At 42.5% G+C, this 71,566-nt stretch overlaps 1 long non-coding RNA gene across 10 annotated transcripts; it reads right to left on the reverse strand.

The window, feature by feature from the left end:
- Positions 1 to 13,748: 13,748 nt before the first annotated feature.
- LOC115280455 lies at positions 13,749 to 41,473 on the reverse strand. Of its 10 annotated transcripts, none has more exons than XR_003903790.1 (10): positions 40,954 to 41,473; positions 36,312 to 36,456; positions 34,689 to 34,870; positions 33,665 to 33,716; positions 33,340 to 33,499; positions 32,976 to 33,060; positions 32,621 to 32,871; positions 26,271 to 26,482; positions 25,651 to 25,853; positions 22,201 to 22,302 (listed from the first exon to the last, which is right to left on the reverse strand). It is a non-coding gene; the product is annotated as an uncharacterized LOC115280455 (long non-coding RNA). The 10 variants fall into 10 exon arrangements; XR_003903788.1 differs by having other exon boundaries at positions 33,665 to 33,719; positions 40,954 to 41,472; XR_003903787.1 differs by lacking the exons at positions 22,201 to 22,302; positions 25,651 to 25,853; positions 34,689 to 34,870; positions 36,312 to 36,456; positions 40,954 to 41,473 and adding exons at positions 13,749 to 14,297; positions 16,870 to 17,006; positions 17,532 to 17,629; positions 34,293 to 34,675 and having other exon boundaries at positions 33,665 to 33,719.
- Positions 41,474 to 71,566: the final 30,093 nt, after the last annotated feature.

A 71,566-nucleotide genomic window follows, 5' to 3' on the forward strand; every position in this document is an offset into this window, starting at 1 on the left:
TGGCCAACCTTCAGCAGAGTCAATTTAGTTACAAGATCAAAATCTCTTGACTCACAGGAGACAGTGTTAAAAGGTTGGGAACAGCTACAGATCTGTTAAAATCATGCTTTTGCAGCAAAATCAGATTCTGAATTGCTTTACAGGCTCTTCATTTATAAAGCCCCTTTCAAGCTGGCCGGTTTTGGTCCAAGCAGTCAGGACGTTTAGGAAGCTGTTGAATCAAGGCACTGACTTCATGCAACCCTCCTGTTCCACCCCCCCCACCCCAAATTCCAGCCCCCACCTAGGTCAAGTCCAGCTGCTTGAGGGACAAGAAGAAAAAGTTAAGTCCCAGAGGAGGCCTGGTTTTCAGGTATTTGTGGATTAGGAAGCCACTGCCTGATGCTCTCTTGTTAGTCTTTTTCTTTATGTTTAATTTTGACAGAGACAGAGAGACAGACAGACAGCTTGAGCAGGGGAGGCACAGAGACAGAGGGAGACACAGAATCTGAAGCAGGCTCCAGGCTCTGAGCTGTCAGCACAGAGCACAATGCGGGGCTCGAACTCAAGAACTGTGAGATCATGACCTGAGCTGAAGTCAATACTTAACAGACTTAGCCATGCAAGTGCCCCTCTCTTACTAATCTTAATAGCAAACACTTTAACAACAGCTTCAGAGCACTTACCATGTGCCAGACATTGTGCAAAATATTCAGCAAACTGCGGTGCATGGACTATTTCTAATCCACTTCTTTATGGGTAGCCTGTGAGCTCAGAATGGTCCTGACATTATTTTAATGGTTTAAAAAAATCAAAACCTCTTCCACGATTCATGACTGTTATATGAAACATCAAACTACAATGTCTATAAATAAAGTTTTAATGGCTTAGGGCCATGTCAATTCATTTATGCATTATCTATGGCTGCTTTGGGGCTCCCACACTGGTTTAAGCAGTTGCAACAGAAATTGTAGGACCCACAGCCTAAAATATTTACTCTCTGGCCCTTTAAAGAAGTTTAGGGACCCCTGTTTTTGCACACCAGTCTCATAGTGTCCTTCCAGAGTAGGGCCTATGATCACTCTTCTTGCTATTGGTGCAGAGAGAATGGAGATGCAGAAAAGTCCTTGTACCTACATTTTGAATGACTTCTCTCTTTAAAAGTCACTTTTGATGAGATTTCTTTTAAAAGGAGGCACTTCTGTAGGTGCTAGAGAATTAACGAGGAGTAGCAGGCAAAGTCACTGACCCTGGAGAGTTTCAGTTGAAGGCGGAACAAGCTATATGTAGTTAGTGTAATTCTTTGAAGTCATAAAACATTTTCTTTCATTTATTGATTTAAGAAGCAGGCCTGCAGCAGTCAGTGTGCGCAGGTCCTAGTCCAAATGCTTGAATAATATTAACACATTTAATTCTCTCAGCCACCTTATGCAGTAAATATGATTGTTACTTCCGTTTTATAGATGGGGAAACTGAGGTACATACCATTAGTTTGGTAATTAACTCCAGGTCATACAATTAGTTAGTGGCAGAGATGGGATTTGAACTTGGTTGACCTTGGTTGAAATGCTCTTGCTCTGCACCAGTGTACTGTGCTGGCCTTGCCCTCTCGACATATCATTTGCACCTTACAAAAATCCCGTGAGAACAGAAGTGTCCCTGTTATGCCCATTTAATGGAGACAGAAACTGAAGACCTGAGAGGTTAAACGAGCCAAGGATGAGCACGTGTTTCATGGCAAAGCCACTCATGTTCTGCCATCCCCTGCCTACTCCAGGTCACACCGCCCTCTTCTTGACATTTGCCTTTAAGCACCCCTGATTTTCTAATGGGTTCATTTCACGGTTCTTGCCTATGAGAATCCCTTGTCCTGCAACACTCTTCTGCACTCCTCATGCACGTGGCTCCTTTTCACCTTTCAGATGACCTTAGCAAAAGATAGGTCCTGCTTCTCCCACAAAGAGATTCCCAAAGAACAGTATTTCTTTCTTTCTCATGCAAAAACATGTGTGGACAGCAAAGGCTGGTAGGCAGCTCCATAATCATGAAGGACTAGGCTCCTTCTTCAAAATGGCTCTCTTAGAATATGAAATTATAGCTGCGGCTCCTGCCATCACAGCTGACTTCCAGTCAGCCAAAAGGAGGAAGGGTAGAGAGAGTAGAATAATCCACCTCTTTTGCTCATATTCCATAGGCCAGGTTTAAGTCAGATGGCCGCACCTAGCTGCAAGGGAGTTTGGGAAAACCAATCTTTTTTTCTTGAAGACTCTATGTGTAGCCAGAAAGTAGAGCATTCCGATGAGCGAGAAGGAGAGAATAGTTTTGGAAAAACAACTGCTATACAACAGGTTTTCTTTAGAGTACTTCTACTTTTCTTTGAGTACGTCTCCAATTTATAATAAGAGTTGATTGGTGTGATTATTATTTAATGTCTAACTACGCCACAACTAAGACCTTCTAACCTGTTTCTTCGACGGCCCTCTGCACTTAGCAGAGAGTTGGGCACCTTGTAGCGGCTCAGTATGTTTTGAATGGAAGCCCATCAGAGTCAGGGACAGAACTCAGGACACCAAGCTCTTGGGCTGTTTCTCCAGCTCTATGCTAAGGCAAGCAAAGGTCACCTTATCTTGTGTAAACTCTAAGATAAGAGAATTCCAGGCAATGAGTATAAAGGTGAGCACTCTTTTCCTGACCCCTGGGTAACGTTGTATTATCCTATCATTAACTGCCCAGCTGGTGAGAGAGACACCTAGGGAGCATGAGATACAATGAACACATGTACACGTCAACAGCAATGGCCTGACTCGGTCACAAGAGGGCTGGTCTCCTTTGTGCAACCCTCTAAGTCATGCTTGGCACTTGCATTTTGTAAGCCCCAGATGACAGGGAATATAACCACGCGTCCATTATTTGAACACAGCACCAACCATCATACTCTTTAGTGAGGTCCCTGCTAGCCAAGGCCAATGTAATAGTTTTCTCATCAAGGAGTATCTTTTGTGGCCACTTAGAGTTTTCATTTTGCAGAATGGTAAGTAGAGATTTCATTTGTCAAAACTGCCTACTGTGTGACGGGAGTACCCAGTCCCTTGAACATGATGTGATCCATCAAAGTGCTCAAGTACTATGAGAGGTTGTCAGTGGAACTAGTGGAAGCAACAATGTTCTACGTTCACCAAACGGTTTTCTTTTTCCTCTTGAGCTCGCAGAAAGACAGGTGAGCGTATTTCTTCATTTCTCTTTGATGGGGGTGAAGCAGGACGTGTAACAGATCTGGTGGTAAAATACGGGCAGAAATGACATATGCTGCTTCCTCTCCTTTTTTTTTTTGAGATTTTAAATTTTTTTATGTTTATTTATTTTTGAGAGACAGGTCGCAAGTGGGAGAAGGGCAGAGAAAGAGAGGGAGGCACAGAATCAGAAGGAGGCTCCAGGCTCTGAGCTGTCAGCCCAGAGCCAGTGTCATGGGGCTCGAACCCACGAACTGTGAGATCATGACCTGAGCCGAAGTTGGGAAGTCAGATGCTTAACAGACTGAGCCACTCAGGCACCCCTTGGCTCCTTCTTTTTCTGTATCTTCCGCCTCCATGGTGTGGCTAGCATGTATGAAGATGGTCAAAATATAATATGGAAGAAGGCTATACCAGAAGCATACATCATCACTTCTTTGTTGATGGTTGACATAAGATAGCTCAGCGGTGTGGGGTGGGAAAGCCTCGTTGGGGCAAATTTTGTTTATTCCTTTGTGTGTGTGTTTTTTTCCACTTTTATTCAGAAAGAATTGTCATACATCACTGTGCAAGTTTAAGGTGGACAGCATGATAAGTTGATTTACCTATACTGTGAAATGATGTCACAATAGGTTCAGCCCACACCCATCATCTCATAGAGATACAAGATAAGGAAAAGAAAGAGGAGAAAAAAAATCTTCCTGTGATGAGAACACTTAGGATCTACTCCCTTAACAACATTCTCACGTATCATACAGCAGTGTTAGCTAGAGTCCTCATGTTATGCGTTACAGCCCCAGTACTGATCCATCTTATAATTGGAAAGACATGCCTTTTGACCTCCTTCCTGCAATTCCCCGTCCTCAACCCTCTGCCTCTGGTAACCACATGTCTGATCTCTTTTTCTATGAATTTTTTTAAGGTTTCCACACATAAATGAGACCACACAGTATTTGTCTTTCTCTATCTGACCTATTTCACTTAGCATAATGTCTTCAGGGTCCACCCATATTGTCACAAATGGTAGGATTTTCTACATACAGTTGATGTGTGTGTGTGTGTGTGTGTGTTTATCTTACAACTTTATCCATCATCCATCAGTAGATACTTAGATTGTACTTAGGGTGGTTCTATCTCCTGGCTGGTGTAAATAAGGCTACTTGGAACACAGGGGTAAGGATATCTTTTTGGGTTAGTGTTTTTGTTCCCTTTGGATTATGTTCTCAAAAGTGGAATTGCTGGGTCATATGGTAGTTCTGTTTTTCATTTTTTGAGGACCTTCCATACAGTTTCGCATAATGTCTGCACCAATTTACATGCCCACCAGCAGTGTACCAGGTTCCCTTTTCTCCACCTTCACACCGGCGTTTGTTAGCTTTCCAGTATTTTTGATGACAGCCATTCTGACAGGTGTGAGGTGATATCTCACTGTGGTTTTAATTTGCATTTCCAAAAGGGCTGGTAACATTGATCAACTTTTCGTGTACCTGTTGGCCTTTTGTATATCTTTTTTGGAAAAATGTCTATTCGGATCCTTGGGGATAATGTTTGATCCATGGGGATGGGAACCAATGGATAAATGCTTCATTATTTTCCTATAAGATACATACTCATGAGGTGCATTTCAGGCCCTTTCCCAGAATATGGGATCACACACCCTCTTGCCCACAGTGACTTTAACGAGCTGTTGGCTTAGTAAGGCTTCCTTGAACTGACTGACTCCTGCAGCCCACTATCATGGTACCCAAAAAGGTGCTTGCACATGAGCCTTTTGCTCAGGCTCTGCTTTCTGTGGGACCCTGTTTAAGATACACTGCTGGATCGAGAACTTTCCAGGAGAGCCACCTAACGGGGGACATGAATTGTGAATTTTGTGTGAGACATAAATTGTGATTGTCTGAAGCTATCAAGGACGGGTCTGTTGATGACAGCAGGCTAATTCCCCTAATATAGTAGCCCCCCTTTCCAGTGAAGGAAACCAAGTTCAGAAACATGAAATAACTTTCCCTAGTCAAACAATTTGTGTTAGAACTGAGGTTCAAGGGGCGCCTGGGTGGCTTAGTCAGTTAGGCCTCCGACTTTGGCTCAGGTTGGATCTCACATTCGTGGGTTCGAGCCCTGTGTCAGGCTCTGTGCTGACAGCTAGCTGGGAGCCTGGAGCCTGCTTCCGGTCCTGTGTCTCCTTCTCTCTCTGCCCCTCCCCCTCTTATGCTCTCTCTGTATCAAAAATAAATAAAACATTAAAAAAAGAGAACTGAGTTTCAAATCAGGGTCCCCTTAATTTGGGGTGATTCCTGGGACGTCATAATTTACATGAGACATTGACAGATTTTCCACAAAATGGTGATGTTTTAGAGGAGCAGGTTAAGATTTATCTTTCCCTCCATCTCATTCAGTCTCATGGGCTATGACAGTACCAGCGGACATATTTGCCTGGAGAACCTCAACCTGCAAAGTACTAACTAGCATAGGCAACCTCCCCCTCTCCATCCATTAGCCTCCACTGATGTGCATGCCTGCTTCGTTATTTATTTTATTAGGTAGAGAATGAAGGGGAGACTTGATCTGAAGACTATGGAAATGAGAGGGGGAGGCACTGGAGAAGTCTCAGTTCCTAATTTTCCCTCTTAGGACTGTTCAATCAAGCAATCCTTATTTATTTATTATTTATTCTATGAAAAAAAGTGTTTATGTGATACATTCAGAAAAACAGTAAAAAAGAAAAGTAAAATTACCTATAATATTAGGAACGAAATGAATTATTCAAAGCAAGAGGGAAAGAACTCTCTCCTCCACAAGTCTCCAGACTCAATCATTGTCAGACTCACCTCCCCAAGGAGAGCATTTTAAGAGTTTGGGGCAAAGCTCTTTCTGTACAGATGTCTCTGTCTTTGTATCTCTATCTCTATCTCTATCTCTATCTCTATCTCTATCTCTATCTATCTCTATCTCTATCTCTATCTATCTCTATCTATCTATTTATCTATCTACCTACCTACCTATTCACATATATAGTTTTAACCATTTTTTATAAATACACAGTTATAAACAAAACAATGGGTGCCACTCCACACGGCTGAAATCTTTTTCTCTTAATTCCCCATTATGAAAATTATCATTGAGCATATATTCAACAAATATTCAGCATCATTTATTCTGCAAATATTTGCTGATTACCTGCTGTGTTCTAGGTGCTATATAAGCCTTGGGGACATAGTGGAAAATATGACCAAGTTCCTACTTTAATGAGTCAGGCAATAAGAACTGACCTTAAGATGTAATACTCCATTGTATGGAAGTACCACACTTTCACTTAACCAATGATCCACAGACAGGCATTCTAGATTGTTCCCACTGCATTTGGTTTTACAAAAAAAATTGTGTAATGAACATTCTTGAATATATACCTTTACATACTCATGCTAATATTTTTGTGGGGTAGAAGCCTAGAAATAGAATTAGTAGCTCACTTCCAGCATTAAATAGATACTGCTAATTTACTATCCAAAATGTTGTACCGATTTTTTTTAATGATGATAATGATGCTTAACATTGATATACCACTTTCTGTGTCAGTTTGGTAAGTCAGCTTATATTTCAGTTTTTAAAAAAAGCTTGTAATCACAAAGGGTTATTTCTTGCTCATGCGACATCATCAGTTGGCAGGGAGCTCCACTCCACATCTGCTTTCTCTAGGACTTTGGCTATCGGGGCTCTGTCATGGCGTGGTGGCCATGGTCCCTGCAGCAGATGGAAAGGGCACTATGATGTCTTCCACTCAGCAGTGGTGCCTCTTCTTCCTCTTTCACTTCATTGGCCAAAGAAAACCAGGTGGTCACACCTGAGCCCCAGCACTCGGGAAGGCAGTGCAGCCAGGAGCACAGAGGGAAAAACATCCATGTGCAATGTTTAAGTGTTTTACTGTACCACAATCCATGTGCCACGTTTAAGTGTTTTACTGTAACTACCTACTTGCCAACAACCTGGTATAGTAACTGATCGCTGTGCCCATTTTAAAGATGAGGGAGTTGAGTCACAGAAATGAAACTTGACTAGTAAATGGTAAAGCCAAAGGTTAACCCCAGCTGTCAGTCCTCAGATCCCATATTCTTAAACTTTCTACCATATTTACCCTACAGGGTTATTGGAAGAATGATAGGTAGAAAGGACTTGAACACTGTAGAAGACCATAAGGAGTATTTGCATTGTTGTTGCTGCTTCCTGGGTGTTGTGGTCTCGAGAGGTCCTTTGGTGAGGAACTTGATTTGATTCAGCCCCTTCTAGCGGGCTTCTCCCTCTTTACCACTCGACCAGAAAGACACAGACTTTTCAGGAAGCATTGCTGCCTTCACCATGAATGAGTCCTGCCCAAACAACCCGGCACACAATCTTTTTCCAGTCCAGGTCCCATTAGCCTAAAAATCTCAGGCAAGTGTGGTGAATCAAATGAATAAATATCAGTCACCAAAGGGCCGGCTCTGTGAATAAGTCATGTAACACAATGTAAAGTGGGATAACACGTTGTAAATTAATGTTGTTAAAATGAATACTTGATAGTAATCCCAAGAAAGGCTATTTACCATCAGCACTTGAAGCGACAGGAGCAGCTTAGAAGCCAAAGCAATTTGCATCGCATGGAAACGCTCAGGTTTGCCACTGCTGATGAATTATCAAACGCTTTGGCTGTTCTCCATGCAGCACTGTTTAATGTTTACCTAAAAAGCAATGGGGCAGGGAGATGCTCTGTATGCCTTGCAAATGGGCAATGATAGAGGTCAGTGGTAATGCATGAAGCAAAGCAAAGGAAATCTATTTGAGTAGCCGTCCCCTCCCGCACCCCCCCCTTGGGATAACACACGTGGCTTTTATCCTCTCTTGAATTGGGTCTGACCAGTCTATCCTGGAGCTAGGTAAAAAGAGACATTGTCAAGACATCACCTCTCCTCTGCTCTCTCTTTCCCAGCCTCACCTTCCTGGTTTGGTTCCTCCAGTGAGCAGTCTCCAGCTTTTCGGGTTTCCATATGCCTCAGCAGACAGCTAAGGGATGATATTTTCTATTAGCATAAATCTCAGGTAAAAATTTGATGTGTTTCTTTTAAAAATTGTCCAGGATGGGGTGCCTGGGTGGCTCAGTTGGTTAAGCGGCCAACTTCCGGCTCAGGTCATGATCCCATGGTTCGTGAGTTTGAGCCCCGCGTCAGGCTCTGTGCTGACAGCTCAGAGCCTGGAGCCTGCTTCAGATTTTATATCTCTCTCTGTCTCTGCCCGTCCCCTGCTCAAGCTCTGTCTCTGTTTCTCCAAAATGAATAAAACATTAAAAAATTATAAAAATTTATCCAGGATCATTTTTAAGTGTGAGCTCCAGGACCCTTGCACTTACCTTGAAAGCCTTGTGTGTCACATAGAAAACAGCACCTGGTGTTATTGACTTTTCCTCCTTCATCAAACCCTAGCATCCCCCTGCACCATATCCTTAGAGTCCTAACACTATGTGTCTGGCTTATCCACATTACAGACACATTTATCTGAGGAGACTTCAATAGAAAGGAGGCAACAAAAAGGAGAAACAGACAAATATAATGAGGGCTGAGGAGCTCACCCACACATCCACTTCCCATGAGAGGGAATATGAGAGCCAGACGGTCTCAGCTCCTGCTGGCCTCTCCAATATATGCATAGCTCTCTCTACTGAATGCAAGGTCTAGCTTTACAGATACAGTTTTTATAGAACAGAGCCCTTGACTTCTTCTTAAGGGATTGTGAGGGCAATAACTTGCTTTTTATCTGAAGAGGTTGAACCTACACCCCGTGGTGATGGGGGAAATTACTGTAACAAGTGAACACCATTTCAACTCATTCTTTTAAACTTAACTTTCAACAGATTGGGAGATGTACCAGAAAGGGCAAATGATTCCTCTTCTTGGTGCTCCTTCTCCATCATCCCACCTTGAAAGGAAATCCCTGTAGGCTAGCTAGGGTGGCTCATTACTTGATTTCCCTTTGGCTGAGACCAGGATTGCCCAAACGTGAGTAAGACATAGACTCAGTTTAGAGGAAAGCAACCATCATGGACCCCAAAGAGAATATAGATTAGTTTTATTAAAGTGTTAATGTACATGAATGTAAACTCAGATATAAAATTTTGTGCTTATTGTTTAAGCCAATTATGAAACCAAATACAGACATCACTGCAGATCCAATAAAATTCAAATTTAAACCATTAAATATGATGAATCATGTTCCTTGGCTGAAATGAATCCTCTCTTTGTCTTACTTTCATACTTAGGGCTTTGGTGCTGGTTCTCCTGAGGCAGGAGACCTCAGTGACCAGCCTATCTTTCTGTTTTCTCATCACTTGGTATGGATTTATTATGTGAATTTATGCATTGGCACATGCATGGTGGTCAATAAAAAGTGCAAAAGTCTTTTCTGAAATGGTGTGGCTGCACTGGATTAGAAGGTGGTCATCCAATGATGTGGGGTGAACCGCAATATGCTTCTATTGATTTCTTTTTGCCTGACATTGAAATTGCCTGTGACAATAATAATTTCTTTTAGAGAGAGTAATGTGTGTGGACCCTCAGGGGCTGTGGATTCTAGTTTGAGCACAGTGTTCTAGAGGAATATCCGTCTAGAGTTCTCTCTCCCTACCAGCCATCTCCCTTCACCCTGTGTACCACTGGGGTGTGTTCAACTTAAAAAAACCCAACTGAATCATCAGGACACCAGGGCTCTAGCTGTAGTCCTAACTAGTTTAGATTCTGGCCCAGTCTCTTAGGTGTCTCCATCTCTACCAGCCCAAGATAAGCCACTGCCACTTCCTGCCCCAGCTGGAATGGCCTCCCAACGTGTCAACCTGCCTCCGTCCTTGGCCCCCCTCCTGCCTATTCTTTACCTGCAACAGAGGGTGATCTCCTTTAATTGTATATTAATCACTTCACTTCCTGTCGAATACCCTTCCGTTGGAGCTCCGATTTTACTTAAAATAAAAACCACAACCTCCCAAGCTGTATGTGATCCGGTTCTCCCTCTCAGATTCTGTCCACACCTCCCCTCTGCTCCCCTGACACCCCATCATGACTCAGCCTCGGGGTTTTCTTGTATTTCTTCAGACTGCCTCAACTCTTCTCTACATCAAACTTTTAAATGGGGTTTTCTCTACATGGAACATTCTTGTTGCTTCCACCAAGTCACCTTCTCTCTCTCTCTTTGGTTTTTTTATTATCCTTTAGAACTCAGCTTCAATCCCTGCTTTTTTGGGTGCATCTTTTCTGATCAGGCTGCCTGGATTAAATTCCCACATTCTCTGGCTCATTTTTGGGTTAAATCTCAGCACATCACGATTTCATTGTGTAATGTGGGTGTGTACTTTCCTCTTTGGGTCTGTTTTCCCTCACTAGGAGGGCAAGAAAAACTGTGTGCCATTATCCTGGCATTCTCCACACCCAGGGAAGCACTGGCATAGAGTAGATATTAAATTATTTAATTAATGTTTTTGAAGCAGTGAAAGTCTTCCATTGGGATTATTTCTCTGGGCTTCATTTTTAAATTTTTTTTTTTTATTTTTTAGCTGTGAAGTGGAGCTAATAATATCTACTTTATTTGACATCCTTCACTTCACCCCAAAAAGCTATGTTTGCAGTCAGACCATGTGCGAGGTACCAGGGACGCAGAGAGTCTTAGAAAAGTTCAAGGGATCTTAAGGAGGGTCAAGTGCTGGAGGCTTGGTGTCAAGAGCTGGGTGGTAGATGTGTGAAGTCAGAGCTGAGTACTGCCTGGAGAGCTTTACCTCTTGGGCACTAACAGCTCAGCACCCCAGGTGCCTTGTCTCCCCCACTCCTGATGAGGCTGCTTTTGATTTAGAATGGAGCATACTTTAAATGTGCTTATTGAAGGATCATGGCCACATACCTGGGAAACTCTTAAGTCTCTCTACTGCCTGCCTACTTTCCCTCTTACGTAACCTAGCTTCTTGTATATCCTCTCCCCACGTCCATCCTGGAGATCTTGATGGGGTGAATGTAGTTCGGTTCAAGAGTTCATTCATTCAGTGAACATGAACACACGATGAGCACCTACTGTATGATGGAGAATTTTGCTTCTTCTGCCTCTGGCCCTAACACAAGTGTGGAGTTTGGAGTGCTCGTTGCTTTTCTGAAACATATGCCCCTTGCAGAACGCTGTCATGTAATGACCACAGGATGAGGTGCAGAGGATCCTGGAGCAGGACTGAGGAACCTTACCTTCTTACCTTATCTGCATTAACAGTGTGACATTGGGTGGGTCTCTTCACCTTGCTAAATCAAGGACTTCCTCTTGTGTCAAACAGGTTATAAATTCCTGCTCTACCTAATATTTTGAGTTCCTTCCAGACTTGAAAAAGATAATGAATATAAGGGAACGGAGATGAAGTATAGAGCAAAATGAAAATATAATTAACCGAATTATCCATTTTACAACCCAATGAGTGTAAAATGCTAAACAGAAGTAAAGAGAAAGAAATGAATGTGGATTACATATTTATTGTGTTAGTGAGGCTGTGTCAGGCGCTTATGTACAATACTGACATCTTCACACACCAAAAAAAAAAAAAACCACACAAAAAACCATTTTATGAAGAGGAAACTGGGACCAAGAATATTTAGGTCACTTTTTCAAGACTGTGCAGATAGTGAGCAGTGAGGTCAGTTCTCAAACCAGATCGGGGTGACTATTCTTACTGCTCCAGGCAGTCTAAAGCAACCAAACACTGGATACCATTGTAGAGGGTCATTCAGCCTCTACTTAAATGTTTCCATATGGTTTTGGTCTGGTTTCTTTGAGATCCTGACCCTGAGGACAGGTAGGATGGGACCAATGTCAGAACATCTCTCTATGGGTAACGTTAGATCTTTTTTGTCTTCCCTCAATGCAACTGGAAGTACTCTCTGGAAGTCACAAATTTGCAGGCTATGGGGAAATGTCTGGACAAATCAGGTTCATCCGGATCCTCCAGCTCACCGGTGTGGGCTCTCAGCCCCAGACTTCCAGGAATGCCTCCTTCTCTGCTGGAAACTCCATCACATTGACAACTGCTTTCTGAATTCTGAGGACAGCTCCCCATTCCATTGGTAATGGACTAACGGGGTCATGACTGCATCAAGAGAGATGAAGCCTGCAGCAATTTGGTAGCAGCTAACACCCCAAATATCGCCAGCTTCATCTGTATCCGTTCTCCCCCAGTGCCGTGGATGGCTTCTGCAGACCCGAGTTTATCTCAGCCTCAAAGCTAATAGAGTTAAACCAGCTGGTCAATTTAAACACGAGCAGAACCAGTGAGATGTTACTGTATTCTGAGGCGGTACTAATAAACTTTAATAGATTTCAGCTAACAATTTGGTATAAATTAGACATTGCACTGCTGCTGAGGTAATAACTTTTGGCACTAAATAACAGAAAATCAAGCTCTGTGATGTGCTTCAAAAGCACCTTCATCAAGCCTCCGAGATTCAGGCAGATTTCACTATTGATTACCGCTTACTCTTCCCCAAGCTTTAAGGAAACAGTAAAGTGCTCCAAAATGCACTCCCAAAGGAGCTCAGACTTTTTCTCCCACTGGCTCAATAGCTCATTTACATGAAAAGGTTTTGGACTCAAAACGGGGGACAAGATGGCTGGGGGCCTCTCATGGGTGAGTCAGGAACTAAGAGGTTAGACAATCCTCTCAAGGACATGCAAAGTTTTGTTCAGACTTTTATGGAAACTTCCAGAATGTTGAGCCTGAATTCATTTCAATTCGATCTTATTTAACAATAGAATCTGTAATTAGCAAGCTCTGTAATTAGCTTGGATTAGGTACTCGTCAATTGGGTGGGTAGAAAGAGGTCTGGACACAACATTGGAGAACTATCTCAGGTCCTGGCTATGACACTAATTATCCATGTGACTGTGGGCAAGTCGGGTAATTCACCCAAACCTAGAAGCACTTAGCTTCCCTCACCTGCCTGACACAAAATACTGTGCTGAAGTGAAAAAAATGTCATAAACCCTGTGTTGTAGGTGAGAAGAACTATCCATACATTAGCTGTGAAATGCAATAAGCCACACAACCTTACACAGGGATTCTGAGGCTTAGTGGTACCATGGTGGACTTCAGAAATGGCCAGGATTGCCTGGGTGGCTCAGTCAGTTGAGCATCCAACTTCAGCTCAGGTCATGATCTCACGGTCTGTGGGTTCAAGCCCTGCATCAGGCCCTGTGCTGACATCTCAGAGCCTGGAGCCTTCTTCATATTCTGTGTCTCCCTTTCTCTCTGCCCCTCCTCACTCACACTCTGTCTGTCTCTCTTTCTCTCAAAAATAAATAAACATTAACAAAAATTAAAAAAAAGAAATGGCTAGAACATTTCCTGTTATAGACACAATACCCTCAAGTTCCTGCCACCTGACCTCTTCTCCCTCTCCACTCTATACCTGTGGGAACTTCATAGATATGGAACCAGGCTCAAGGCAAGTGATGTAGCTTCTGTATTGGTTTTTACAGGAGTCAGATTTTGCCAAGAACACAACTCTACATGAGGGCATCATTATTGAAACATTGCCATATTTCATTGCATCTAAGATATGCTTTTTTCTCGCAGTTTAACATCTCTGCAGTGGGGTGCATCTCTCCATTACTATGTCAGCTCAGAGTTTAATTAGTATCCTTTTCTTTGTGGTACACAGTGATGATGCATCTTATGATTGGGATTATCTTAAATGTGATGGCATATGGAATCGTGTGCCTGTTAGGAGCAAGAATCTCTTCCAGGTGCTACAGAGAGTGGGGTCCGAGGCACCATGTTCTTCTCTCAGGGTGTCGACATCCTACCAACAGAGGAGTGAGGCAAGCCAAAGAGCCGTCAGGTAGACAGGAGAATTTCATATAGCATTGTGTTTTGGAACAACTCAACAGGGAAACCTGAGGAAGAATGCCTAGTGGCTTGGGCTGCTATCGTGGGGATGGTCCATGAAGATCTCTCTGAGGAGATGAAGCTGAATGCAGGAGAGGAGGCTATGTGATAAGATTTGAGATGAGAGCCTTCCATTGTGAGGAAACATCCAGATGGACCTTGGAATGGGAATAAGATTAGTAGGACATTGTTGGCATAGATCTCCCAGGTATAATTATCTAAATATGTGCAAATAAAAATATATGGGGGCACCCAGGTGACTCAGTCAGTTGAGTGTCAGGTCATGATCACAGGGTCATGGGATCAAGCTCTGCATCAGGCTGAGATTCTTTCTCTCTCTCTCTACCCCTCTCCCCTCCACATCTCTCTCTAATTAAAAAAAAAGTCATATATGTTCTCAAAGAACTTGTTTCTCTGTCCTTGATTTTTTAAACCAATCATCCATCTTTACCTTCCTCAGGGACTGTATTGGTTTCCCAGGGATGCTGTAACAAAGCCCTGCAAACTTGGATGGCTTAAAACAAGAGAAATTTATTCTCTGCAGTGCTATAGGCTACAAGTCTGCAAACACAGTGTTGGCAGGGCCTTGCTCTTTCTGGAGGATCTAGGTGAAAGTATGTTCCATGCCTTTCTCTTCCTTCTGAATTTGCCAGCAATCCTTGGCAATCCATGCCTCGTAATCACCACTCTGTAATCTCTGCCCCTCTGATCCTGTGGCACTCTCCCTGTATGTCTTTTTCTCTTTTTTCCTTATAGGGATCCCAGTCACATTGGATTAGGGCCCACCCTAGTCGAGTATGAGCTCATCCTAATTTATAACATCAGCAAAGACCCCATTTCCAAATAGGAGGTCATAGTTACAGGTTCTAGGGGTTAATACTTCAGTATATCTTCCTGGGGGGCACACTTCAACTCAAAACAGGGACATTGATGATGCATCTCAAGAAAACATCTTCATAGAGGCTCATGCTACTTGATAACATGAGATCAAACTTTCTTACAGCAAACAGATCCACAGTTTGCCTACTAAGGACAAAAAGCATGACCCCATCTTTAGCATGAAAAACTCAAATGTCTGGCTTCCTTATAGACACCTTCTTATTTTTTTGTTGGACTAAGTGATTTCAAAGTCAAAGGTGAAACTTTATTGGTAGAAACCAGTTACCTTCACCAACATCTCTAAATCTAATCATTGGTGGCAAAATTAATGTTAACACCTTTGGAGTATGCGGGTGACAGCAAAAGAAAATAGAGAAGTTTTAAATAACATAGTAGCCAGTTGTCATCATTGGTATTGACATAAAAATAGGTATTTAATTCCTCAGTATCTTCCCTCTACTGTCTCCTGCCTCTCTTGGAAGTCATCATAAAATAATAACAGCTAACACTGACTGAGTGCTCACCATGTTTTAGGCACTATGCCACCCACTTTAAATGTATGGTGAACTCATTCATTTCTTACAATAACTCCATGAGGCAGGAATTATTATTATCCTCACATTGCTTAGGAGGGCACAAAGGTTGGGAGAGCTTATGTGTCTCACATGGCATTGGTCATAAGGCTGGTGAGTGCCAGAGACGAGATTCACATCCAGAAGGTCTAGCTCTAAAGCTCATGGATGTAACCACTCCTACTTCTCTTCAATGATGTAACCCCTTCATTTTACACCAGAAATGGGAAGTGAGGTTCTCAAGATCGCACAACTAGGAGATACTGGAACAGGGAGAGGGACTCAGAATCTTCTGACTTTCAGTCCAGTGCTTTCTCTTCTGCTCTTAGTTTTCTCAAGGCTTTGTCAACATTCATAGCCAAGTGAAAATTTCCAGCTTGGCATCTGATCCTCTTCCCCCAGGAGGAGGCCTCGAGAAGTCCGTGAGAAAGTCTGGTTGGTAAAGTCTTGTCCAGAGGTGCTGACCCTGCTCAGCGGATATCAGCCTCTGAGAAGCCCAGGCATTAATCAGGAATATCCAAAGCATTGTGAGCACAGAGTTGCCCATTGTTTGTTTTTTTTTTAAGTTTATTTATTTTGAGAGAGAGAGAGAGAGAGAGAGAGAGAGAGAGAGAGAGAGAGAGAGAAGATGAGCAGGGGAGAGTTAGAGAGGGAGAGAGAGAATCCCAAGCAGACTTCACCTGTCAGTGTGGAGCCTGACATGGGGCTCAAACCCACGAACCATGAGACTGTGACCTGAGCTGAAACCAAGAGTCAGACTCCTAACTGACTGAGCCACCCAGGTGCCCTTATGGAGTTGCCCATTTAATCAAAAATTTGTATTAAGGACCTATATCATTGCCACAGGGCTAAGTCTGCTCTGTCCTAGCTGACCATTTGTGTGACCGAGACTGGAGCTAGAAAAATGTTGCTGGGCCACTTCTCTGAAACTGAAAGAGTAGATTCAGAATGGGAAATTAGGTACATCTCCCATGCCATGTTCTCTCAAAGCTAGCATGTTGTCTGGGCAGCTTGGCCCCAGTCTGGGGAAGGGAACAGGATATGAGGGGTGGGAGGGAAATTTCTCAAGCATATACTTTAGTATTTTGCAAGCGGTGAATGTATTAGATAATAAATTTTTAAAAAAGATCTGAAGCCCTGGCTGGGACTCATGAGAAAATGCTGAATACATTGTAATCAATTAGCAGGGTCTCCCAGGTACACAGGATAAAGCAGACTCTGCACATGGGCTGTGCATTTCTTACCTCTGGACACTAGTCATGATATTCATAATTTATACCTCATGAAGACAGAATTTCTCATTTTCCAGGGAGAAGATTCCAGGGCAGCTGTCAGTTTTGCACATTCCCCGTTTTCTCCTCAAAGCTCATCATGGCTACGTGAGTGTCATAAAATGGGATGTTCACAACTTCTCAGCTGTAAGCAGAAGAAATATAGACAAACCCATGGGGATCTTCTTTGTGTCTGACCTCACTCCCTCCTGTTGCCTTCATTGAAAATAAACGTTGGCATCTTTTTTGCCCCCTGGGGGAGTCCTTCTCCTTATGCTCCCTGGAGCCATCCTTTTCTCTCTCTTGCAAGAATTTGATAGAAATTGTTCAGGCCCCTCTCCTGTGTTTGGGACCTCAGCCTCCAGCAGATTTTTAGGCAGAAGAGGAGCACAGGTGTGGAGTCTCAGGATGAGCCTGTTTTGATGCTCCTGCCTGGGAAAACTGCCCTCAACAAACACATTTGTTGCTCATACATTATCTGTTGGCTATCTACCCACATGCCCATCTGTTGAGATGGCAATGAGCCTGATCCTAGGACCCAAAGCCAGCTCTAGTAAACCTAAGTGCCAACCACCAGCGAGCTGGCTGCAGGAAACTTCACCCTCTGGGGACCTTCTCCTCACCTCCCCTTGAGACTCCTGAGCCTCCAGCATTCTTCTGACTTTCTCACCTCGTTCCTGGCTGGAGACATAGTCCCCTCTGGAGACCCCTGGTTGGGATCAGAAAGACTTGTTCCTTGGATGATGAGACCCAATCTAAGTTGAGACTCTGTGAGGAAGGGAAGAAGTGGTGCAATTGAATCATGGCATGAGTTGGGTGGGATTCTGCCTGCCTGGCCTGGGAGCAGAGGGGGATAAAAACGTAGAGTAACTGGAACCACATCCTTTACACTAAATCTCATTTATATGAGTGTGTGTGTGTGTGTGTGTGTGTGTGTGTGTGTGTGTGTTGGGGTTGGGGGAAGACTAAATTTATCCACATCATCAGTAATAAATCAAATGTCTTTATTCCATTCTCTTGTTCCAAAATGGGTTTGAAGGGACAGATAAAGCACTAAGTATCTGTAAAACCTACTAACAAGGACACATTCCCATCCCCCATCATACATTTAGGCCCCAAAAGACACCTGGCAGGGAGAAGGAAGATGATTAATGATGGTTCATGGCTGGCATATCAGGCATATAGTAGATACTCAGAGAAAGCTGTTGAATGAATAAATAATGGAATTCTCCTCACAGAGTAGTGTGTGAATGAAATGTGATGAATATGTTTACATTAGTTTTTGAACACCTACTAAATACCAGGCACCATTCTAGGCTACGTGGAGGTAGGTATGAAGCAAGATAGACAAGATCTCTGATCTCATAGAGCTTGTCTTCCATCAGGGAACAGACAAACACAAATAAATGCACAGTGAAAACTACAGAGCTCAATAACTTGCCTGTTGCTCCTATGGAAAGCAGCAAATGCATGCACAAATATCGCAAGGGCCATTGATCTATATTTGCTAGATGGTTTTCAAAGAAACTCCCCTTCCATAAACACATACTCATAAATATAAATGTACACAGTACACACACACACACACACACACACACACACACAATCTTTTAAACCTGGAATGCTCTTGAATTACACATTAATTTTTTTTCTATAAAGTCTACAACCTATAAACCCATGTGGCCTGACTGAGGATCTGGTCAAGAATCTAGAAGTCTCGATTTGTTTGAAGCCACTGTGAGGTCACTACTTCAAATCAGAACATATGGTCATTACTTTTCAGTCCCAAAACCTGGGTCTGATTCTGTCCACATCTGGAAAAGGAGCATGGTTTCTGGTTCATGTTCTACTATGCATCTGCTCTAGAAAGCTACAGAGTTGGAGGATGGCTACTATAGAATCAGGACATGTGAAAGATGGACATTGGAGAGATTCCTACATGGGAGGTGGGTTTATTGTTTCCTCTATGATCTCATCTGCCTTAGAGACTCTGTGACTCCTAAGAGCATTCCAGAGCTCTGACCTCTCTGGGCTGGTCAGGATGGTCAGGAGCTGAAGGATGGACCCTTGTCCATATGGTTGAAGTCATTTAGGTGTCAGAGAGAGAAGACCATCTACAATTGAGTATTCCACTCAGGAAAACTTCATCTCCCGTAATGTGAAGACTGAGTCTCCTCTTTAGCATATTTGGACCACTGTGATATATCTAACACCAAAATTACTCATTAGTAGCCCATTATAGGGTTGCCATGGTGATGCTTTCCCACTATTAGAGGTAAGATTAAAAATGACAATGTCTGTGAAGATCTCCATGGCTGATGAGTGAATGTCAATATGAGAGAGAAGCAGATCTGTTTCCACAATGTACTGGGGTGGAAGCAAATCCTGAGCCCAACAGTCAACTATGTGAATATGGTAGAATGATCTGCTGCATGAAGATAGGGATCTTGTCAGTCTTATCCATCCCTATATCATAAACAGCTATCACAATATTGGTATGAAGTAGGTACTCAATATTAGATGAATGAACAATTAATGGTTGCAACAATAAAATGAATGCTGAGGAGTATAAGTGGGGATACTAACCCCAGTGCAGAGAAATTGGTAGTGTTGGTGGTGGTGATGGGGAGACTATACTTATCACTCAACTAAAAGATAACACACTACCATGGTGTAGGTTGCAGAAGTCCAGCATAAATCAAATTGTCAACGATAAAAGAAAAAAAAAAGTCATCACCAGTGTGTTGAGTCTCAATAAACCACTTCCTGCAAGTTTTGTAGAAGCATGATTTGGTGCTACATCTCTGGAGAAGAATGTTGGAATAAAGTTTCAAAAAAATTTTAAATATATGCAATCATTTAGGTGGGCCTATTCAAACTGGTGTACATAAACTAGGTTAGCAGTGTATCCTAAAGATAAGTCTGAGGATGTGCACGTCACCATGCCTTTTTTAACCAACAAAAATGTCAGAAATAGCTTAAACAGCCTATAATAGTGGGGTGGATGAGTAACTGGTGATCTTTCCCTATCCTGAAATGCCATGCTGCCATTTATATGATGCTGTAGACATGTATTTGTCAACACAGAAACTGTGTTGCATCCATGAGGATTAGGGTAAATTCTAGTAACAGAGACAAAAAAATGTTTTAACAAGAGGAGCTCATTTCTTCCTTACGTGAAAGGTCAGGGTTATCATGAGGCTCTTCTGTCTTCTAGAATTGAGCTTCCGGATTTCTTCTGTATGAGGGATAGCTGTCAAAGAGCTGCAGGTCGCACATGGCTTTCCTCCACATTGGTCTGTCTTTGTAAAGATGCCCTCATTTTTCTCAGCAAAGTTTGAAGTGGTTCTTGTTTATGTGACTTGTACAAACACAGGCACTGCTTAAGACTCTAGACAAAGGTGTTGGAAATATGCGACTCCAGATGGTCCTAATGCTGTCTCGCTGATTAGGCTGCTTTAAATTTTCGTTGGCTCTTTCACTTCTATTATATTCTCAACTAATAAATAGTCAAACTTTAGGGAAACACATTTTTTTAAACTTTGATGCCACAATACTAAATGAAAGACTTATGTGCATGCTAAGTCAGGTTTATTTTAGTATTTCTCAGCATATCCCCATGTGTAATTATGTTGGGTGATCTCTGAGACACCAAGAAGTGTTTGTAAAGATTTTCCTTACAAGCCCACATTTGCAGCCTTATATGAAAGAGAGGCAGCATTTGCTCATTAGGATGGACCCTGTAGCAAGGAAAGCATCACTAGTCTTACTGGAACACTCAATTCAATCAAATTAGGTAGGAGAGCATCACTTCAATACCAGCTTTGCAAGGCCATGGCCCCAAGCCAAAATAACTGGTATTAAGTGTTGACTATGATTACTTCTGGGAGGCAATAGAGTTCTGGGAATCTGGGTGGGGTATGGGAATTAAGGGGTCCCAAAGGACTGAAGTCAGTGGGAATATGGTGACATGTTAATGGCAGGAAAAGCCCGAGTTGATGGGTAGGAAAGGGTTAGGCACAGCACTTGGTCTGATGAGAACTGGAACAGTCTATCACTTTATACCTTTTTCCCAATTTTATTGAGATAAAATTAAGTATTATTGGGGTGCCTGAGTGGCTCAGTCAATTGAGTGTCCAACTTCGGCTTAGGTCATGACCTCACAGTTTGTGAGTTTGAGCCCTGCATTGGGCTCTGTGCTGACAGCTCAGAGCCTGGAGCCTACTTCAGATTCTTTGTGTGTGTGTGTGTGTGTGTGTGTGTGTGTGTGTGTGCCCCTCCCTTGCTTGCACTCTGATCTTTCTCTCTCTCAAAAATAAACATTTAAAAAATTAATTAAGTATTATATTAGTTTAAGGCACACAACACAATGATTTGATATATGTACACTGCAAAATGATCACCACAATACATTTAGTTAACATCCATCACCTCATATAGTCACAAGTATTTTTCTTATGATTCAAACTTCTCAGATTTACTCTCCTAGAGATGTTCATATATACAATACAATATCATTACCTATATAGTCACCACACAGCATGTTACAGGCCCAGAATTTATTTATCTTATATAACTGGAAATTTGTGCATCTTGACCACCTTCCTCCATTTCTTCCACTCTTTACCTTTGGTCTCTGCCAACCAAAAATCTGTCCTCAGCTTCCACATTTTTGATAGCAACTCCCATTTACTGATTTTTCATAGGTCCCTTACATGTGCATTTTCCCTAGAGGTGTTCAAAGCAAAATGGAGAGAAGCCAATGATGAGAGTGCTTTATTATATTAGGGGTGTCCAAGGGTTGCAAAAAATGGCAACCAGGGTGAGTGAGTTTATGTACAAAAGACCTTTTGTAAAAGAATCAAAAGTATCCTGTAAAACCCAGAGTAACAAGTATGGCCAGGGGACAAGAGACTGATATCAGGAATTGGAAAGCCACTAGAAGACTGGTGAGCATGACTGGACAGCTCTCAGTGGTTGTTGATGGAGTACAAGACCCAAGATGGCTGCCACAAAATGGCTGCCCTGACCACCCTTCAAGTCTATGGAATCCTACAGTTTCAGTACCCAGAGTTAACTGATCCTGTTTTTCATGCTCCAATTCAAAAATCTGAAAAAATAGATTTCTGTTATGTGTTCATCCATTGCCCAGTCAGCTGTAGTCAAGAGAGGAGGACCATGTGGGGGAAGGGAGCAAAGTCTTTGAGGAAAAAAAGGGGGAGGGGCAAATCTCTAAGGAATGAGGAACAGTAGAAATGTTTACCAGAGAAAATGACTTGCTTTCCTTTCTTTCTTTTCTTTGTTTTTCTCTTTCTTTCTTTCTGTCTTTCTTTCTTTCTCTTCTTTCTTTCTTCTGTCTTTCTCTCTCTCTTTGCATTTCTAATATATTTACCCAGAAGGAGAAACAAAAGTGTGGAGCTCGAAGTGTAGAGGATAGATTCCTGAGAGACAGGAGTGCATGCTCTTATTTTTCCTCCTTGTGGCTTCTCCATTTACTTCTCTACCACTTTTCTAATTACTACCAGCAGAGCAATCAATACAAGGTTATCAACAATAGGGACAAGTTAATTAAGATGAGCAAATTAATCAGGTAATTAAGTGGCCTTTCCTCAAAAGGTGAGCCTGTTGAGGTGTTAGTGACATCAGGTCACATCAAATTGTCTTTCTGCCAGCACTTACAAAAAATGGTAACTGTCGATCATGCCAGACTGAACCAAAAGTTCCTTATCTTCCTTAATGGCCACACCATTTCTCTAATCTTATTCATAATAAGTCCTTATTCCAATACCAACTCCTAGAACCTTGGCATCATTCTCACTGTATGGGCCATTGGTTTCAATGGTAGATATAGGTAGTTAACAGTTCAATACTTATTCTTGCCTTTTACCCAGTAAACAAAACTCCAGTATATCCCTGCTGGCCCAGCTTGAGAACTACATTTCTCAGCCTCCCTTGTATCTAAAAAATATCCAGCAAAATTAAATTTGGAAATCACTGAATTCTGGAGAAGGTGCTGCCCCGATTGGAGATAAGCCCTTTCTATTACTATTATTATATTTTTCAGTCTGTAACTTTCCATTTTTCTTTAAACTTTCTTTGTTGAGATTTTCCATTTTTTTGAAGAAAATTTGTGGTTGATTGTTAAAGCATTTGAGTGATGCTGTTATATTTATTTATTTTTATTAAAAATTTTTAATGTTTATTTATGTCAAGAGAGAGAGACAGAGACAGACAGCAAGCAGAGGAAGGGCAGAGAGAGAAGAAGACACAGAATCTGAAGCAGGCTCCAAGTTCTGAGCTGTCAGCACAGAGACTAATGCACAGCTCGAACTCACGAGCTATGAAATCACCACCTGAGTCAAAGTTGGACAGTTAACCTACTGAGCCACTGGGGTGCCCAATGATGGCTGCTTCATTTTTTTACATGTTTTGTTTATTTTTGAGAGAGAGAGATAGCATGAGCAGGGGAGGGTTGGGGAGAGAGGGAAACACAAAATCCAAAAACAGTTTCCAGGCTCTGAGCTGTCAGCTCAGAGCCCGATGTGGGGCTCGAACCCACAAACTATGAGATCGTGACCTGAGCCAAAGTTGGACACTTAACCGACTGAGCCACCCTATTGATGGCTGCTTTAAAACCTTTGTCAGCCTGGGTGGCTCAGCTGGTTAAGCGTCCAACTCTCAATTTTGGCTCAGGTCATGATCTCATGGTTTGTGGGTTTGGGCCCCACATCAGGCTCTGCACTGACAGCTCAGAGCCTGCTTGGATTCTCTCTCTCTGCCCCTCCCCTGCTCTTTCTCTCTCTCAAAATAAATATCTATTTTTAAAAAATCTTTGCCAGATAATTCCAGCATCTGATTCATCTCAGTGCTGGTGTTCGTTGCCTTTTCTTATTCACGTTGTTTTTTTTTGGTTCTTGGGATGATGGTTTTCTACTATATACTGGATAGTTTAACTGTTATTGTTAGGAGACTCTGGGTTCCACTTAAACCTTTGATTTTAGCAGGCTGTTTAGGTTCAGCACACATGTCTTGGCATGCTTTTGTGGGCTGGCAAAAGGTGAAGTTGAGATACAATCCCGGGATGAACATGTCCAATAACCATTTAATTTTCAGAGCCTTTTCAGAATTACTTTGATCATTTTATTTTTTAATGTTTATTTATATTTAAGAGAGAGAGAGAGAGAGAGAGAGAGAGAGAGAGAGACAGACAGACAGACAGAGCGTGAATGAGGGAGGGGCAGACAGAATCCAAAGCAGGCTCCTGGCTCTTAGCTGTCAGCACAGAGCCTGATATGAAACTTGAACCCACAAACCATCAGATCATGACCTGAGCTGAAGTTGGATGCTTAACTGACTGAGCCACCCAGGCACCTCCTTTGCAAAATTATTTTGAATTGCTTATCATATCTGGTGCTGCTGGGCTCCCACTGGTCTCTATAGAACTACCAGAGGGTGTAGAGGGCTTTTCCCAAGCCAACAGAAGGGTGGCATTTGGTGGAGAAGGAGAATCCCAAGTCCCCAGATACAGAGGGTTCCTGGGCTGGCCCACTTGTTGGGGCTGCATATCTCTTCATGGGGTCAGGAAGTTTCAGGCCTTGTGTGAGGAAGGAGAACATTTCTCCTGAATGCTTATTTTTAGGGACAAAAGGATAGAAGAAACCTTGTTTTGCAGCTTGGAACCCACCATACCAGCACTGGCTTAAACATCTCGGCTTGTTCCTTATGCAAGAGAAAAAATTCATTTCAGCCACTGTTGTTTGTGTTGTCTGTAATGTGCTACAGAAGTTAATCCTAAGTGATTTAGTATCTAAAGGGGGGAAGGACTGGGGTACCTGGGTGGTTCAGTTGGTTAAGCCTCCAACTTCATCTCAGGTCATGATCTCGTGGCTCATGGGTTCGAGCCCTGCATCAGGTTCTGTGCTAACAGCTCAGAGCCTGGAGCCTGCTTGGGATTCTGTGTCTTCCTCTTTTATGCCTCTCCCCTGATCACACACACACTCTGTCTCTCTCTCTCAAAAATAAATATTAAAAAAATTAAAAAGGAGAGAAAGACAGAACTGGTGGTCCTCAAAGTCAGCTGAATCCCATGGGGCACCTGGGTGGCTCAGTCAGTTAAGTGTCCAACTTTGGCTCAGGTCATGATCTCACGGTTCATGGGTTAAAGCCTGCCTTCAGATTCTGTGTCTCCCTCTCTCTCTAACCTTCCCCTACTTACACTCTCTCTCTCTCTCTCTCTTTCTCTCTCTCTCTCTCTCTCTCTCTCTCTCTCTCTCTCTCTCTCTCTCTCTCTCTCTCTCAAAAATAAATAAAACAAAAAAGCCCAAGTCAACCATTCTTCCAAACAGAACAATCTGCCAACCCCATGTCTGTGACCTATGTTGTCCTCCTTGACGACAGGCATCTTCTCCTCTGAAGAGCACCTTCTTGTGTGAAGGGACAGAGTAGGGTGACCATGATGAAAGAACTTAGAGTCTGATAAGCTCGAGTCTAAATCCAGGCTCCAACACTTACTAGCTTGGTGATTCATGTAGTCACTTGAGTTAAAAGCATAAAAGAGGGAAAAAAATCCCTGTAATTCAAGGTTGTTGTAAAGATTAGGAAATATAATGCACATAAGACACCTAGTCCAATAGTTACTTGATCATCATCATCACCATTACCATCATCTTCTAGCCACAGCAAACATTAAGAGTAATTTTCTAAGAAATGAGTCACATAAAATGCAGCCTAAACATAATCAGAGCTAACATTTACAGAGCGCTTTCCATGAGCCAGACACAGCTACACACCTTGTGTTCATTCTTTGAATCCACACAAACCGATGAGGCAATTATCATAATTGTACCCATCAATACTCCTTTAATAAGTTGAAGAGACTGGAGTTCAAAGGCTGAGAACTTTGAGTAACACAGGGGCTAGAGGTGGAGCTTGAGGCATGATCCTGGGTCTGTCTAACTGCAGAGTGAAAGACTTCATCAAATCGAGTGTAGAACTGGAAGAGATATCTCAGCGTTTTGGGTTTGAACAATTCATTCATTCATTCATTCATTCATTCATTCAGGTAATAACCATTGATTTCTTATTCTATGCCAATTATTTCAGGCTCTATACATACAAAGAAGGACAAAGCATGGCCATGTCCTAACAGGGCTCTGGTGTGATTTTAAGAGGCAGACATGTAAAGAAATATGCTGAGTTGTGAGGACATGTGTGTGCATAGGGTCATTTGGGGCCACACAGCAGAAAGCAGTCGGCTCTTGGGGAGTGAAGGAACAGTTTAGCCTTATAGCTCAGAAAGCCCAATTCTGCATTTCCCAGAAGGGCTGTTTTCTAGTAGAATTCTGAAGGATCTTTATTTTTCTGCTTTGCTTCTTGCAAAGAAACATGAATAGCGCTTCCCAAATCATACCTGAAAAGGACTTTTGTTAGTTGTGAATGGAAGACGGTTTTTGCTGTCAGTCTGAAGCCAGAAAGTCCTGGAAGGTGCTTTTGCAGACATGATGCTTCCCTTCCTCGAAGTCAGAGTATGTGCCAGGGTGCCCTGGGCTTTGTTTCTGTTTTTGCTATGGTTTCCTGGTGGCCCATTTGCCTTTTCTGCTCACAGCTCCCACCAGTAGGCACCTGTTAGTTAAAATAACAGGTGACAAGAGAGAGAGAAATTGAGTCAAAAAACTGGAGGGTAAGCTGAAATGGAAACCACCTTGATGATCCTGAATTCTCATGCAACACCACTGGTCATTTCTTTTTACTTAAAAGCAAAATAAATGTAAAACTTCTGCTCTTGGAAAGACACTATGAAGAAAATGTAAAGAAAAGTCACAGGCGGAAAGAAAATGTTGCAATACATGTAATCGGGCAGAGATTTGTATCTAGAATATATAAAGAACTTCTACAACTCAATAATAAAAGAGGAGCCTGGGTGGCTCAGGGGGTTAAGCATTTTGATGTCATTTCTGGTCATGAACTCACGGTCTGTGAGTTCGAGGCCTGCATTGAGCCCTGTACTGGCTGTATGGAGCCTGCTTGGGATTATCTTTCTCTGCCCCTCCGCTGCTCTCACTCTCTCTCAAAATAAATAAAAATTAAACAAAAATAATAATAAAAGACCAATTATCCAATAAAAAGTGAACAACAGACTTGAACAGGCAGTTCTCAAAATAAAATCTGCAAATGGCCAATAAACACATTAAAAGATGCTCAGATTTTTAGCCAACAGGGAAATCTAAATTTAAACCTACAGTGACTTAACACTACATATCAACCAGAATGGCTAAAATTTAAAAGACTGAAAAATGTGTTGGGATAGATGTGGAGGAACTAGAATTTCCGTCCTTCGCTGGCAGGGTTGTGAAGTGGTATAACCACTTTGGAAACCAGTTTGACAGTTTCTTATGAAGTTAAATATTTATTTCTGCCATGAGCCTGCAATTCTATTTAGGGATATTCACCCATGGCAAATGAAAACATATGTTTCAAAAAAAAAACCCACAAAACTTGTACAAGAATTTTAAATATTGCTTTTAAGTTTATTTATTTATAAGAGAGTGAGAGGGAGACAACATGAGTTAGAGAGGCACGGAAAGAAAGGGACAGAGAAATCCCAAGTAGGCTCCACACTGTCAGTGCAGAACCCGATGCGGGGCTCGAACTCATGAACCATGAGATCATGACCTGAGTCGAGACCAAGAGTCGGACACACAGTCAACTGAGCCACCCAGGTGCCCCTTGTACAGAAATTTTACAATAGCTCTGTTCATAATAGTGCAAAACTGGAAACAACTCGACGTGTCTGTCCATTATCTGGTGGGTGGATAAACAAAATGTGGTATGGCCATAACAAAGAAATATCACCCAGCAAGACGAAGGAATCTCCAACAGATTAGAGTAAATCATGGACTAATCATTCACACAACAACAAGGATGAATCTCAAAAACATCAAGGCCAAATCTGCACAAAAGAGCCAAACATACATACTGTATGATTCCATTACATGAAACTCTTTTTAAAAAAAAAAAAAAATACTATAGGGATGCCTGGGGGGCTCAGTCAGTTAAGCATCCAACTCTTGAGTTTGGCTCATATCATTGTCTTAGAGTTTGTGAGTTCAAGCCCCACATCAGACTCTGCGCTCACATTGTGGAGGCTGCTTAGGATTCTCTCCCTCTCTCTGTCCCTCCCACATCTCTCTCTCTCTCTCTCTCTCTCTCTCTCTCTCTCTCTCAAAATAAATAAATAAACTGAAAAAAATACTATAATATCTGTATTGGTTTGCTAAGGCTGCCATCCACATACCATGGACTGGGTGGCCTAAAAAACCAGAAATTTATTTTCTCACAATTTTGGAGACTTAGAAGTCAGATCCAGGAAGGGGCAGTTGTGGAATCTTCTGAGGCTCTCGGTTTGTCAAAGCTGTCTTCTGTTTTCCTTCTGTACATGTCTGTGTTACAATCTCTTCTTTTATTTAATTTTTAAATTTTTTAATGTTTATATTTGAGGGGGGGTGTAGAGAGAGAGGGAGGCACAGAATCTGAAACAGGCTCTAGGCTCTGAGCTGACGCAGTTCCTGACCCATGAGCCATGAGATCATGACCTGAGCTGAAGTTGGACACTTAAACGACAGAGCCACCCAGGCGCCCCATCTCTTCTTCTTATAATAACAGTCACATGGGCATAGGTCCCACCCAAGTGACCTCATTTTACTTAATCATCTGACTCTTGAAAGGCCCTATCTCCCAAAAGTCACATTCTGAGGTACTAGGGGTTTGGGACTTGAACCTATAAATTTGGGGAGAGACACAATTCAGCTCATTACAATGACAGAGAGTTACCTTGGAGCCAGAGGAGGTGAGAAGTTTGACTAGAAAGGGACATGAGGGAACATTTTAGGGTGAAATTATGTAGTAATTCTATATTTTAGTTGTTCTGTGTATTAATTTGTCAACGACATGGGGTTCATACATTTGTCAAAACTCATTGAAATGAATACTTAAGATGAGTGCATTTAATTACATGTAAATTATACCTCAAGGCAATCAATTTAAAATGAAAACTTACACAATATTTTTAGAATTTTGAATTCTAAAAATAATAGTTGTTCGTTGTAGAACATTCACATTATAAAATAAGTAAAAAACAAACTATAATTATCTAGAGTTGTACCCTGCCATAATTTTGTTATATGTCATTAAGATACAGGAGTGCCTGGGTGGTTCAGTCGGTTAAGCATCTGGCTTTAGCTCCGGTCATGATCTCATGGTTCGTGGGTTCGAGTCCCACGTTGGGCTCTGTGCTGACAGCTAGCTCAGAGCCTGGAGCCTGCTCTGAGTGTCTCCCTCTCTCTCTGACCCTCCCCTGCTCGCACTGTCTCTCTCTCTGTCTCTCAAAAATAAATAAAAAGCATTAAAAAATTTTTAAAGTAAAAACAAAATGATGCATACATATTACATATTTGTACATATATATCTTCTAATGGCAAAATATAACACTCATTTTTTTGCATAATTTTTCTTATTTGCTGAGATCAACACTCTTCATTGTCGTTGTTTTATCTTATTACTTCATTTTGAAAATTTTCATAAATTGTGGACCATCATTTAATTAGCTAGTTTCAATTGCTTGCTATCTAGGTCATTTGATATTTGTCTTCTTATCATAAGCAAAGCCGTGCATTTTTATAGTTAAATCGGTGTACAAATCTGTAATTATTTTCTTACACATTTTAGAGGTAGAATTTCTAGGTCAAAAGTTAGACAGATTTTAAGGCTTTTGATATATATAAATATAGATATATGAAATCATACATAGAAAATTGTTATCCATGGTATCACTTATTGTTCAAAAAATGTATAGGAAGTATAAAAAGTATAAATAAATGAAGTATTTAGAAATATGTTTGCCAATTGAGAAGAGGAAAATCGTAGCCCACTGCTGCTCTGTCTGGCATTTCTTTGAATGCTTTCACCAACCTATCCTTCCGGTCTCGGCTATGAAGAGATTGGACTCAAAATCTTAACATGACTAAATTCAAAGGATGGAGCAGGGGCAAAGATGGATGACTTCTGACTCTCCAAATCTCCCTGCCCCAGGGTCAACCGGCTAATACCGACTCTGACACTAAACAGACCCTCAGGCAAAGGGCGTTTCTGGACGCACATCCTTAGTTCAATTACAGCCCTGGCAAGTGGGTAGGAAAAATGCCTCAGTGTCCAACAATCCTGGTCCAACTTCAGGCAGTTAACACCTAGGGAAAGTGAACTCACTCACACTGAATGGATATGAGCTAGTATGGCCGACACCCATTCCATCATGTCTCCTTCTCAAGCATAGGGATCTAGTAACACTTTCATCCTGTTACTGAGTTCTCCCTTGGGGAATCCACAGCCACAACAACAGCAAAAAGAAAAAACATCAATAGTCAAGGAGCATCACTCTAAAATGAAGGAAGAGTGAGACCAAATAAATGCTTTTTAGAACTTACAGAAAAACAAAGCACTAACTGGTCACGAGAGGAACAGATTTTTCTTTTCTACAACATTCCAAGCTCTTGCTCATGCCCCTGACTTTTGCTCCACTTTCCTGATGAGGGGGAAAGTCTGTTCATCCTTCAGTCTGAAAGAAAACCTTGAGACTGGCCGTCTCCATAAAGGCAGAGCTCTTGGTGCCAGTAAAAGAACAATGTCGCATATTGTGAACATGAGAATTGATGAGGTCAGAACCACCCCAGGGATATGAAAATATATATTTATGTAAGAGGCAGTAAAATTTGTCTGCAATTAAGTTTTACCAAAACCTTCAAATCTGTTGTTTGGTTTTAAGCAGATGTTGAAAAGGTTTATCCTGGATTCTGTCTTTATTGATAGGATGTCTTTTGATCTGCAGCCAAATAAGAAATCTGGATGTTATTTTGGATTTGGAAATTTCCTTTAAATAAACATATTAGTTAAGTATGTAAATCTGCTTATCATCACTTTGGGCATATTGCCAGAGTTGGGAACATCTGGGGCCTGGTGTCAGCCGACTTATTAATTCACACTTAGAGTATGTTTCACCCACATTATTGCTGAATAATGTTATCTTGATTGCCTAAGTCAGCTGTGTCTTGACAACAGTTCGTTACAAGTTGGAGGTTTAAATTTTGACTCATGAGAAATCTACCAGGCAAGGCCTGTCTGGGCCCAGCGATTTGGGCTTCCAGCCCCCTTCAGGATGGATTTCGGAAATTAATTGTTAACATTTTGGATTATGAATAGTGGAGATCTGTGTTATTTATCTGAACTGGCCAGCATGTAATTCTGGGAAGGGATTATATGACCTCCTCCTGATAAGCACTGAAGTGGGGTCATTAATACAACTTTCCGCCGTAAAGCTCTTGCCACGTTATGGAAGTCCTTTCCTTTCAGTTAAAGCGATACTCAGTCGGCTTCAGCCTTTAAGTCTAGAGTGAATCATTTTGTCTGGTGGACTGGTGGATGATGAATGGCTGCAGCCCAGCATTCTCACTAATACAGGTAACAGAGCATATAAATTCAGAGAGTGCTGGGATCCTCACACACTTCCAGGCCAGGAAATGAGCACCAGGGGATAGATGTGTTTGGAGAGCACCCTAATGAATAAAGACTTCGTGCTCAACAAAGAAAATGGTTCTAGTCAGTGGTTGATGGAACAGCTGGAATTCATGTTCCGAGGTACAGGAGAAGTGAATTATGGGAGAGAGGAATTTCAGAGAAGCTGTGATTATTTGTGTCTTCTGGTTGGTCCTTACAAACCATTGGCAAGACTTCCCTGGTGTATTAGCTAGGGCAGGTAGTACTAGCTACTGTAACAAAGAGCCCTTCAAATTCAACAATACAAATAAAAAACCTATGGGATGCAGCAAAAGCAATAGTAAGAGGGATGTTTATTGCAATCAATGCTTACATTAGAAAAGAAGAGGGGCCCCTGGGTGGCTCAGTTGGTTGAGTGTTGGACTTTTGACTTCTGTGCAGGTCATGATCCCTGGGTTGTGGAATCGAGCCCCATGTTGCTCAGCATGGAGCCTGCTTAAGATTTTCTCTCTCCCTCTCTCTCTGCTCCTCTCCATGTGCTCACTTGCTCTAAAAATTTTTTGAAAAATTAAAAAGAAAGCTATTGAATAAAAACATAACTTTACACCTCAAGGAGCTAGAAAAAGAAGAGTGAACTAAGCCCCAAGTAAGCAGAAGGAAGGAAGATGATTTTCACCACCATGAAGTACAATGAAGGAGCACATTCTAGAATAGTGAGGTAGGAGTCAGGGGCAGACCTATATTGGGTAAAGTGATCAAGGATGACCTCACAGAGGGGCTGCTGTTTGAACTGAGACTTCACAGATGGGGAGGAGCCTGTCATGACGGGGAAAAAAAACAGCAAATGGCAAGACACAGAGTCAGAAACAAGCCTGGCATGGTGGACGAAATTAAAGAATCCTATGCAACTAAGAATAAGAGGGAGCCCTTCTAGGGAAGAGGCTGAAGGGACAGAGGGTCTCAATCACTCGGGGTCATAAGACCATGTTTATGGAGTTTGCATTTTATAATACAAGAAAGGGGGTGAGTGACAGGAAATAAATTGAAGCTCTTCACTTCTTTCCCCCTTATCACCCTAGTTTGCATTACTGCCTCCTTTGCTCTGTCACTTTCATGTCCAGTAGCTTCAACCGACTGTTCTCTCTCGTACATAGGTTCCTCTGTTTCTTCCAAGCATACTTGCCCCTCCACCCTCTGCCCTGTTCATTTATTTACCTTCTGAATGTCTTCTCTTTGGCATCCAATTTTCCAATATGGCATTTTCTCTACTCTGCAGACTTGCAGTCTAATGAGGAAGGAAGGTCTGAATGGTTCCGGGCCTCATTCTGACAATGGGCAATTGGCAATGCCACTCCAGTTGTCTAGTTGGAGGAGATAGCCCAATTCAGCCCATGTCCTCCTTTTCTCATGAATGGCATTTCATCACCTTGGACTTTGCCTTGAGCCTTTCAGGGAAAGAGATGAGCCTATGAGTGAGGAGGAGTAAGAAAGAAGAAAGAAAAGATTAGGAGCTAGTGAGGCCTGGGAGAGTTTAGAGAGAAGAGTAAATGTCCGCCAGCTCTGCCCTCACCTGACCTCTGGGCTAAGAGAAGTTATCTCCAGCCACTGAGTATATTTCTCTTTTCCATCCTCAATAGGATCTTCTTTCTCCTGACCTTTGTCCGTGGATTTGAGAAAAAAACCAACCATTTAGGAACTTAAAATGTAAACTCACTTAGGGTAGAGAAAGTCTGGTTATCCTCTGATTAAAGAATAAAAATAATAGTATCCTCTCTCTCCCTACACACACACACAGACACACACACACACACACACACACACACACACAATTTGTCAAGATTGATAAGAATTGGTTGCTGGGCTCTACTCTACTATAAGTCAGGTAGATACTATCTTTTTACTGGAGTGGAATGTGACTCCTTTGGGGTTCTTACTTTAGTCTTTCTTTTCTTCTTTCTTTCTTTCTTTCTTTCTTTCTTTCTTTCTTTCTTTCTTCTCAAAGAAAATAAATTATAGGAATAATGCAGCAAGTTATAGCAAGGAATGGATGGAGTCCTAGAGGACAGGAAGGGCAGGTGGATCTGGGCTTCTTGCCTAGAAAAAGTACATGCCTTTTATCTCAGAAAGAGTTCACACTTAACTTCAGGTTTCTATAGCAAGGAGGGTAGACTCAGACCCAGATTTTTCCAGATTCCCTTGAGGAAAATGGCTCGGGATGGTTTCTTACATACTGAGGATACCTTAGATACTCAGACTTACTTGTTTTCACCTACTGTGATGGTCAGAGATGCCTCTTATATCTTCCAAATTCCTGCTGAGGAATTAGGCCAAGTTAAGCAAGATCCCCATGACTTCGGGGACTCAAGAACAAATATATCCTTTGCTCTTCAAAATGTGATTTGAAAACCAGCCCAAATATTATGCAATCATTAAGAACTTATTGATCTCCCACTCATCATTGGATCCATATCAGACAGACAGGATCCCTAACAATGATATCTAGCTGAGGAGTGGAGGCACATCCAACAACATGCCATTATAATAGCATTCCTTTCCTCTCAAATGATGAAAAATCCAATTCTAAGTGGCACAAACAAACAATAATAATAAATTACTGATATGCATAAGTGAAAAACCCAGGGTTAGGGTTGTGTGTTATTAGTTAGTTGTTGATGATTGATAGCTCCTGTCAACATATAGTAGCTGAGCACAACTCCTTATTTAGCTCAAAATCTGTGGGTCAGCAATCAAAGCTGGGCTCAGTTGGATGGCTCTTACAGTCTCCACTGGCTCCCTCATTCATTTTGGTCCCTACTGGGCTGTTAGTTGTGAATGGGCTTCTGACGGCTGGCTGGGATGCTGGGCTGTCCTTTCCAGCATCTCTCACCTTCTAACAGGTTCACCCAGGCTTAGCTGCTTGGCAGCTGGATTCTGAGATTGAGCGATAGCACATACGATCACTTCTGCTGCATTGCATTGGCTGAAGCAAGTCAGGAGACAAGCTGGATTCAAGAGGTACGAAAACATCTCCATCCCTGAAGCTCTCAGTGAGAGAATGTGCAAAATTACAAGAGGTTTGGATGCAGAAAAGTGTAGAAACTTGTTTATATTTTTCTCTAATCCATCTTATTAAGGTTGGCTTTAGGTAAGGATGTCCTGCAGGCTTGAGCAATGTCATCATTCTACTCTGCTGACTTCAGCCCCAGGCTCCACCGTAGCTGTAGCAGTTCTAGGTTCCCACGTTCAACTCTAGTGGAGAAGAACAGCCCGTCTGATCGCTTACCATGACTCAGTCTTATCTGTTAACCGTGCATGTAACTAAACCAATCTGGGTGGCCGGTGCATTGCACTGCATTGATTGGCCCAGGCCCAGTCACGTGTTCCATCTTTGCACTGGGAATGGAGCCCCGAGGAACATGTAAAGCCTTCAAAAATGGTGGCTCTTGCCCGAAGGAATAACACGTGCTGTGGGTGATAGGGATAAGGGTGAAATGAGAACAGACATTCATAACATATGCATCACAGAACACGACACATTTGCTGGAGCTCCAGTTATGTAGGATAGTTATGTAGGATATCCTACAGTTATGTAGGATAATGCAGTAGGTTAGAAGTTCAACACATCCACATCTGAAGATATCAAACCCTACATTTTTGCCTGAATTATTTTTCTCCTCAACACAGGGCATAATTCTACCTGATACAAGGGTTAGATGATCCTGCCTGGAGGGGCTTTTACTTTGTAATAGAAACATCACCCTGATGGGAGCTTTGGCTTTTTGCGATCATCTTCTACATGTTGTGGGATCAATGCACTTTCAAATACTTGCCCATTCACCAAGGCATTATCTCCCCAAACTTCTTTGTCCTTGCTTATATTTGTCAACTTTACAATCCTTTTATTACCAGAAAAAGCTTTGGGAAGCAACAAATAAAAGCAAGGATTATAAAAGGATTCTTATTAAAGCATGCTTTCTTTGAGGCACAGAGTACAATGGCCTCCGTTCTCCCCTTGTGAAAAGATGTGTTTTCTTGTTTAATTAGAACAGACCTCCATTCCATTAGAAGAGGACAAGTCGGTCAGCAGGATTGAGACTCCGGGCCCCAATAAAAAAAGGGGGTTTATTTATTTCAGCTCCAGCCAACTTTAAAAGCGTATTGTAACTTTGTGAAATGTTCTATCATATTTGGGATGAATGAATACATGTAAAGCACCACATCCCTGCCACATAATAATTGGTCATAGTCCCCACTTTTTGCTGTTGGTTTTGTTTTTGTTGTTGTTGTTCCTTTGCAATTAGAGCTTGTGTTGGAGAAATGTGAAGCCAAGTGCATCAATTAGGGTCCTAGCAGGAAACAGATGGCACACTCAATTTGGATAATTCGAGGGGAGCTTAGTAAAGGAATTATTTGCAAAGATGTGAGCAGGGTTAAAGGAAACCACAAGGGACAGTGCTGTACCCCAGAGTCAGCAGCGTGGGGAACTGTCTCACTTAGAGCAGGGGTTGGCAAACTACAGCCCGTGGGCCAAATATGGCCCACGACCTGTTTATGAGAATAAAGCTTTATTGGAACACGCCTATTGTCTGCAACTGCTTTCGAGGTCAAAGGCGGAGTTGAATAGTAGCATCAGAGACTGTTGGGCCTACAACACCTGAAATAGTTAATCTGGCCCCTTACATAAAAATGTTACATCAGGACTGGGACAATGCATGGACCCAAGAGTCACAACTTCCTTAACTTTGGCAACTAGCCACCTGGCTTGGCTTAGTCTCAGCCTGATGTGCTGATCTTGGGTGCAGAGAGGAGTTATAGAGAGAGGGCTGCCTGGCGGGAGCTGTGACTCTCTAGAGAGAGATGCAACCGATACAAGGCAACTGTGCAGATGAGGAGATGGTGTACAAACCATGAAGCCTGCCTCCAACCCCTCCAATGGTCTCGTTCACTTGGAAGGAGCAGGGCCAGGGAGCCAGTGAGGGGGTCCATAAAGATCAGCTTCCTGGGGAGCAGGGGAGGTTGAAGAAGGGTGCAGAGCATCGTCTGGGGCAAACCTGAGGAGAGGAAAGAACAGAGGTAAGTGGGAGAACTTGCTCCAAATCCTAAGGGGCCCCGGCAATCATTCTGCCCAAAGAAACTGCATTAGCAACACATATATACAATTGTTTTGAAATACACAATAATGCACAGTTTTGATTTGTAAGTTACACCTCAATAAAGCAAGAAGAAAAAGACACTGGGTTAAAACTGGAAGGGAAGTCGCTGGCTCATTTATTCAAACACTTATTTTACTCTTCTGAAATAGGAAACTCATCCCAGGGCTGAGTTATTTGAAGATAGGGTGAACCTTTCCCTCTCCACTCACAATTGACATGTATTATGAAGTGGCGATTCTTTGTGTATTTAAAGTCTGCTTTCCCCACTGTGGGCTCTACCATTCACGCATCTATCCCCACACAGAACAGTAGTTCAATAAACCTGTGTTGAATAAGTTCACTGAAGACAGAATACATGAAATAATTTGCACCTCAAATGACAGTATATCTACGGGATTGAGGGTATATGGGCAAATGGCAAACATGAAAAGTAGTGAAGATCCTCTTAGCAGCAGCAATTGGGACAAACAGATAGTCTAAATTTGAAATGACTTAAAAAATACATTCCTTAAATATTTAACTTTTTTTTTTTTACTTGTCTTCAAGCTCTGTGTCAAGTTCCATGCTGAAAGTGCCAAGTCTGCTTAGGATTCTCTCTCTCTCTCTCTCTCTCTCTCTCTCTCTCTCTGCCTCTCCCTACTCATGCACACACTCTCTCTCTCAAACTAAATAAATAAATTTAGAAAAAAGCAATGATACATAAAAAATCTTTAGGAACAAAGAAACTTGACAAATGTCTATTTCCTGCCTCAGTTCCTCAGTTTCTCCTTTCTCTTCCCTCTCCATTTTTCTAAACTCTCCCTGAAGGAAGGGGTGAGGGTTTTAGGGTCAGGTGTGGGGCCAAAAAGAAAAACTATTTCTGCCTGTCCTACATCCTCTACCCCCAGCCGGTGGCATGCCAGTGGGAGCCAGAGTGAACCCTGATCACTCAGGATCATCTCAAGTCCATCTCAAGGTCAAGTAATTGCTTTGAGAACTCCAGAAAAGCATCCCCCTGGGGAACTTGTCTAAGTCTCTGGGGGAAAGGCCCTGGGGTATCCAGCAATGCCAATCCTTCTCCAACTTCTACTGCATCCGCATCACCAGGGGATCCTGTAAAATGCACATCATGATTCTTCAGTTCTGAAAGGGGGCCCAAGATTCCATACTTCCAACAAGCTTTCAGCTGATAACAAAACTGCTTGTCTTTGGACCATACATTGCGTAGTGAGATTCCAGGGGCAAAATGAGGATATCGGGGCTGTGGCCTTAAGTGACAGTCCTGGATCTGCTACCGGGGGACTTTCAAAGCTTGGGCAAAAAGCTCATCTATTCGAAAACTCCATTTCCTCATTGATCAAGCAGCAACAGTAATCATACCACCTCCACCATGTTGTCGCAAGACCTAAATGAGATCCTACATGCAAAACACTTTGTTAACCAGAAAGCACTGTGAAGTATGAGATGTGAGCTCTTCTGACTGAAAGCACCAGGCTCTCTCTCTCTCTCTCTCAACCAGAAGAGAAACTCTAGATCTAGACCGCATACACATAAGTGCGGGCAGAGAGCTTGATGGGAAGGTGGGGGTGGCCCCAAAGCTAAGGAAAGTTGGTATAAATGGTCAGTGTGAAGGCATCTTAACCAAATAGAACCTGTTAAACCAGGCCACAAAGCAGTGAGACCCTACTTCTTCTTACGGGATGCGGTGATAAAGAAATTACATAGTTATTTGAGAGGAACATAAATAAAGATTAATAGGTTAATGAGTTATTTTCCTTTCATTACTACACTATTGTACTTTATTATAATTGCTTTGCACTCATTTAATTAAATTTGAACTGGGGCCAACACAAGATAATTTGTTTTCCCTGTACTGAACAATGAGTATGCAGATTGGATGTACTGAAGCAGTAATCAGCCCTCTGTTTGCAACACTTTCCTACTCTGAGTAGACATTATAATTGATAATTTGATTGTTGCAGCACTCTGTGCAATATATTTTAAAGCAACATTAACATAATGGAAATTATGTTGTGAGCTTAATCTCAGCTTTTCACTGAGCGGCTATCTGGCTCCTCAGTATAAAGCAGTGAGGGTCTGACAGCAGCCGATCTATGTCTGTCTCTGTCTCTTTTTCTCTCTTCCTGCCTCTCTCCTTCCGTTCTTTCTCTTTTCCATCCTCTTCCTTCCGGTTCCTTCCTCCCTCCTTTTCATGCTCTTGTTGCCATGCTTTGTTTTCCATTTCCCCTTCCCTTCCTTTCTTTTCCTTTCTTCCCTCCTCCCATAACCACATCCACTTTCTTCGCTTGCTTGGTTCTCTAGATCCGCGGAAGAAGGTTGAAGGATGACATGGGGAGTGTTGAAGGCTGAATTTCCCCAGCTGCATTTCCCAATTTTGACACCCACCCACGCCTGGGACATTCAGGAAAAGCACACAAGGGCTTTTCCCAGAAATAAGCACAGGAGAAATTATTCAAGGTGGTCAGTGTGACAGCCAGCCCTCTGCTCTGTGCCGTTGATACATGTAATGAATCGATTCACAAGGTGGCCCGTGAGCTCTTTGAGGGCACCGCCGCAAAATTTGGCAGGTCTGGGGGAAAAGCCACTGGCATTCCTAAAATCTACTCTTCCCTCAGAGCTGCAAACATTTTCTTAAAAAGATGCAGCATTTACTCTTAGGAATACATTCTGGGAACTCATTCTCTCTGGCCCAAGAGTTTCCTGTCCCACAATGGAAACTAGGTGTGACATTCTGTTTAATAATCACGGGCCAGAGAGCTTGAGCACAGGTGGGGAAGCCCTGTGTCCAGGTGACTTCTGTTGAATTTTCATGACTCTGTAAATATTTGTTTCTGTGTTTGTTCTGGGAGGAAAAACACCTGCGAGTGGTTGAAAATGAGCGTGTTGGCTTTGGAAGAGCCTCAGGAGGGGAATCTGAGTGTTCTTTGTCCTCCTCTAAACTGTCTGGGCCCCTGATTTGTTATAGAAACCAAATTTCTTTGAAGGAAAGCTTGCTCTTTCATCTCCTTGCTCTTTCTACAGCCTGCACACCCACACTCTGGTCTTATATTTTCAAACTCCCGGTCAGTGTGGAGGCAAGACGCTACAACCAAGAGCATATTCCTTGGGTGTGGGCACCTTTGTGGAGCAGGCGGACGTATCTCTGTAATGCACTCACTGTCTCCAGTGAACGCTGAGTGTCAGCACTGACTGTCTTGTGTGAGGTTCCCCTCCCTTCTCTTTCTGTGCTTTTATTCTGCATAGAAACTTGCACTATTCACACACCAATTACCCAGTCCAGAAGCAGCCCTTCTAAATTCTATTTTCCACTCACCGGCTACTGATCTGGTCTGGGAGGGCATCTTATATATAGTCTCTCATTTGCGTGAGATGAACTTTTCTTGGCTGGGCTTACTGTTCTAATTATTATTATTACTATTGTTTTTTTAATGTTTATTGTTTTTTTTACAGAAAAGGGGCCAAAGACTGGTGTTTTTACATTTCACCCCACTAAAAAAGAGGAAGAAGAAGAAGAAAGAAGAGGAAACTCCGATTTGCCTGCATGGAGCGTGCTTCCTCTCGTTCAGATGCCGTGTTTACATTGAGACACCCACAAGTGGGATGTGCTCCCAGCCTAGAGACGCCATCCTGGCTTCTTGCATCAGCCCAGCCACGGCTCCCAGCCTCCAGGGACATTGCTCCCAAACAGGGACCCGCAGGTGGATTCGTGAAGCGCACGAACAGGTCTTCAGGTGCGGGGCAGTTTCCCACTATGAGAAACCAGGGCAATGAGGCTCTCGCCGGGTCCTGGCCATGGATTCCTGGCATCTGCAGCCTATACAGACATCATAGCACCTTGGGATATTCGGCTTGGCTTCTCTGTTTGTATCTACCATAATTGGGTTTCTAGGACTAGGACTTAAGTGCAAATAACTCCTTTGGAGATGATCCCAGTGCACTCCAGGAGGGGAATGAAGAATTGAGAGGAGGCAGAAGGACGATCAGTGAATGATGTCATCAAGCTGGTGGGCAAGTAAGGCTCAGTCCTGTTGGGGACCTCCAGGAGCACTGTAGAAGGAGCACTGTAGAGTCATCCCACTGAGGAAGAGGGAGCAGGCGGCTATTTATACATATCCTGGTTGAGGTTATTCCCTTGGGTGGTGGTAGGGGAGGGGAGGCGTTAATCCTCTGGATTGCATGCCCTGCTGAACACAGGGTAGGACAGGCTCTGGATGCCTGAGTAGGATCGTAGGTGAGTTGCAGACAACAGCAATTGAAGGTGGGCCATTGCAATGCACACAAGACACAGCGCGTCCTCACAGCCTCTGCTAGACCTTTGCCATCTCACGTGTATTCTGCTCTGCCTAGATCGTCCAGTAGTCCCCCCCATTTACCCACACTCGCTTTCTGAGCTACCTGTGGCCAACCGCGGTTCAGAAGCAGGCGATGCTTTAACGCAGATTCAGAAAGTCAATGGTAATGCTGCATCAGGTCACAGGCCTACGTCATTGCCCTCACTCCATCTCCTCACATAGGCAGGCATTTCATTATCTCACATCATCGCAAAATGCAGCAGGGTGGGTGCCGGAAAAGGATATTTGGAGAGAGAGAGACCACATACCCGTCAGTTTTATGACAGTAAGTTGTTATCATTCTTCTACTTTATAATTATTGTTGTGAATCCCTTACAGTGCCTGATTTATGAGTTATACTTTGTCATAGGTCTATATGTATAGGAAAAAACATAGGATATATACAGTTTGGTACTATCCTTGGTTTCAGGCATCCACCAGGGGGGCATGTAACGTACCCCTCACACATAAGGGGGGACTCCTTTGCCTAGAATGACAAAGATGTGCACTGAGCTTGCGCATCTGTGTTCCGTAGTGCCCGCCTGGACAAGAATACTTATCATCCATGCAGCCTTCCTGGGTGGATGCAATGCTAAGCACACCACGAGGTCAGCCCCTCAGTCTTCACAACTGTGATGGACCACCTCTCACAACTTTCTGATTAGAATCTAGAAGCTCTGGAGACCATGGCTCCCGCAGCTATTATTTATTAACTATATCACCTGTGTCCCAACATCCGGTAAAGGCTTTACTTTCGTTATTTCATGTCGACTTCCTCATTGAGGCTGAGTGGTATGTGTTGTTATCCCCATTCTAGGGCTCAGGAAAGTGAGGTTCAGAGAGGTGAAACTGCACAGCTGGTGAGTGAAGAGTCAGGGTTCAGACAGAGGCAGGTGCACAACCAGACCTCCGAGCCACGGGTCCAAGATGATGTGATTTTCACCTGGGCCACTGCAGCAGGGGGCAAGCAAGCAAGGAAGGAAATCCAAGAGAGTAGCACCCCGACTTGCCTCCGAGCAGGCCGAGGGGTCAAGGCACAGGCAAGACACGAAGGTCATTAAGGAAATCACAGACCCTCTCCCCACCCCACCCCCTGTCACAAAAGTGGCATAATGAGGCGAGGCGGTTGCTATTTTTTAACCAACCTTGATAATATCCAAAGTGCTTTACAATCTATTTCCCTTTCACCTGGCACACCGGCGGGACTACCGGGATGGAGCTGAGCCCGCCAGGCTGTCAGAAGCCACTCCTCCAATACTTTTTTGAAAACCAGGAAATCCAGAGACCTGGCTGTGTAGCCAGCAAAAAATGAAAGACGCCTCGTCCAAGGCAGGCGGCCCCAGCTGTGTGTGTCTCTGCCGACCAGCCAAGTAGCCGCCTTCTTTCTAGATTTCGGCCCCCAATCTGTAAGCACAGGGAAGACACACTAGATCAGGCCTTCAGCCTTTTTGAAAAGGCAATTATTTATGATAGTTCACAATTACAGTAAAACCTTGGTTTGTGAGCATAATTAGTTCTGGAAACTAGCTTGAAATCCAACGCACTTGCCTATCAAAGCGGTTTTCAAGAACCGTTGGCTGGGTTGTGAACATGTGGCACTGGGCACAAGACCCCGCTGGCTTACCAAGTTAGAATTGATTAGAAATGTTTGCTGCCTTGCGGGGTACGCGCAGACCAAGTTACCCGCAGTCCAAGGCTTTATGGTAGTTTTGAGCCTGTAATTTTCAGATACTAGATTTTACATTAAAGGTTTTTTTTTTTTTTTCAAGATTATTGACCTTCCTTGAAAAAATAGTTCTGGCCGGAACTACAGTCGTCATGCTAGCTGTGCGTTGCACTGCGTTCCCCCGCCTCTTCTGGGGGAAGCGTGCGTTCACCGTTCCAGAGCTCCCAGTCACTGGGTCTCACCCCCACCCTGCTTCTGGGTTCACTAGAGGCTGGGAAAAGCTAGAACCCACGGGCACCTCAGATGCTCCTAAAAATGTACATGGATATGGGGTTCTAGGTCTTGCTTTCCATGTGTGAGGAAGGCTAAAAACAAAGCAAAACAAAAGGTCGGCCTGACCTGACACTGAACTCAGAAACGCTGAGGCCTGCGCACTGCACAGTTTTCAAGGTGCCTTCACACGTGGGGCGCTCCGAGATTCTCCGACGATGGGAGGTGGGGGCACAGGCGCCAGGTTCCTGCGCTGCGCCCTGAGACATGAGTGCTCTAAGCTGCGGGGAGGGCGGGGGACGCGCCCACAGTCACAATGCCCACAGTCACAATGCGGCCATTGTCAAGGGCTGAATCAAAAACAGGGTTGCTCCGTCCTGCCCGGTGCTCCTTCCCCTCTACCCGGAAGTCTCTCCGCCTCTATTTGAATACTAGCTGTTTCTTCACTACATTATCCATTTGGTTCCTCTAACAGCTCGCCAGGTTCCCCGGGCAGCTGCTACTAAACACGTTTCAACAGATGAGGAAACTGTGGCAGTGTGGCCAGAGGCCTAAAAGCAAAGCAAGCAATTCTCTCTCTGGCATAATCTGAAGGAGAATGAGAGGGGTGGGTCTCATTCTCTCCCCTCCCCCTCCTCTTTCTCCCTCTCTCTCTCTCTCTCTCTCTCTCTGAGTGGGGGAAGGGGGGGACCCTATTACATTACCTCCTCCCCCCCTTTGTTTTCTTTAAGAGGAAAAAAAAAGGACAGGGAAAGGAAAGATTAAAAAGTGGGGCGCCTGGGTGGTTCAGTCAGTTGAGCGTCCAACTTTGACTCAGGTCATGATCTCACAGTTGGTGGATTCGAGCCCTGCATCCTGCACTGTGCTGACAGCTAGCTCAGAGCCTGGAGCCTGTCTTCGTATTCTGTGTCTCCCTCTCTCTCTGATCCTCCCCTGCTCACGCTCGCTCTCTCTCTCTCTCTCTCTCTCTCTCTCTCTCTCTCTCTGTCTCGCTCTCGCTCTCAAAAATAAAACAAAAAAGTTTAAAAAGTACCAAGCACCAATCTTACTCACTTTGCAAATTTGGAAATAGCAGTCTTGGATTCTTTTCTCTTTATCTTCCCTCCCTTCCTTCTTTTCTTTTTAGTATGAAAACAAAGAATTATTTAACAGCGTTTGAGCTTTTCAAGATCTTACATGGATTTCTCAGTGCTTCCTACCCAAGAACATAAAAGGCAGAGTGGGGTGATGAGTTGAACTTCCCGAGTTAGGATCCTGAATCCGCGATGGAACTAACAAGTGCAGTTTCACTCACTGGCTTAGAAACGACGCTCTGACGGAGCCCCAGATCACTTGGGATTTCAGAGCGAGCCAGGCTAAGAAGAAGTGTTGCTCTGGTTTGGGGAACATCCACAAAGTGCCAGGTATCTGCTGGGTATTTTATAGACAAAATCTCATAAATCCACACCATATTCCTAGGAGGGCATTTATTATCTCCGTTTCCCCACTGAGGATCGGAGGTGGGCCAAAAATGTCGCAAATGCTGCCCAAGGTCATCCCACAGCCTGGGTCTGACTCTGAAACTCACATTCCCTTTACCTCACTGCGTCTGCAATAGGACAAAAAAATGCTCCCCCTCCACCAATATTCCTGTGAGTTGGGACCTGTCCTTAATCCATTTATCACCCAGTGACCCTTTCTGGGTGTTTGGGGGCCTTCTACAGATCCTTTGGGGGGTTGTCTGAAGGATAGATCATGTTTGGGCTATTTTGCCATCAAATAAACTTCAACAACATAATCAAAATCCTGTATAGTAGGCAACAGTGTACTGGAGTCAGCTCTCAGTTCTTCCTTCATTGTAGGCTGGCACTTTTAATATCCCTTTGGAAGGGATAAAGCCAGTTTAAACTAAGTAACGAACATTCAGGAAGCAAAAAAGCCTATGCCACACCCTTGACATGGTGTACTAGGGAGGAGGGAGTAAACATTAACCAGAAAACAAATACGGAAACATCAGGGAGGTGCTGCAGGAGCAAAAAGCAAGCAAAGCCGGGTAACAGTAGCTAAGCTCATGGACTTGGAAATCAGCCAAAGTCTGGGTTCAAATCCCTCCTTTGATACTTACTAGCTGCCTGGTATTAGGCAAATTACTTAACTGGTTTTAGCCTTAATTTTCTCTGTAAATCTGGGGTGATAATAATACATTCCTCTGAGTCTTGTTATACAGATTAAATGCTATAATGTATAGAACATGTTTGGGAGAGTGCCTGGTATTATTATTATGGGCTCAATCAGTGATAGCTCTTATTATATACAATCAAACTGCAATTAACCTATTTTCAGGCTCTCTCCTCTCAATTTTCATTGCTATGCTCATATTTCAAGAAAAAGGTCACATCAGAGTTTTTTTTTTAAATTATACTATTCTTTTTCAATAGTATAGAGCATGCTCTGTGGTCACTACAGATTCGAGCTAAATTGCACACGATGTGAATTTTCGCCATAGCAATAAGAGTGGCTCCTCTGTTAAAAACAGGTGAGATTCTGTAAGCACAGAAGAAAGAGGGTGATACATCCATTGGACTCAACCTGTGGAGGAAAGCAGGTACATAGGAAGCCAACAGGTTTTGAGAAGTAGATGCAGGACAGACTTTGGGGAGAAGGCCAACCGTCAATCCACCACACCCCAGTCCTGGGTGGGGGCATCCCTGCCAACTGATATCACACAGAAATGGAAACTGACAGGGATTGGAAAGAGCAGCCACAAGACTTAGAGAAAATAAGCCCCTGGTTCATCAGAGGCAGGATGAAAGCTGACACCAGTTCTTCCTGAAAAGAGAAAATGAGGGTATCCGATAGAACAGTGCATGGTATCTGCAATCAATGCAGCAATTCTGGCTGGGCACAAAAGTCTACTGTGCCATTTTGGATACCCTATTATGAAAAGGAGACTGTGCCCTTAGTGAGGCCCAGTGCATTACAGCCCAAGTGACCGGTTCGGTGGGGGTGGGGTGGGGGGGAGCAAAGATATCCATGGATATTTTAAAGGGGAAGTGAAACCAGGCTGGCACTCCCCAGGAAATGAGACACAGAGAGGTGGGGATTCACAAAGGGACATGGCATTTGGAAGTGAAAACAGAATAAAAGCTGAAAGGGATATTGGAGTTCCTTAGTCTGTCTCCCTAACTAACTTCTGCTTCCTCTGAACCTATGGTAAGGCAGGACGGTCCCAAAGAGGTATTTATTAATGAGGGCATTTAAAAAATACTAACCATTGCCCTGGGAACCGAACAGAGAACAGACAGGAAGAGAATGATGAATTACAGAATTAGGGCAAGAAGTGCCTACAGTGGGGCACCTGGGTGGCTCAGTTGGTTGAGTGTCTGAGTCTTGATTTTAGCTCAGGTCATGATCTCCTGGTTGGTGGGATCAAGCCCCAAGTCGGGCTTCACACTGACAGTGCTGAACCTGCTTGGGATTCTCTCTCTCCCTCTCCCCTCCCTCACTTGTTCTCTCATTCTCAAAATAAATAAACATTTTTTGAAAAAGTGCCTACAACAACCATTCCAATGACTTTGGAATAGCATCAAATAGCTGGAGAAAAGGAGGAAGGAAACCAAGGGATACCAAGCAGTTGATATGGTTCAGAACTGGCTTTCAAGTCAAACACCCCAACTCATTAGCTGTGGGACTTTGGGCAAGCCCCTCAACGTCCCTGGGCCTTGGGAACAATGCAAGCCCCAATTTCATATTGGACTTGTGAACATAGGAAATAATAATGTGTAGGAAACACCTAGAATAGGGCCCACCATGGAATGGGACTTCACAAAGTGGTGGTCATTGTTGCCATTATTATCAGTGTTGCTCTATGCAGCACCCCGGGGAGAAGGGCCATGTTTTACACATGAAGAAATCAAGGCTCAAAGAAGTTAAATAATTTGCCCAAGGTCCCACAGGCAGTCAATGGTGGAGCTTGTACTTGATTCTTTATTTGTCTGACATACTTCCTCTCCTCCCGCCCCATGGCAACTGATAAAAGGAAAGACAAAACCCTTGCTTAATCTATGTTTAATCCCTGCTTCCTCCATAGATGATGCATTTTCTAGGAATCTAACTCACAGGCACATATTTATATCGTTTATACAGCTCTGAGGGCTCTGCAGGCTTCAGTGAAAACTTGACTTTATTTGGGGGTCCTGGGGAAATGAACATCCTCAGAAGCCAACATAAGTGGGGTAACGGGGACTTCATGCATTATGAATGGATAAAAATAGCATTTAAGACAATGGTTTGGAGAGAGAGGGTTCAGTTATTTGGCAAGTGGCCATAGAGCATCTCTGAAGACTGATACAGCTTCTGCGTGCATGGCCATGTTCTTGCCTTCAGCATGCTTACCGTCCCTATGGACCTCTCTTCCTCCTTCTTTCTTGCTTCCCAGTCAGAGCCCTACATTTTGTTCAGGACAGTTGAGCTCTGACAATAGATCGTGCTTGACCTCAAGCAATCTGGACAACCCATTCTTCTTTGCCTGTGACAGGCCATGGACAGGTGTGTATCCCAGTTTTAGCTGGGATGTGTAGTCAGATGTCTGCAGGAAACTTCTAGGCTCTCTTTCTCTGGTGAGAAAGGCATGTGAGAAGAACCATTCTCCCATGCTTGCCTTATTTCTGCTTGGCATGCTGGTATGAAGATGTGATGCTTGGAGCCACAGCAGCTATCCTGCAGCCACGAGGGGAGACACTGATGAAACATTGAGAATGGCTGATCAGGAAGGCAGAATGAGCCTAAGTTCTTGGTGACATCCTTAAATTGCTGGGCCAATCCTGGAACCACTTGCTTCCATTTACCTTGCTCTTTCAGTAAACTAAATTTTAAGAAAATTTTTTTAACATTTATTTATTATTGAGAAACAGAGACAGAACATGAGCAGAAGGGGGAAGAGAGAAGGGGAGACACAGAATCCAAAGCAGGCTCCAGGCTCTGAGCTGTCAGCATAGAGCCTGACATGGGGCTTGAACCCAAAACCATGAGATCATGATTTGAGCCAAAGTCAGAGGCTCAACCCGACTGAGCCACGCAGGTGTCCCTAAATGTTTTTATTGCCCAAACCACTGCTAGTTGGCATTTCTATTACCAGACCAATAAAATGAGACTACTTTGGGATGGGACCAGGTTATGTGTGTTTTAAGTATTCCCAAATCACCCTGATATGGTTAGGGTTCAGAACCACTTTTCTACCCCCTGAAAAGCTTAAGCATTGTGAGAAGTGTTCTAGCTATTCAGAAGAGGAAGAGACTTCCTTCTGGGTGGATTATCAGTGAAAACATTTGGGAGAAAGTAGCATTTGGTTTGACCTGGGCAGGGTGGGTAGGATCTGAGCCTATGAGGGTAAAGGAAAATGGTACTCAAGGGAGCAAAGCCCTGAGAAGCACAGGTTGTACATGGGGAGAATCGAGTAGCTCAACTTGGCTGCATCACATGGCATGAAAAGTAGGAGATGAGGCTGGCGAGATGGTTTGGGGCTGGACCGGGTGTTGGGTGGTGGCTTAATGCCATGGTAAGGACTTGGTGCCTAAAATTGAGCTAGTTGCTATAGACGATGAAAGAGAAGTTTAAGACCCTGCTGGACCCTGAAATGTTTCCAAAGTGGTTAGGATGTCAAGGATTACTCGTGTGAAACTCTCAGGAAAACAAACGTGCCATAGATAATTAAGCTCCCTGGGTGACAGCACAGAGATAAATAGCCTTAGGATGTCAGAGTCGGGAGACAACGGTGTGGGGTAGAACAGGATCACAAAGCTGTAGGATGTTAGAAGTGGAGGGATACCTATTGGCCCAGTGTTCACTTTCTAAGTGATACTGAAATCCCATCTATGCCACTCCTGAGAAATGACCCCTGGGACTCTGTCTAACTAACCTCTTCTGGCACAAAGATTTCACTAGTTGGGATCTACTATTAGTTTCAATGATCATCCAGTTTTTTATTATATCATACCAGAATCAATCTTTTTAAAACTTTAGCCCACTGACCCTCATCTTGCTCTACTAGTCTAGGGTGAGATGAGTTTGAAATATTGGTTCTGCTACTCTGTAATGTTAATGCATTCAGTCCCTTCCCACAGTCTCATAGTGAATACAGTATACTTTCCTGACCCTTGACTTTGAGATGACTTGATCCGAGCAATTGGGATGTTGGTGGATGTAATGCCAGCAGAGGCTCTTCATGTGTGTGTCCATTTGGGAAAGCCCTTTTATACTCTTCAATCACCATGAGAAAAATATTCCCAGAAGGCACCTGGTGATTTCCAAAGAAAAAGAAACACATGGAACAAAACTGACCCAAACCATGACCTGGATCCAAGCACAGCAGAGACTCCATTGGATCAGACAAAGTCCAACTCACCTGTAGATACGCAAGAGGCAAACAGAGGTGGTTGTAAGCATGAATGTGGCGATAGCTGACTAAGACACCCAGCGACAAAGGACAAGTTTGCTCCCTTCACACCAGAATGCTCTTCAAATAGATGGTCACTATTATTCCCCGAAAGTACTATCATTTTGTTCTCATATACCCCAGTGCTGATAACCATTTCTTGCGTGGCTTGCGTTCCAAGCTTTCTGGAATGTAATTGCTCACTCTTCCACCCAGAACTGAGCACACAGTACTCCAGATGCACTATGCCCTTTGCTAAACCTATTAGGATCATCACTGCCCTTCAACTGAAAATAATACTTTATTACTGTGCCTAAAATTGCTTAAAAAAAAAACTTCCATTGTTGGATCACATGGAGCTTTGGGTTAATTAACCCTCCGATCTTTTCTGACTCAATCACTGTCAATCTGCCTCTCCAATCCTGTACTTACCCAGTTGACTTCTTTTGATGTTAAATACAGATTCTATTACTCTTAAATTGTAGGTGGCTGTTTCTGACCTAACAACCTGGCCTGTCAATACAATTTGAATCCTTATTCTGCCATCAAACCTATCAACTGTTCCTTTCCTACTTAGGCCATCTGTAAATTTGGTAAGTATGCCTGTTAGGTCCTCTTCCAAATCATGACAAGAACAAATATTGAACACAACAGTGGTAAAGCAAGAACCTTGTGGCATATCTCTAGAGACTTCCAGGTTGAATATGAGTAGGTTGGTTGAAATTCAGTAACAAATCCCTTTTTAACTGTACAGTCACCCTGTCTGTGTTTTGACATGTTGCCTACAAGAATAGTATGAGTGATATGGCCCGAAGCTTTGCTTAGAACAGTATATATCAGTGAAGTAACTTTATCAAAAATGGAAATTGGTCAGAACAGCATGATCTGCTCTTGGAGAGCTGATAAGGGGGTCTTAATAATTAGCTCTTTCTTTTCTGTGTGCTTATCATCGTTGTTTAATAATTTCTACCATCTAACTTTCTGGAAGCAACACTAGAATAATATCTCCAGTCTTGAGAATCTATCTTTAAAAGTTTTTATGAAATTTCTCATTGATGAGTAGTGTAATTGGGTACATTGTAATCTACGATGATGTATCTTATCAGGACGCTCCCTCTGGACTTGACCCCATCTTTCTCACTCTTGTGGACCAGAGGCATTGTGCACCATCCCAAAACCAACCTGGCTTTGCTAGAAGTTGGACAGCCCCAACCTAGAAATGTACTGCTCCTACAGTTATGAAGCCAGATTCCTACGGCTTTTGCTGTGTTACACCTGAAAGCCCCCCCCCACCTTTGTGGCAGCTCCAGATTCAGGATTATCAGGCATTTCCTCTCCCCACCCCCACATTATGCACATCCCATCTCCTGCCCCAGGACTTTCCTGTTGCCATTAAAGTGCAAAACCACCATGACCCCCATGACACCCAATAGGCGCTTTCTTCCTCCTTGCAGAGGGATGATGTGGAGACAAGGCCGTTTTCCACGGTCTCCAAGAAGACATCCAGTAAGACAAAGCAATAGTCTCAACAGGAAGTAGTACACTTCCCTGTATGGCTTCTCTCTTTTGCTGTCTCATAAGCTTTTGCCACAAGCTTTGCTTTCTAGATTAGCCAAAGCTCACAACTCCCTGCCTGTGTCCCTTTAGCACTCACTTCCTCTATCTGCTGACAACTTCCTACCACCAGCACTTTCATTTGTATCTCAGCCTATACATAGGGAAGGCTAGATGCACCGGAGAACTGATGTCCCCAGAAAGCAGTGGATAAACGCTTCTGATTCCTCCCTCTTTGGGTGGGACAACTCTGAAGCATGCTCCACCCCGTGTCTCAGAGGTCCCCAGTGGGACTGAGCCCCAGCTGCCCCCAGTGCTAACCACTGACCCATGTCTTATTGATTCCCTTTCCTTCCTTGTCTCACTTCCACGTGCCTGTTTTGGTGCTTCCTGGAATCATATTCTAAATAAATGATTTCCACTGAAATCATTGACTCTGGATCTGCTTTTCAGGAGACCCAACCCGAGGCACCAGGGGACCTGAAATCTTCTCCCATGATAAGAACCCCTTCCCTGTAAACTGGTGCAGCCACTCTGGAAAACAGTGTGGAGGTTTCTCAAAAAATTAACAGTAGAATTCCCCTATGACCCAGCAAGAGCACTGCTAGGGAATTACCCAAGGGATACAGGAATGCTGATACATAGGGGCACATGTACCCCAATGTTCATAGCAGCACTTTCAACAATAGCCAAATCACGGAAAGAGCCTAAATGTCCATCAACTGATGAATGGATCAAGAAGAGGTGATTTATATATACAGTGGAGTACTACATGGCCACGAGAAAGAATGAAATCTGGCCATTTGTGGCAATGTGGATGGAACTGTCATGTTAAGCGAAATAAGTCAGGCAGAGGACAGATACCATATGTTTTCATTCATAAGTGTAACAGGAAAAACTTAACAGAGGACCATGGGGGAGGGGAAGGAGAAAAATAGTTGGAGAGAGGGAGGGAGACAAACCATGAGACTCTTGAATACTGAGAACAAAGTGAAGGCTGATGGGGGTGAGGGTGAGGGAAGAGGGGTGATGGCCATGGATGAGGGCAGTTGTTGAGATGAGCATTGGGTGTTATATGGAAACCAACTTGACAATAAACTATAAAAGAAAAAAAAAAAAGAACCCCTTCCCCACCACAGTCTCCCATTCTGACGGGATGAGTGACAAGGGTATGCATTAGCCAGATAGGTTTCTAATTTTTTCCTATATTCTTGTACACTATTTCTAAGTAAAATTTAGCTAAAGACTTAAATAATCAATGTTAACTGAATAGTGTGTTACCAGAGTATTGCCGCTTGTCATCTGCAACATTATGTTAGTAGATCTCACTTCCGCATTTTGTTCTTGTCAAAATGTTATTTTAGTGATTTGAAAAGATAATGAATGGGAACATGATAAAAAAAAATATGTGTAGAAGGATGGATAGTGAAAGTAAGTTTCTCTCCCCCATCTTAAAAAAAATTTTTTTTATTATTTATTTTTGAGAAAGAGAGAGACAGCATGAGCAGGGGAGGGTCAGAGACAGAGGGAGACACAGAATCCGAAGACAGGCTCCAGGCTCTGAGCTGTTGGCACAGAGCCGGATGTGGGGCTCGAACCCATGAACCGTGAGATCATGACCTGAGCCAAAGTCGGACACTTAAATGACTGAGCCACCCAGGCGCCTTTCTTTCCCCCATCTTAAGGCTATTAGGCTGTTAGTAGTTTCTTATGCATCTTTCTGGAAACATTCTATGCACTAACAGTTACACACACTCATGTTTGTGCACGCACGCTCAAACATAGGTACACTCGCCTATCTTCCTATAGGACAGGTGGAATCCTGTACTGTACTCTGCGGATTCTTCTGAATGTTGCTTTCTCATGTGAGACTAAATCTCGGTGGTCATCTCATATCAGTAAACCTAGACCTGCCCTATTCCTTTAATAGTGGGGCTAGTTTTCCATTGTGTGTATTAGTTCTGATGCTATACATCAGTTTCAATGGCTTTGAGGTAATCCTCATCCTTTAACATCACCTAGACCCTAACATAATCTATAGCCTTAAACAACTGTTTTATTTGCTCACAACTCTACAATGTGAACTGAGCTCACCTGGGTAATATTTCTAGTCTTGCCGGTGGCTGTCCCTATGGATGTGTCCAGCTTGGCAGGTGGATTTTGGGCTGGGATGGCTAGGTCCCTTGCTGTCATTCCATGCCTTCTCAGAGGCTCTCATGGCCTCTCTATATGGTCACAATGCAGGGGGACTGGGCTTTTTCTGCAGCCCTTCAGGACTCTGGAAGCTGCCAACCCTCTTAATGCTTAGGCCAGAAGCTGGCCTGTCCTCACCTCTGCTGCATTCTATTGGTTGGACCACATCATGGATTCAGCCAAGATTCAAGGATAAGGGACTTCACAAAGGTGCGAACAAAGGGAGATGTGGTTCATTGGGGGTCACCAATCTGATGCTACAAGCGACTTCATGGGAAACTAACTAGTTAAGGGATCAGGGGTCTCAACAGATGTACATCTCTTTGATGGGACTTGTGACATTTTGTTTGAAAATGTGATTATAATTTTTAATAATGGTAGCACATCACTAATTTGTATCATGGAATTGTAAGAGGATTTAGGGAGATCATCCAAGCCTTCTCCTTCATTTGGCCAATGAAAGATCTAAAAATCTGAAAGGTTAACAGTCAAAAGAATGACAGCATTCCCTTGACCTGTGGTCCCAGAACCAGCTCGAATTCTTTATCCCCTTCCTTATTCTTCAGGCCCTCCATGGGCTTCCCCTCTTAGGCCTCTGCCCATTCAGTTCCTGGTTTAACAAAACATGTATTGAGTACCTGCTATGTTCCGGGCACTGTTCCAGAAGGTCCTCATTTAGATGTAGTAATTCTAGCCTAACATAAGAGGTGTGCTGGAGCTGGCTTGAGTCATTACATGAGACCGGCTTGTGCACATTTTCAAGTCCACATTCAGTGACATCATGTTAGTAGCCTGAAATTAGCCATGCTGGAAATATTTGCAGCACAAAACTTGAGAAACACTACAACTCAGGACTTTTTTTTTCTCCCCAAAAAGTTGTTTGTTAGACATTTCCCAGCATATCCTGGATATAGTCTTAAACCACATTCTGTTTTAGGCTAAGAGGGGTTTCTTTGCCACAGGCCATGCTGACCGACTTGTCATTCATTGATTCACCCAATCAGTACATTTTAATTGGTCAACTACTATGTGATAGGCCCTGTATCAAGAAGGTAACCTCTGCTCTTTACCAGGTAATTGTCTGCAGGCAGGAAAGCAGGCCTGGGGTTGCTAGATTTGCTTTGGTAACAGAAGTTAGTAATCCAGATTTATATGTAGAATTGCCCAAATTTTAAATGTAAGCAACAAATTCCAAAAATTTACAAATGGTGTCTGGGCCAAATTAAACATACCTATAGGTTATATTTGTTATGAGGGTCACTAGCCTATAACCTCTATTCTTTTTTATTAATATTATTTTTTATTTTAGAGTGAGAGTGAACGAGCATGTGAGAGGATGAGAAAGGCAGAGGGAGAGAGAGAATCTGAAGCAGGCTTCACACTCAGCCCACTGTAGGGCTTTATTCCATGACCCAGAGATCATGACCTGAGCCAAAATCAAGAGTCTGTTGCTCAACCCACTGAATCACCCAGGTGACCCTGTAACCTCTATTCTAATCCTCACAAAAGTGTGTGACATCAAGGCCCGAGACTCTCCACCCCTCCGTGCCCACTAGTGTCACTGCAATTAAGCCACTGGGAAATCCAGGCACAGGCAGGGCACTCCACCCTCTCCCCTGTGTTTAAAATAAGATCCTTTGCTTACGGGTCTTGTGTGGCTGCCAACTAATCACCATTTCTTTGGGTTCACATTTCATTTTCTACTCAGCTACACTGGACTTCTCTTAGATGCTTGAATGGTCCATGCTGCCTTCTACCACAGGGCCTTTGTACCTGCTGTCTCCTCCTCCTAGACCACTGCATTTTCACTTCATCAACTCAACACAAAGACTATTTTCTCAAGGAATCTCCGTTCTTCTAGACAAGCTCAAGTCCTATAGTTTATTTACCATTATGACCAGAGTTTGATCTTTTGTAGCATTGTGGTGGCCACAAGAATGCACTTCTTAGATTTTGTTTGTGGAGGCGAGTCTAATTGACTGATAGCCCCAGCTGCTCTTCCTGGGCCACCACCCCTCTGCTGGGACCATACTTCCCAAAGGCCACTCCTAGCCCATGACTGAGCATGGCAAGAACTCTAAGGCAGGTCTGTTCGTCAGAACATGAGACTCTTCTGATGGGTAACTTTGGCCGGGCCTGGATTCCCTCGGAACTACCCCACAGAGCAAGACCACCGTCTCTCTCCTCCCCAGACCTGCTTCACCGTCTGAAGATTGGCTCCCCCAGTCTTCTCCCACCTCCTCCCTATTCTCACGCACAAATAAATCTCCTGCATGTTTAGTCCTGTCCTACTGTCTGCTTCTTGAAGGGCCTAAACTAGCACAAGCATCTATTACAGGGATAAATTTAGATTTATAAGTGCAATTACTTGATGTTTGTTTACCTCCCAGACTCAACCATGAAAGCACAGATTAGTTCAGAGATATATTTGTCTTTGGCTGACCGTTAAATCTCAGCCCTTCCCACAGGGCCTGGCACACAGTGGGTACTCAGTAAACACTTGCCAGTTTGACAAAAGAATGAAACCACTGAAAAACAGTGAGTTTTGAAAATGAAAGGTCTGGTTAAATGTAATATATGCTTGTCCTAACTACAGGCTGTACTAATTTCAACATAGAAACTGGAATTGGGGAGTGCTCCTGGAGAATAAGGTCAATAAACCTAAGACAAATTCAGCCAGTTCAAGTAGTTCATGTGGTGATTTCAGAATGTCAGAACGGATGGCATTTTGATGTACTTACTGAAGGAGCCTCTGGTTTTTCTCCAAGGCATGATAGTTTAGTAAAGGAGAAAAGACTAAAAGAGTCAATTCAAATACTGTCCAAGATGGACAACCTCAGAAATGGCACACAATGAAAGCAGTTGACAAATGTCTTTTCAGAGCTGACAAGCTTGATGCCTACAATGACCTGGCTTAGCATCTTTCTCTCTCCAGATTTTGACGTCCCCATCTGTACCATGAGGGGGTGGTCTTGGGGACTCTGGAACATTTCTAGCTTGGGCAAACCCTGCATTCTGAGTGGAGTGGACAGATATCTACCAAAGTCTCTGGTACTCAGGAGGCTCTCAATAAATCTTGCTTGAATGCATTAAGGAAAACATGAATGGAGGACAGCCCCCTCTCTCTCCTGGGTACACAAGGTTTTGGGGCCCTAATCTGTGTTAGCAGGGGAGGCAGGAAGCAGCTGTTTACCTTTGAGGGAGCGGCTGGCTGATGTGCCTGTGCAAACAGCCATTTACCTGGGTGTCAAGAGGAGGGGCCGAGAGAGAACACACATTTATTCTTTTCCTCACGGTAATGATCCAGAAATCCCAACCTGCCTCTCTGTATTTTTCTAGGCAGTACTGGAGTGGGGTGCCTGTTGTTTTCTGACCAGGCTTGGGGCCAAGCAAGACTCCCTTCCTCATTATTTCCGCTTGTATTCCAAGTCACTCCCTCTCCAGTAATCCTCCAGGGCAAATATCAGCAACCAAAGTTAACTTATTATTGGATGTTGTTTTCTGCTTGCTGTCTGTAACCCTCCATTGGAATAGAAACACCTAAGAGTAGGTCATTTGTCTTGATCCTATAGCTGGAGGGGTGTCTTGGACTTGGTGGGTCTGCTCAGCAAGTAGACATTGACTGACTGATGGACAGGTGAGGTGTTCTCCGAGCCTGGTCTGGCGAAATCACCAGCCTGGAATTCCCACCATTAACGTCACCTCATTGGGTACGTCCGCATCCTTGAGTCTATGATGACAATCATTCCCACAGTGTCTGTCTTACCTCCTACTCTTTCTTACTCAGTCTATTTCTCTAATTCATCTCTTCTCTGTAATTTAAATAAATTTATCTAAACTCTATATTATATGTCATGACTATAAATGGAAACCAATATCACTTCCCATAATGAGAAATTAATCATAAATATGAGTACAATGATTATAAACCCTGGCGCCAAGGGGATGGTGAATGGAACACTATTTCAACATATTTCATCCTTTGTAGAACGAGGCATTGTACTGCATGCATTTCCCAACCTCATTTTGATACAGGGGCTATAGGCTTCATCAAACCTTGTAAGGAGTTTATGTCCTCCTCCTTAAGAGTCCTGGAGAAGAGATAACCAAGGTACAGTCTGCCAATGGTCCAAGTTTGAGGTCTTTTCTTTTCTTTTTTTAATAAGGAAAATCCAGTCGTGTTAGGATAGCATGAAAGACTTGTTAGCACCGAGCTGAGACCCTCTGTGACATAAGAAGGACTAAAAAAAGACAGAAAGGGAAAGGACTTTTTAGATGTAATTTAATGTCTGTGTGCCACATTAAGTCATCTTAGTTTCCTTGAGTGAAGATAGGGTCTTCAGAAATCTCAATAAATTGCGCAAAAATTATTTAGGTTTAAATTTAATTGTGCACAAATTATTTAAGGTTAAATTCCAAACCCATTGCTTTGGATTAATTTATCAGTTCATATTGCTAAATATTTGTTGTATAACTATTATTGACAAAGGTGTGCAAAAGGTCATCTACTGAATAGCTTCTGAATAATTGGGGAAGAATGGCTATGTAACCATGATAGCAATATATATATGATATATATATATCATGATGTCTCTCTTTATATATATATGAGATATATACCATGATATCAATGTGTATGATATATATTTATACAACATATATGATAAAATTTAATATCTCTCATGGTAGGTGAATCCCAAGATGTCGTAAGATTGATGAGAAGGTAACTCAGTCTGGTGTTGGATGCTGGGACTGAGAAAGGATTCCCGGGTCAGTAAACTTTGAGCCAAATCCTGAAGGATAGGCCCTGTTTCTATTAGCCTGGTCATGAGAACCCCCTTGGGACTTAAATACCAATTCCTGGGCTCCATTTCAGATCAGCTAGACCAGAATCTCCAGTAGAAGGACCCAGAAATCTTAAAAAAAAAAAAGTACCCCAGGTGATTCTTATCATTAGACAAATTTGGAAGCCAATGGCTTCCAACGTCAGTGGCTTGCAAACTTGCCTGTGCATTGGCAGCCTGTCAATATATAGATACTGGGCTTATGTAATCAGATTCCCTGATTTAAATGGCATGACCATTTTAAGGTGCTCCCAAGATAACTTTTGCCCTCGTCATATCTTGAGAATCACTGAGCCTAGTCAGAGGTGGGTGGTGTAGAGGTTAGGGTGTGGATAATGAATATCCCAGGCAGAGGGAAGAGCGTAAATAAACACTACTTGGTGTAGTATTTGGGAATCTACAAGTACCAGAGCACAAAGAAGGATCACAGTAAGAAGAGTCTCAATGTCACGGCAAGAAACCTGGAATTTTTCCTACAAGTCAGTGCTTCTAACTGATATATGTGTGTATGTGGTTGGAGATACACTCATCGGAATCACCTTTAGAACCTGGGAGGATGAATTATCAGAAGCAGAAGTCTATGAACTAAGAAGAGCACCAGTGTATATTTTTTTCTGGTAACTCCTCTAGCTTTAGAGTGAATTTTAAAACTTATTGAAAAAGGTGCCTGGCTGGCTCAGTTGGTAGAGCCTGCAACTCTTACTCTCAGAGTCATGAGTTCAAACCTTATTTGAGCATAGAGCCTGCTTAAAAAATAAAAATAAAAATAAAAAAGGAGAAGGGGACACCAGGCTGGCAGAGTTGGTAAACCATGTGATTCTTGATCTCAGGGCTATAAATTTGAGCCTCACATTGGATAAGGAAACTAATTATAAATAAAATCTTAAAAATAAAAACAAAAACTTCTTAAAGTATAGTATACTTGCAGAAAAACGCACCACTATCAGTTTAAAGCTTGATGAATTAACACAAAGTCAAATACCCAACCACCAGCCAGATGAAGAGATAGAATACTACCATCAGCCCACATGCTCTACTTGTTTTGCTTCCCAATGGCTACCCTTGCTTTATCCCAGAAGTTAACCACTATCCTCACATCTAACATCATAGGTTAGTTTACTTTATTTTTTGAGTTTAGTATATACAGGATCATACAGGATAAACTTCTTTGGGTCTGGCTTTTTCCATTCCACATCATGTTCGTGAAGCTTGTCTGTGGTGCTGCATGTAGAAGTACTTTATATTTTCATTTTTTGTAGAGTATTTCAATGTATGAATATCCAGTACTTTGTCTATTCTGTTGTTTCCAAATGCTGACAATTATAAATAATGCTACTATGGACATTCTTGGATATAATCTTTGGTGTATGTATCTGTTCATTTATGTTGGGAATATTTCTCTGAATGCTATTCCTGGATCATAGGGCATGTGTGCATCTCCAATTCTGTATGCACTGTCAATGAGTTTTTAAAGTACTTTTTTTTTTTTTACCAGATGACAATTCTACCAGCAGTGTGAGAATTACAGTTGCTCCATATCCTCATGTTACTTGATATTAACAGTCTTTCTTATTCTTTCAGCCATTCTGCTAATATACAGTGGTAAATACTTGTAGCTTTACTGGGCATTTCCCCAGCGACTCATAAGCCTAAACACTTTTCTATGTGTTTATTGGCCATTTGGATACCCTCTTTGTGAAGTTCCTATTTAAATTGTTAGCCCATTTTTAAATTATTTTTCTTATCTATTTGTAGGAATTTATATATGTTCTGGATATGACGTTTTTAGTGTTTTCAGTTTATTTTTCACTCTGTGATTTGCTTTCCCACTCTTGTAAGGATGTCTTCTAATGAAGATCAAGTTTTTCATTTTAATGAAGTCCCAAGCACCAATCTTTTCTTTTATAGTGTTTGTTTATGTCATGTTAAGAAGGCCTATCTCCAAGTGATACATTTCCTATGTTCTATTCTGAAAACTATTTAAAAATTTTTTAAAAATATGTATTTATTTGAGAGAAAGAGAGAGAGAGAATGAGTAAGGGAGGAGCAGAAAAAGAGAGGGAGAATCAGCATCCAAAGCAGGCTCCAGGCTCTGAGCTGTCAGCACAGGGCCTGTCACAGGGCTTGAACTCACAAGCTGTGAGGTCATGACCTGAGCTGAAGTCAGACACGCAACTGACTGAGCCACCCAGGCACTCCCTGAATACTCTTTAATTTTACTTCTCATATGTACTTCTATAATCCACTTTGGATGTATAGGATGAAGAATGAGCAAAGATTCTTTTTTATATGAATTTTTAAGGGTTCAGAAACATTTTCTGAAAAGACCACTGTCTCATCAATCCACAGTGTTACCTTTTTCATAAAATTGGTGTCCATATATGCGTGGGTCTCCTTCTGGACTCTTAGTTATGTCCCTTAATCTATTCTTGCATCAATACCACACTATCTTAATTACCTTGGTAGTATAACTCCTTCAACTTGTTCTTTTTCAGGATAATGATGAAGATTCACGGACATCTTCATTTTAATATAAATTTTGAGTCAACTTGTCAGTTTCTCCAAAAAAAAAAAAAGTGCTTAGATTTTTATTGGTAGTGCAATCATTCTGCAAAGAAATTTGGGGAGAGTAGATGTCTTTACAATATTGTGCCTATGTTTTTAGAACTTTCTTGTTAAAATTTTAGGTTGGTGGTCATTTTTGTTCTCTACTTTGAATGTATTATTCCATTGTATGTTGAGATCCATCATTTCATTTAGAAGTCATCTGCAAGTCTAATTGTTATGGCTTTAAAAAAGAATGTTTCCTTTCAGGAATTTTTAAAAGTTTTACTATAATGTGCTAAGGATTATTTCTTTTTTCTTAATTTTTAAAAATGTTTTTACTTTTTTTGAAAGAGAGAGCACAAGCAGGAGAGGAGCAGAGAGAGAGGGAGACACAGAATCTGAAGCAGGCTCCAGGCTCTGAGCTGTCAGCACAGAGCTCGACACGGGGCTTGAACTCATGGACTGCAAGATCATGACCTGAGCCAAAGTCAGACACTTAACTGACTGAGCCACCCAGGTGCCCTAGTATTATTTCTTTATATTTATCTAGTTTGAGATCCAAAGTCCTTCCTGGATCTGTGGATTGAAATCTTTTATTTATCATGAAAACCTTTTAGTCATTGTTTTTTCATGTATTATTTCCATCCCATTTGCCTTTTCTTCTTTTGTGATTCCAATTACATATCTTTTCAGAAAAACCATGTCTATATTACCATAGGCTCTTAACTGTGTTCGTCTTTTCCTCTCTTTGCTTTAGCTCAGCTATTTTCTTCTCACATAGCTCCTTGCTCTCTGTGGCTAATCTATCTCACATTAGTCTGATTTATTAACATCAATGATTTTTTTCGTGATAAAGGTTTCATTTCGTGTTTTTATAGTTTTCAGTTTTCTGCAGAAATTCCCTATTTACAAGTCTATTTTTTTATTTTTTAAATGTTTACTTACTTTTGAGAGAGAAAGACAGGGAGAGAGAGAGAGAGCGAGCGTGAGTGAGCATGAGCAGGGGAGGGGCAGAGAGCGAGACAGACAGACACAGAATCCGAAGCAGGCTCCAGGCTCCCAGCTGTCAGCAGAGCTGTCAGCACAGAGCCTGACACAGAGCTTGAACTCATGGATCTCGAGATCATGACCTGAGCCAAAGTCAGATGCTTAACTAACTGAGATACCCAGGGACCCTAACAAGTCTATTTTTAAGGTATTAATCATGGATATTTTAAAACCCAAGTTTAATAAGTTCAATATCTGGACGTCCTTTAAGCGGTCCTCTTTCAACTATTTCTTCAGTCATGCAGTTTTGTCTCTGAAGATGGATGCCATCTAGAATTAGATGCCAGGTATTGTAAGTTGACCTTTGAACAATGGAGGGGTAAGGGGTGCCACCCCTATGCAGTCAAAACTCCATGTATAATTTTGATTCCCCCAAAATGTAACTACTAACAACCTACTACTGACCAGGGGCATGACTAATAACATAAAGTTAATCAATGCATATTTTTATGATATATGTATTCTATACTGTATTCTTATTCTTATAGTAGAGTAAGCTACAGAAAAGAGAATGTTTTTTAAGAAAATACATTTACATTGTACTGTATTAGTTGAAAAAAAATTCCGCAGATAAGTGGACCCATACAGTTCAAACCTGTGTTGTTCAAGGGTCAACTGTGTATCTATAAATTAAGATCACTTGAGACTCTGGGAAATTTTATTCTCTTACAAAGAAGATTTGCTTTTATCTCTAGCAATCAGGGTAGAGGCAAATCACCAAATCCTATCAGAGAATGAGTTTATTCAAAACTGAACTTCAAAAAAACAGTTACCTTGGTGCACCTGGGTGGCTCAGTTGGTTAAGTCTCCGACTTCGATTCAGGTCATGATCTCACGGTTCATGGGTTTGAGCCCCGCATCGGGATCTGTGCTTGATGGCTCAGAGCCTGGAGTCTACTGCAGATTCTGTGTTTCCTTCTCTGCCCCTCCCCAACTCATGCTCTGTATCTCTGTCTCTCAAAAATGAATAAACGTTAAAAAATTTTTTTAAATTAAAATAATTACCTCTTCAAAAAAAAAAGCAGACTTTACTCTTTATGAGGGTTGGTTTATTCTGGTTCACTTTACTGGGCTCTAAATTCCCATTTTCCTCTTCAGCATGGTAAAGTATTCCTCAGATTCTCTGTCCTCAGTCACTGCCTGTGAACCAGATAATGGTCTTGGGTGGAAGGATGAATGTTGAGCTCACTGTTTGGTATTTGCCTTTTCTCAAGAATCTTAGCTCCTTAACTCGTAGAAGTCTTGGTAGCCCTTTCATGCCTTCAGACCTAAGCAAATATTTTGTCTGGCTTTTCCAGTTATCCTTGGTTGATGAATTGGTATATAGCAAATAGGTCTACCATTACAAGCTTTAAGATATATGGTTACATAGGAAAATAAATTTAAGAAGACTATGTATATGGAATGCCTAGGTGGCTCAGTCAGATAAGGATCCAATTCTTGATTTCTGCTCAGATTCTCACAGTTCATGGGATCAAGCCCTATGTCAGGTTGTGTGCTGACAGTGCGGAGCCTGTTTGGGATTCTCTCTCTCCTTCTCTCTCTGCCCCTCCTCCACTCATGCTGTCTTTCTCTCTCTCTCAAAATAAACCATTTTTTTAAAAAAGAAAAATATGTATATGATCCCATATTCCTTAAAATAAAAATACTGATAAATTGTTAGAATCGAATGTATAAGAAAATCACCTGAAAAGGAGTCATCATCTATTTACATTGGTTACAGATTACACAGTATTTCATTTTCTATACTGCATATATTTATAATGTTTGGACTTCAGTTTTCAGTGAGGACATATTCATATATAAGAGGAAAATAATAAGGTCTTGAAAAAATTAAAGAAATATAGAGGGCATAATAAATAAAGTAGCTGGAAAGTGAGCTTGTCTTTATTTCTGTTCCCTAATTTGGGAAATCTGAGCTTACAGAATATCCACCTACATACAGAGAGATCATGGTTAGACTTGTGCTCGATTTTACCAAGTTTCCCCTTGGTAAGCTTCATTATGGAGGGGCATCTTAGTTAAGGGATTTTCCAGTTGATGAGTTTACTTGTGGGAACCTGAAATTACTTATGGGGTCTTGTTATCTACTTGATCTGCAAATAAAAGGGAAACCAAAATTATAAGAACCCTCCAACTTTAGGAAAACATTTACTTAACCAAACTAACGTTAGCACACAATGAATTAAAAAGGAATTTCTTCTTGGGAAGGTTTGGTCCAGAGTGCTACAATTTATAAAAGGACTCAATTTGAAAACTCCCTCCTCCCATTGTTTTGCCGGTGAACACTGAACTCCAAAGTTGGGGGTTAATACTAAGCTGAGGCAATTCTCATTCTATTCATTCTACCCACTTTTCCAGTCTTTCGTCATCATTTTGAGTCTGAATTCTGTCTCCAACTATATGAAGCAATACTTCCATCATTTCCTCCACTGAAAATTCAGTAGGCATGTCTTTTCTGTCCTAAAATAAGTTATTTATTAAAATTTTGGAAAAATAAAAAAAATTGGATTCAAGGGTGGAATAAAGTAAGTTTACAAAAGGCTTCTCTGCAGGTTGTCAATAATAAATCAACACCCTTTGGGTATGACTGTTCCATCTACTTCAAATCCACCTGATACAGTATAAAGTTATGCACATTTCCATCATTCCACTAGGACTGCCAATTAGTTCATTCCCATTCCCTAAGAGCCAGCCATTATGTACCTGGCCACATTAGACTGGATCAAAGGTGAACTAACAGAGCCGATCAGATTTTCTATCTCAAGAGCTTGGTAAAGACTTGATAAGGGAATAGATCTTAAAAGTTCTCATCATGAAAAAAAATGTAACTATGTGAGATGATGGATGGCAAGTAAACCTACTGTGGTAACTATTCTGAAATACACACATAGATCAAGGTATATTGTATACCTTACACAACTGATCCAATGTTGATGTCAATTACATGTAAATAAAACTGGGAGCAAATGAAAAGAGAAATGTGACATGAAGTCTGAGTCTGCTGGCTGTAGGGAGCTAAACAGGGGGGTCATGTGACTTACAGGCTGGGGCCATCATCATGGGGTACCATGATGGGCCGTGTACAAGCAGAAGCATAGGGGCTGATCTGTAGGGAGAACGAAAGAACCAAAACATACACACTGAGAGAAACAGAAATTTGAAACCAGAAAGAGGGAAAAAGATGAAGAGAGTAGCTGTCTGTTGGCCTCCCAGTTCCCATGAGGTGCTTAACTTTATAACCCATACTTTGATTCTGTGAATTTTTCTGTAGTTTTAAAATTAACTCCCTTTTTGGCTTGAGCGAGTGTTATAACTTTGTTCCCTCCAAAAGTCATATGCCCAAGCCCTAGCCCTCAGTACCTCACAATGTGACTGTGTTTGGAGATGGGGCCTTTTAACAGGTATTGAAGTTAAAATGAGGCTGTTGAGGTGAGTCCTAACCCAATCTGACTGGTGTACTTCTGAAAAGAGATTAGCCCAGAGAGAGAAACCAAGGGATGAATGAGGCCAGAAGGATGACCACGGGAAACTGTTCATCTGCAAGCCAAAGAGGGAGGTCTTGGGGGAAACAAAACCTGCTGGCACCCAGATCCAGGGTTTCTGTCATCCAGATTTGTGAGAAAATACATTTCTGGTGTTTAAGCACCCTGCCTGTGATATATTTATTGCATGGAAATCCTGGCAAACTATTACAGCAAGTTCAAGTGAGTTTCAGTGCTTTTAATTGTATGAACAGAAGACTTAGACCTAATTGGATCCAAAGATAAGAACATGTATTATTCCCCATAACTAGAAACCAGGAGGAAAAGGCTCTAGGGTTGGTTAATTCAGAGACTCATGACATTGTCAAGGATCTATGTTCTTCGCATGTTTCCACTTCACCATTCTCATGACGGTATGACAGTTCTGACCTGGGACTGGATCTCTTCATGTTGACGAGATAGGTACAACATTGCCAGACTTGATATTGTCTGGAGGAAGAAATTCGTATGTCTTTTTGAATGTTTGTTGTTAAGACCAAGGAAACCCTTCTCAGAAGCCCCACTGTCCACTTGTTTATGTCTTACGGGCCCAAAATGCATAACAGCCAATGAAAATGGGGCTGTCATGATAGCATATCCTGAGTGAATATGGCCCCATGGAGGCAAGTGAACCTACATAAAATGGAAGTAGGATTGCACAAGGAGAAGGCAGAATGAATTTCGAGTAGGCAACCAACAGTGTCTTCCACTTTCCTTCCACCAAGATTTCCTAGACAGCAATTATATGTACAATATTATTACAGAAAATTTTGACAGATATGTGGTTGAAATAGAGATCCTGTTTTTTAATATTGCTCGAATGACTAAAGGTCACATACCACATGGCTTAAATTAGAGACATAAGGCAGTAAGATCATAGGAATCCAGGGTCAGATTATGAGGACCTTGAAAGTTAGGGGGAGGGAAGAATTTGCAATTGAAAACTATACAGTAAACTCTTAATCTGACATGAGGCAAAGAGAATTTACGAAGATTGACCAACCACTGACTTCGGAAAACAATTCCCAAGTAGCTTCACTAAATAGCATACAGAGACCAGACTCCATTTTGGATTCATTCACGTTCCTTCCGCCAGTGTTTACAGAGCCTATGCTATGTGGCAGGCCTTATACTCAGCCACAGAAGTCAGGGAAGGAGCAGGACACATACGGTGCCTTTCTTTGTGTCCTTTCGAGCCAGGGGGGTCTGTACTGATCAGGATGGACTAGGCTGTGGTAACTAGTAAACACTGATACCTCAGGGCTCAACACCATGGAGATCTATCTTGGCACATGTACATTCTGAGGCTTGAACAGCCCTCTTCTGTCTTCTGCCTATGGCACCTGGACTGTCTGGCCCCCAAGGACACCACATAGGGCAAGAGAAGTGCATGGAGAAGATGGAGGAAGCATGCCAGCTTTTAGTTGTCTCAGCCTGGAAGAGAACACACGTCTGCTCAGAGCCCACTGCCCAGAACTGGTCACATGACTGCTCACCTACTGGCAGGACAGGTTGGGAAATCCATGGTGGGGGCTGGGGAACATTAGTAAACAGTGACTGTCTCTGCCGCAGGATTTTATAATAAATACCTCAGGTAAAGACTTGTTTCTTCTTCACTCACTTATGAAGTTGTACTAAGCAAGAGGTGGTTATAGCAACATCATTTTAATGACAACCTCTGCTTGAGGAGAAAAGGGATCATATTAACTTCGCTTTCAGACAGTGGGTATTAGGAAGAGATAAAGAATAACAGGTCAGTACTAAAGCAAGGTGACACTTTTATTTCTTTGCCCTGCAGTGAAGCAGTGGAAAGAAGAGACCTCAATTTGCATCTCTGCTCCCATGCATCACTTTTGTGTCCTTAAGCAAGTCATTTAACCCCTGTGAGCCCACTTCTTCAACTGAAATAGAAGGGGAATATGATCTATCTCACAGAAATTCATGAGGATTAAAATTAAAAAATATATATGCATATGCAAATGTCTACATTGTATCTCAACTGGCACAAGGTAAAGACTTGTAAAATGTTCAAGAATCTGCTGTAGATAAGTTAAAGCAAACTTGAGATCAGAGCATGCAGCCATGTTTTTCATGTCATTCTCCATCAAATCTAACTCAGCTGCTGGCCCTCTAGACTCCATTGTGTTTCTCAGTCTCCTGCCATCTACTCCCCAGGCAACTTCCTGGCATCTCATCTCATCAAACCCTTCTCTTCCACACTCACTGCTCTAGCTCAACAATTTTACTAGTTTTCAGACTTTTGTTGCGTCTCTAAAAGAACCAACAACAACAGCAATAACAACCAAACCTCTTCCCGTGTCACTGACTGCATTCTTGGGAAATTACAGGCCACTCCCTACAGGGGGATCATCCTTTCTGCCCCATTGACATCGGGCTTGGCCATCTCACTGGCTTTGGCCAGTGACTTGGGTGGGAGCGATCAAGCAGACACTTGGGAGTGCCATGGAATGCTTTCACAATCTCTTTTCCCTCTGCCACAAGGCAGCTTTGGTCCTGAGATGACAGTGTAGAGCAGGGTGGCAGAAATGTGGGTGCCCAACAGCCCTTTGTGGTGGTAGCCCACTAAGGTATTAGGGGGGTATTTGTTACTGTATCCTAATCAGTCCAAGAAATGACCAATATGACCTCATATCCCCACCCCACATATGACCTCTTCTCTTAGTAGCAGTGTTAGAAATCTCTCTTCCCTTAGGGCACTTCTTCATCCCCCTTGCCTCCCCTAAACGCTTTTTACTTTCAAATGTCTTCTCCAGGAAGCTTCCCCTGATCATCCTGATCATAAATGATCTCTCCTTTCTCTTCACAACATCCTAACATGTTATCTGGAATATGTATAAATAAAGGTATGACTCCATCAAGGATGGAATGCTTCTCCCATGACGTGATGAGAAAATTTCATTATTATAATAATTTCTCCATGTCTTAAAATCTTTTTTAATGTTTTATTTATTTTTGAGAGAGAGAGAGAGAGAGAGAGAGAGAGACTGCATGAGCAAGGGAGGGACAGAGAGAGAGGGAGACACAGATTCAAAGACAGGCTCCAGGCCCTGAGCTAGCTGTCAGCACAGAGCCTGATGCGGGGCTCAAACCCATGAACCATGAGATCATGACCTGAACTGAAGTCGGATGCTTAACTGACTGAGTGACTGAGCCATCCGTGTCTTAAAATCTTGAGGGTAGGCAGTGATCATGCTTTTTATTTCTCCATTTTTGGAACCCTAGTGCCACATACTTACAAATGTAGAGTAAGAATTTGTTGAACAATAACTGACATGAGTTTCAGTTTTGGGTAAACCACAGGCTTAGACCCTATGTCTCCCATAGCTGAAAGCAACTATAAGACTTGGTACATCAAGCATAACAGTGGAAACTTGTTTGGTGATGTTTCTAGATTAATCTTTCAGTGGAACAATAGTGGGCATGTGGTTGCGGACTGCAGAATGGGTTTCTTTAGACCAATTAAATTAAAAAGCTTCTTTCTCTGGGCCTGAGAATTGGAAAGTCCTATAGATGTTAACAGGAAGGTTGGACCTGTAAAGGTTATAATTTTGTTGTTGTGTTGGGTATGTAACTGACCAACAAGACTTTGTAGTAATCGCTCCAGATTTCTGGCTACAGCATCGCCAGTGAAAGGTCAGGAGGGGCACATGATGAAAGACCCCAGGGGTCAGAAGGAAAAGAAAAAATGAGGAGGGTTGACCAACAATGGTCAGGGCAGTGTTTGCATGGCATCCTGCATACCTTGTGACACTGGCTTCATTTAGCGAAAAGGGTATTTTTGAGGAACAGTAGCCAGTCCTTCTTGAGCAAACAGTCACGTATTCCTGGAGAAAAATAAGACAGTTAAAGACATGGTAGCACTGGACAGGTAGGACAATACATGAACAACTTGAGGAGATTTTTAAAAAAAAAACCTACATGTAGATTTTAATGTAAAGACTAGAAGGATCCAGGATGTTCATGGAATGTGTTGTGAGGGAATGAAGGAGGAATCTGAAAATCAGGCAGTAGATGGTAGTAGGGGCCAGCCACACAAATTATGAGGTTGTCCCTTGTTCCTGTGATTCTACCAGAAGATGTTTCAGTCAGCCATTGGCTCTGAAGAGTGTGCCATCATCTGGTTTTTGTGTCCTGCCCACCCTGGGTTTCTGAACTGTGTGGGTTGAGGTGAGCTGGGGGCCTGGGGAGGGAATGACAGGACTATTTCAGGGCACAGCTCTAGGGGGTACCGCCCACACTGCATCCCTGTGATATAAGGAAGTTGTATCCCTCTTTCCCACCAGTAGCATCCACACCTGGGAAACATGATGTTTTCCCTGCACCACTTGCCAAGACCACCTTTTGATTTGAGTTTGATTTGAATTTAAGGAATCTTGGGGTACCTGGGTGGCTCTGTTGGTTGGGCATCTGACTCTTGATTTTGGTTCAAGTCATCTTCCCAGGGTTGTGGCATCGAGCTGCCCATCGAGCCCCACATTGAGCCTGGCATCGGGCTCCTTGCTGAGCATGGAGCTTGCTTGAGTTTCTTTCTCTTTCTCCCTCTGCCCCTCCTCCCCACTCTCTGTCTCTCTCTTGAATACATAAGTTAATTTTTTAAAAAGTCATTCTTCAGTTCCCAAAGCTCTCATTCAAAATTTTAAATATTTTCTTTTTCTTCAACAAGTTGTTGACACAGGACACACAGAGTATATAAAACGACATGATTTCACAGGCTGGCTTTAAAGACAAGCTCTTTTGCTAACTAGCCTCACTTCTCTAAACATGCTTTCTTAAAAAAAGCACAAATCCTCTGATCTAAACTTGTAAAACATTTAATATTTTGGATATACGGCTTTAATGACCATCTAAAAGTCAGGCCGGCTGGACAATGGGGAGCTGCCGGAGTATTCTTCATCCTTTACAAAGCCATGCGGTGGCTCTTTCTCCTGGGTCAAGAGGTCAAGCTCCACAACATTAATTTTGCTGAGTTTCTTTGTTATAAATAACAAACAAGGTCATTTATTTTCATTTCTTGTTTCTAATTGCATGCATGTACTCCCAAGGATGAACTCCATAAACAGGTGGCGGGAATGCTGAGGAGAAAGCTCAAAACTGATTCAGAAAAAGAGGGCATGTCCCACTCTGGCGAAACAGTTTGATGAGTGGGAGATTTCGTCACTGCAGGATACGCACCTGCACTACTGCTCCAAAAGCGAACATTCATCTGTTTGGCACGCACCGATCTATGTAAATTAGGGGAGATTATTTTGCTGCTAGTCCTTGGCTGTTTTGTGATCAGATGCATTGTTTCTCATTTCTTAAGAAACAGAATCTCTATTAGACTCCGTTCTTTCCTTGGTTATTTTGACCATTTTATTCTTTTCTGCGGTTATTAATAATAACATGCCATATGAATTAGGCCTAGAAACACGGGTGCCTATCAAAGAAAGGATGTCGTCAGAGGCTCCAACTATGAGCGATGCGTATAAGGGATGGTAGACAGACCTGTTATGGAAACGTTTAATTAATATCTGCTTAATAATTATCATCTCTCCTTAGTGCTCCTTTAGCTGTCCCTTGGTGAAGAATAAAAAAGGGACCCCCCCCCACCAATTGCTAAAGAGAGTCCTGACCCTCAGCTTTCATTGTTTGGCAGTGAGTTTTGTGGGTGACACTGCAGGGCCCCCTCCTGCTGGGAAAACTCTGAGCTTCCTGATTTTCACTCCTGTATAAACCTCCTCCCCCATCACTACCTTTGTCTCCTTGGGGGAAAAAAAATGTTTTCACTTGAGCAAAATAAAAACTACCCCGTATTTGTTTCTGGAGTGTAATTATAAACTTCATTGTACATTCTTCCTGGCTTTGATGCTTATCTTGAAGAGTTCAGTGAAAATAAATTGTTTTTATGAAAGCAGAGAAACCATTTGAAACACGCTGTCTCTGAAAATTGTTCCTGCAAAAGAGGTCATTCTTTCGCTTCAAAAGAAATAGAATATATTTCAGAAAACAGGCAGGACAACAGTTTGGGATTTCTGTGAATACACGATTTTTTTAAAGGCAGGATGTAAGCACACTGAAAATTGCACACCTCCTGATTGTGTCGAGTGTATTGGTTTTTAAAATAGCTTTATTGAAGAGCTACTTAGGTCACGAGCAAATACTTGCTGCATTTCATATTTCTGGGAATGAATTCTCAGCTCAGTACATTTTGCTACCAGGGTTTTGGGGGGTTAGCATTCCATAATTACTATATATCTGTCAGAACCTATGGGTGTATCTATTCTTAGTAAAAGTAGTAGTCAACTGAGAAAATGATTGGTTTTTCTAGAGTGGTTCTTGTGCCTGGCAGTACAGAGACCAATATGGCCAAACTTGGTTGTAGTAATGTGAGAAGCAACCTCATGCACGTGTATATATATATATATATATACACACACATACACACACACACACGTGTATATATGTAAAGTGAGCTTATTTTTTTCCCCCAGTTTGCTCATGTTTCTATATTCTTTTGACCTAGGTAAAAATATCAAAAAACAATTCTTATTTCCAGACCTGAAAAGTCTGGAGTCACTGAAAACTGGAGCTAACAATGACAATGCATGGGGACTCCCCCC

The sequence above is a fragment of the Suricata suricatta genome, chromosome 16 (genome assembly GCF_006229205.1).
Source record: "Suricata suricatta isolate VVHF042 chromosome 16, meerkat_22Aug2017_6uvM2_HiC, whole genome shotgun sequence".
NCBI lineage: Eukaryota > Metazoa > Chordata > Mammalia > Carnivora > Herpestidae > Suricata > Suricata suricatta.